Here is a 72,089-nt window from a genome sequence, read left to right on the forward strand (position 1 = left end):
ACCTGAGATAAAACCTGACTGATCCTCACTAATTAATGAGTCTAAAACTTTCTTAATTCTTCTAGCTATGGTTCCTGATGCAATTTTATATACTATATTCAACAATGTAATTGGTCGCCAATTCTTAAGAAATTGTCTAGACTTATCTCCCTTTGGAATACATACTATAACCCCCTGCCTTTGTGTTACCGATAACCTCCCTTTTTCATAACCCAAATTAATAGACCTTAAAATGAACCCCCCCCCCCCCCCCCCCAAGATATTTCCAAAAACATTTAAAAAACTCGACAGTAAAACCATCCGTACCTGGGCTTTTATTATTTTTCATACACTTCAAAGTAATTGTTGCTTCCTCCAAAGTAATTTGCCCTTCTAAACTTTCTGAAACACCTCTCTTATATTAGATGGCTCTGAAATATCATTAAAAGAATCTATTTTAGAATTGAATGCTTTCGCAAAATTCTCTGGTTTGAATCTAAATATTGACAAAACACAAGTGATCTGGATAGGAAGCAAAAAATATAGTGAAGATACTTTGTTACCTGACTTGAAATTACAGTGGGGAAAGGTCAAATTCACGCCTCTTGGAATTTAATTCAGTGTCAATCTTCATGAAATTCCAAAATTAAACTATGATAAAAAATTAATTAAATTGAAATCTATCATTAAGATGTGGAATAGGAGATCACTGACTCCAATTGGGAAAATTCATCTTATTAAATCTTTAATGATATCACAGTTTAACCATTTATTTATGTCTTTGCCAAACCCAGACAACCAGTTCTTGAATAAGCTCAATTCCATCCTTTTTAGCTTTTTATGGAACAGTAAAACTGACAAGGTAAAGAGAGATATTGTTACCCAGAATTTTGATAACGGTGGACTTAAAATGGTAGATATAAAGTTGTTTATAGATAGTCTGAAATTAGGCTGGATTAGAAGATTACACCAGAAATCTGCTAAATGGCAAGCAATTCTTCAAACATATATTGACCTACATATGCTATCTTCCTGTGGAAGTGATTACATTCAGAAATGTTGTAATATCTGTAGAAATAATTTCTGGAGTGATGTTTTCAAAGCCCTGTTGAGGTTCAGTGAAAGGGTGGGGGTAGAATATGTTAAGAAAAATATTTGGAAAACTCCTTTATGGTATAATAAAGATTTGTTGATAGGGAAGACAAGTATATTCTACAAGACATGGTATGATAAGGGAGTGATGATAGTTAATGATTTATTCAAAGATTTTTCTACTGGCACTTTCTACACTTTTCAAGATTTTAAGCAAATTTATAATGTAAATTCAAATTTCCTTGAATACCATGGTGTAGTCTCTGTGGTTAAGTCATATTTAGCTAGATCTGACTTTGTAAGAACATGTACCTCTCAAGTTTTTCCAACCATTCCAAGTAGTATTGAGTGTTTTGTAAAAAAAGGAAATGGGTCAAAAGATATATATATAATCTTTTAGTAAAAAACGATATAATTTCTACTGGGAGGAAAAGATGGGAAGAAATATTAGAATTTGATGTTCTAAATTGGAGGGATATTTATAAAAATTGTTTTCGTGCAACAAAAAATACAAAACTTCAATGGTTTCAGTACAGAGTGGTTCAACACATCTTAACAACAAATTTATACATGTTTAAAATTCAACTACTGAATAACCCACACTGTACATTCTGTAACTTAGAAAAGGAGACAATTATTCATATTATGTGGGAATGTCCAGAAGTTCGAAAATTTTTAGAAAGTGTAGAAATTTTGCTGGAGGCTCTTTTTATTCCATTTTCCTTCAATAAAATAAGTTTTCTGTTTGGTTTCATTGCTAATAAAAATCAGTTAATCAGTAGCAAACTTGACAATGAAATCTTAATTATCATTAAATATTACATATATAAGGCAAGATGTCAACACAAAGCCTTAAGTGTATATAGTCTTATTTATTCAGTCAGGGAATTTTATACCTTTCAGAAATATATTGCCAATAGTAAAGGTGAACAGGCACAGTTAAGTTTTAATGAGGAAGGAATGGAGAAAATTATTGGACTTGGCCAATTCTTAACTTTAAATACATTTACTGTCATGTAGTATGTTTTACCGTATTTTAGTATTCTCTGCCTTTACAGTATAGCAGGCCCCTTGCTTACCCTTATAGTATTTATTTATTTATTTATTTATTTACCAGGTATTTTTCTTTATACTCGAGTCCCTATTGTTTCGCTGATTATTGCAATTTTTACTAACCCAGATCACCTCTCTCTCCCCCCCCCCTCTCTCTCTCTCTCTCTCTCTCTCTCTCTCTCTCTTTCTCTCCTCTTTATCTTTATGTGTAGTATTGATGTATGTGTAGGAGTGGGTGTGTAAGGGTAGTGTTGTGATGTTAGTAAGGGTGTTGATGAAAATGCCAGGCGATGATGTATGGATGGATTTCAAGTTATAATGACAAATTGTGTTGATAGTTAGGTTGATGATGAGGTGCATATGTGATAATGAATGCTGAGGATGAATCTATTGACATGAAGGTGGTGACAAAGGCATATTGAATATGACAATGATGAAGAATGTATTGACATGATTACTTGATTGAGATCATGATGACTGATGATTATGATGAGGAGGTAATGTTTATAATGAGGAGGATAATGATGATGAGGTAATGTTTATAATGAAGAAGATAATGATGATGGTAATGTTTATGATGATGATGATGATGATGATGATGATGATGATGATGATGATGATGATGATGGTGATGATGATGATGATGATGATGATGATGATGATGATGATGATGATGATTATGGTGGTGATGATGATGATGATGATGATGATGATACAACTTAATCAAGATTATGGTGATGTGTGAGTGAGCATATTGTATGTTGTATGTTTGATGATGTTTTGTTGATGTAATTGTTATGTACATTAAAAACTCTTGAAAAATAAAAAAAAAAAAAAAAAATAGAGAATTTTGATTGACAAAATTACCTGGACATTTCAGCAAATGCAACTAAACGTTTTGTTCCCCGTTATATGTTTATAATTTCCTAAAAGATTCATTTCTGCTTTTCCTATTGGGCCTCTGCAGGACAAGATTCTCCATTTAAACCTAAGAGTTCCCTTCACCCAAGGATATTACTCTTAGACAAAATTTGGTAAAAATCCCTTCATGGTGCCAAAAGACAACAAATTTTCACAGATTTCCATCTATTCCCCCTATTAAGACCAACCTTCTCCATCCAGGGGTCAGATTCATGTTGATACAAATTTCAATTCCCCTTCAACGTTCAAATCTAGACCTATAGTAGAGAAAAGCATTTTAACGAATTTGTAAAATTTTTCCTTCTTCCTTGTTTGTGACTGCATTAAGACTAAGTGACCAGATAAACCGTGAGGCTTTGTAGTGAATCTAATACACTTTGATAATAAACTATTACTACCAGTAATCTACTGAGGTATGCCAGGGAGGGTATCATGAAGAACAAGAGTACCGCAAAGCGGAACAAATACGCCCGTGAATATCCAAAACAGCAAAGGGGCATAACTCTTATACAAATCGTCTAATCAAAACCCCGATCAGGAACACATAATTTCATATCATGGTGATTAAGCCTACCAGGTTTCATAAAGATCGGCTGAAAAATGTTGGAGATCTCCAGGCAAGATTTCTATAGTGAAATAAACAAAGGGCCATAACTCTTGTTCAAATCACCAAATCAAAACCCTGTTCAAGAAAACACAACTTCATATCATGGTGATTAAGCCTACCAAGTTTCATAAAGATCGGCTGAAAAATGTAAGAGATCTCCGGACAAATAAAAGTTTAAGACGGACGCCGGCCGGACGGATGGACAGCACCAGTAAGATCTCTATCATGATGGAATTATGATTCGGTAAAATTTGTAAGCCTTTATTTTAAAGGTTTGCCCGAGTATTGTGCTTTACCTTATAGATTCTCTTTGCCTTCTAATTGATTTTAATAACCAAATTTGCCTTTATACATTTTACCTCGCTCACTAATAACTAGTGAGATAACCCAGTCTGGTAAAACTAAAAACCAGAACAGAAAGTGACCGGTGTATCGGACTGATTTATAGATGTTGTTTACTGATTATCCAATTAGATGTCAACTGTAAAGAATGAGAGGAGAAATACTGTTTGTTCAGGCATTTAATGTGTACAAATCTGGAGGAGCATCATCACATCGCTTGTCATACATACTGATTATGTCATAACATCCATGTCCCTTGCATAATATTTAAATGTACCCTACATACAAGTAAAATTAGTGCATTCAGTAGCCATGACAATACAAAATACAGACACGCTTAATGAAACATATTTTAAAAAGCCTTTCTCTTTCAACTTTCATCATAATTATGATGTCAGAAGGCTCCCTCTTGTAAAGCCTTTCATCAGCACTTAAATATGTACAGTACTGCTCTGCAATTTGCCTTTATCAGATGTGATCTACATTTGTACCTCAAAATTTTAATAGGAATATTTTGGGAACCAGAATTTGAATAGTTTTATAACTTACACAACTAAACAAGGGGGATTTCTATATACTACACACTTACATGATTTTGTGTTAAACAAATGTTATAAGTGCAGTCACATTTTAGCACAATCTTTCAGTGCTAAACTAAGACTAGCACTAAATTGTGCAACTTAACTGTGCTTTTTATATTACCCAACCAGTTGTGAAGAGTTTAGTCTCTTTAGTCATATCCATACTGTGTATTCTTATGACTTCTATCTAATACCAAATGTTCAACACTATCTCTCTCAATGCCAAATTCTAATATACACAATTCTGATTTCATTTCAATAACTCACATTTTGTATCCATAACTGGCATTTCATACCCACAATTAATAGACCAACCACTCAAATTTCACGTCCAACATCTACTTTTCAAATGCAGAAGCACCACATAAAGTTTCACAACAATTACTCAAAGCTCCTCCACCTCTTTCACATGCATACAATTATAAAAATATGTATCTATATATAGCATTTCTTTTGAGAGACAATTACATATAGGGAATATAACGACAAAGTGATTAGATTTCATCAAGTATCTTAAATAAAAAACGCAACAGGTAACTGAGTCAAGTATACAAACAAACTCACATTAGCACTTTCATAATTCTGCATAATAGACCACATTTTTCAAATTACATGCAACATATGTATGACTATATGTAAGATAACACTTATCACCAGGAAATTTAGATAAGGTTATTGTGTTATCACTGACAATCAAGCAATTCAAATACAACTTCATCAAATTTTTGCACAATATGACTTTTTAACAAATAGGCTCAATTTGTGTATCCACAATAACTGATATTTAAAACTATTTATTGGCACGATCCTATTTCAGTATAATTTTCCACTTTAGAAAGTGCTAATGTAAGATAAGTGCTAAAATATGCACTGTATGCTTACAGTATGCCTACACCAGAAGTATATCACTCTTTCTCACAAATAAAAATGAAATTAACCCTGTCTCAATTAAGGTACAACATTATCATGAAAGTAACAAATCACATGATCTGACAAGTACTGCACAAATAAACACTTCCAAGTTCTGATTATAAAGAAATTTAGCCCCAACAAAATAAAATATCTATAAAAAAAACATTAATTTTCAATAACATATTCTACTTAATAGATTGTCAACAATATTAGGTAAGAAAAATAGAGCAGTTTAATGCTTTTAAATACTACACTGTAGGTGTTGTTAGTGAACAGAATCTGTCTGCTACTATATAACCAAAATCACTGGTACATTTTTCATAAAAAAAAAAAAAAAAAAGGAGATAAAATTCACAATTTCTAAATTGATGTAAAACAAACTTCCATATCAAGTATGATAAAAATAACCTTCAGTTAAAGCAAAATAAGAAATTCAAATTTAAAACTGGAAAGTAATACTGTGACCAATAATTTTAATCATTTTTTATCATAATTCAAATGCAGAGCTTATGTCAAACTATAAAATCTTAAATGTACGTAGAAAACATACCAATTCCTATTAAGGCAGTCCCAGTTTTATGATGAGATTTTAATATTGTAGTGTCAGTGTCAAAGTTTGGCTGCGTTAATTATATGAAGTCCTCTATCTAGAGGAGAGATTAAGCAGATTTGAGAAAATCAATCATTCTTCTTGTTTAATGTTTTCAAGATGACACCCAAAATTCACTAGAATATCTCACATTTTGAAGTTAATATCCAAAATCCATATTTCTCATGCTTTTAAGTTAATATCTGAAATTCACTGGAATATCTATCATGGGGACTTTGTTAATAATCCTGGGATGAACAAAGAAATTTTTTAACATATAAACTTCTTAAACTACTGTGGATTCATTTATTTTCGTTGGGTTCAATTTTCGTTGTTTCTACAAATTAGACAGTTTCGTGGACTCATAACTTCGTGGATTTTTGATTCTGTGGGAAAAAAATAAAAACGTTAGAATTTTCTCTTTTTGCTTCCAGTCGAATTTTTTTCTGTTTGTATTAAGGCTATGTTCACAGGAATTAACACTGATGACAAGAATAAAAGAACGTTTTTTTCCAAGATGGCGTCCTGTGTCTCGCATTAATATCAAACCACAAATCAGTATATATCCAGGCGTGTAATCAATTGGTAATTACCAGAAACAATTGTTTTCAGTGGATAAACATTGTGTGCTGATCAGTCGGTGTACCGCAGTCATATGAAAACACCACGCGTATCGATTGGACCATGTGTGTAAACAGGTGTGTAAACAAGATCTGCAGAAACAATTATGAAGTAAAAACACAACTCACTGACGATAGTATAAAGAAATCACAGTGATGAACATATCATTATGTATCTTATCCATCATGTCGTTAACACAGTGGTTAAAATCCGGGAAATTGAATCTGCGAAAGCCTGACGTTCCTGGGCTACCCGACTCCCGACTAATTACGGGGCTTCTGTCATTACCGGTGGACGTTTCCGGTGTCGGCAAAGATTACTTGGTCAAATTCCAAAATTACTTTAGTAAGTAGTTCATATTTCGTTGTGTTTTTAAATTCGTGGATTTGCTCATCCACGAAAACAACGAAAATTGGACCCCCACGAAAGAAAATGAATCCACAGTATAGTTAATTCTGGTTACAAAGAGAAGACTCATCTAAGGAAGAATCCATAAGGCTTCACAAAGAGTGGCATAACATTAAAAAAAGTATACATAAGTTCACATTTGGTTGAACAGAAAAATCAATCTGTACTGTAAAACACAGCCAATTCTCCTGCAGCTGAATTCCATTTTCAGCAGATCAAGATTACACCTTACAGTAATAAAGAAATGCTATGAAAAGTTCAGCTGTTGTGTCACCATCATTGAATACAAGAAAAAGTGGACAGTACCTATGTCACATTTAGTCCTGGATCATTGCAAAACACACAACAGCTGACAACAGCATCACCTGTTACACCTGTTGTTGAAGCTTATAGGCAAACACATCCAGAGGTCACATTGGTGCTATAAGGTCAAGAACCATCACAATCTGATGTCCACTACATCAGTGTATAATTTATTTAAGAGTAGATAGAATTGGTGCTATACTCTTCATTGGCACTTTGTCCACTACACCAATTCAATTCATAGGATTCATAGCAGACATCATCACAATTTCGATTCTGTAATGAAAGACCATTTTGTGTTTGATCACAAGAAATCCATAATATATCACATAGAAGTTCAGGAACAATGACTGAAACACTTGTTTCTAGCACTGTTACATCATATCTAACTTCACTGGCTTACAGGGTATCTTACTTAGTTGCAGAACACCTGTCCAATGGTTCCCTACATTCTGGTAAATTGTTCACTGATGCCTGTATCATTCGTTTATATCTTCCACATTGTACATCACATAATTCTCTTGCATTGATCAGTAACATGTGTCCACTGATTCTCTTCTTTCTCACAAAATATTCTGTTACACTGTTCAATGTTCAGTGATGCCTGTCCATTGGTTCTCTCCTTCCACAAACAATGAACATTCTGTAACATTGTTTGATGTTCAGTGATGCCTGTCCATTGGTTCTCTCCTTCCACAATGAACATTCTGTAACATTGTTTGCAGCACCTTGCCATCAGTTCTTTTCTTCCTCGTTTAACATTCTTGTTGCTTAACTCATCCACAGATTCCAGTCTTAACTGGGTCTTCCTTCAAGACATTGAACTTTCTCTTGGAATCACAGTCCTGATATGAGTCCGTCAAACACATGGTTTCTTTCTTCACGGAAAACCTTTCTCATCATTTTCCATCATTCATGGAATCCTGCGCTCACTAGGTTAGCAAACAAGACAATGAATGTTCTCTGGGCATTTTGCAGGAATGGAATGCATAATTGTCCTTTATGCATTATCCTTACTACACCAGAGGAGACAGCCTTTTCCTCCTACAGAAACATTCTATATCAATTAGGCATCCAGAACTGTATAGGAGGCTGTGGCTGCATGCTACTATTTGGTGGGGGAGGAGGTGGCAGTGGTTGCTGAGGTTGAAACTGCTGTCCAGGGCCAGGGGCGAACTGTGGAGGATTTTGAGGGGCATATTGGGGGGCAAACTGAGACTGATTTGGTGGGGGTGGCGGTATATTAGCAAAGCTTGGAGGTGGTGGCTGGAGCTGTTCTTGTGGTATTCTCTGGCCCATTCCTGGATGTGGGGGTGGCATCTCCTCTGGAGTGGGAAGACGCTGCCCTGGCAAAGGCATGATTTGCTCCCCAGGAATCCTCTGTATAGGAGGTGGGGGCCCAGCCACTGTAATAGCCTGTGAGACATTGACAAACTGTGGAGAAGGACTTGGTGAGGAGTGTTGAGGATATGGGTGAGCCTGTTCTTGGCCTGGGTTGCCAGCCAGCTGTGGCTGTGGGTAAGGCTGATTGGGAGGGGGCTGATTTGGGAAGGGCACTTGGGGCTGGAGTTGGTTGATCTGCATTATCTCCTGTTGTTGCTGAGCATTTGGAGACTCTGGGAGTGGGGGATACTGTCCCTGTGGAAACTGTTCCTGTGGAGGTGGTGGAGGAGGCATTCCTTGTTGCTGAGGAGGAGGGGGCATGCCCTGTTGTTGGGGTGGGGGAGGCATGCCCTGTTGTTGGGGTGGCAGGATGTGCTGTTCAATACCTGGGGGCAGACCCTGCTGTTGAGGAGGTGGGGGTAACATGTGAGCTTCCCCAACAATAACAGGAGCAGCCTGCTGGTAGATCTGTGGAGCATTGGAATACTGGTTGTATTGATATTTCTGAGCCTCCTTCTGCTGTTGCTTCATTGAAGAATTGATTTCATCATCATCTTCATCTGAACCATAGGCTGCAACAAAGATCAAACAACATCTTTTATCTGGTCAATTTAACTTTTGTCATTTACTAACATCACTTTCCCTCCTTAAATATAATAAATTGTCTGAAATATGATATTTAAATACAAAAATAAAAACAACTAGGGATTACAGGTGATTTGTGAAAAATATGAACCCATCAGGTCTAACCATTAGGCTGAATCTGTATATGTGTTATGTTTAGTCTAAAAAGTTCGGTCAAAATTGTTATTAAGGTTTATCCAATATTTCCCCGTCTACACTGATATCCCTACACCAATGAGATGCTTACCTGAGACACTGCCTAATGCACCTTTGGACTTTTTCCTCTCCATTCCACCTTGCCTATCACCTCCTTGTCTTTTTAAATTCATTCCTGGAGAGAAAGATATTAACTTTAAGCATTCTATTGAAAATTCTGTCATCATCGAGTGTGACATTCCAATTGAGTGATTTCTCTGGATGATGACATGTATAATGAGAAATTTTAAAGCTTAACACAATTGGACAACATGGTAACAAAGATATTAAAAATGCTATCACAGAAAAATCTTTGGTGAAAATATTAATCTCCTGAAGATAAAAAACAATAACTTCCAATTCAAACAGAACAGCAATCGTGAGTGAAAGTCATCCATTGCTAAATACTTCCCCCCTCTCCCATGTCTATAAAATAAGAAAATAGATGTCATGGTTGTATTGGTGATGGAATGATGTATCAAATTTCATCAATTTGGATCAATGTTTAAACTTCGACCAATTAGAGGTCATTGCAGCCATGTTTAATGTCATGTGACAAAAAAAAATAAAAAAATGTCAGGAAAGAAAAATAATCATGACAAGAGATCCCAGAGGGATCTTGGCGCCCACCATTTGAGGATCTGTTTTCAGTTCTTGAAGATTTGTTTATTTTTTTTTGTTTGTTACAGGTGTTGTAAATGTTCATGAACTGGTCTTCATTGAATGTACTCAATGATGGCACAAGACATTTTTATTAAGCACCTATTTGCAAATATCATTTGAAAAAAAACCCAAAGTATTATTAGATAGCAGTCAGTTACAGGTGGATAATGGACAATATACTTGTGCTGTATTACTGTTGACATCCAAGATGGCTGCCTGTGGGCCACCTTGATTTCAAATCAGTCTAAAAAAGGTACAAGGCACAACTAGGGACCAAGGGAAACCAATATCTATGAAACATCAGAAGGATCCATCCAGTACTTCCTCAGATATAGCAGTAACAAGATTTTACTCTCAAAATCCAAGATGGCTGCCTGTCAGCCATCTTGATTTCGGATCAGTCCAAAAAGGTATAATGCACAACTTGGAACCAAAGGGAACCTGCATATGAAATTTAAGAAAGATCCATCCGTACTTTCCAAGAAATAGCAGTAACAAACTTTTACATTCAAAATCCAAGATGGCCACCTGTCTGCCATCTTGAATTCGAATCAGTCCAAAAAAGGTACAATGCACAACTAGGGACAAAGTGGAAACTGCATATGAAATTTGAGAAAGATCCATCCAGTACTTTCCAAGAAATAGCAGTAACAAACTTTTACTTCCAAAATCCAAGATGACTGCCTGTCGGCCATCTTGAATTCGAATCAGTCCAAAAAAGGTACAATGCACAACTAGGGACCAAGGGGAAACTGCATATGAAATTTGAGGAAGATACATCCAGTACTTTCTCAGAAATAGCGGTAACAAACTTTTACTTCCAAAATCCAAGATGGCCACCTGTCGGCCATCTTGAATTCGAATCAGTCCAAAAAAGGTACAATGCACAACTAGGGACAAAGTGGAAACTGCATATGAAATTTGAGAAAGATCCATCCAGCACTTTTCCAGAAATAGCGGTAACGTACGGACGTACGGACGGACAGACCACGGACGCAGGGCGATTTGAAAAACCCACCATCTAAAAAAGGAGAATTAAGAAAGGGAACAATAACATTGTCCAACTGATTTCATCTGGAGTGACTTATCATAAACATTGAACTGTGACTTACCAGGTAGTGGGGGAGGAGGCATTAGTTTTTTGTCCTGGTCTGATATCTCCTGATTCGGGGGATGAGGAGAGCTGGGAGCATGTGGTGACTGTTGAAGACCATTACTACTGACTCCTCCAATGATATTCCTGAGATTATAGATTATTATATAGAGAATACATGGTCAATGTCTTAAAACATAAGCTGTATTTTGGAGAGGGTAACTACTGGTAGCCATTTCTGTCTTTCCATCCAGAGTCAAAATGCAGTTTATATTCTTACATAATGACCACATATTCTGTTTATCCTGCAACAATTCTGATAATTCCGGCTATTGAAATTTAAAACAGTTCTTATTCAATCTTTGTTTATGCTAAAATTTGCTAAATGATATATGCCAAAATAATTGTTTTCTTTTGAAATATAGCTCTAAATTTCAACTATTTTATGTATTTTCATAAACTTGTTCCTTACAACAATCTGCTTGATTAATCAGTTATTTGTGCTTCCAAATGTAATATTTAAGTAAATCAGAAAGTTACTTTGTCAATTTAATGCTAAAATAGAGCTGTTTTCTGTCACTGCCAAATACAGAGAAAATGAATTTGGAAAGTGTATTATGCTGATAAGGACATTTCAGCAGTAACCTAAAATCACAGAACACCAAAAACATGACATATCTTAATCATCTAATAAAGATTACTAATCTACTAGATTACAAAAGGGCTAAAAGCATTATTATGTAGTTTTGCCTTGGCTATATGAATTGCAATAATTTTCCTAATTTATCATAACTGCTCAATAACAGCTCAATAAAAATCTTCACATGTATCTCTTTTACCAACAAAATGTTATATGGTTCATTAAGTGAAATTGACAATAGACTTACCTATTTTCTTCAACAGGCAAGCCAGGTGGAGCCACCGACACCATTGGCAACCCAGGGGGAACACCATGCATTCCAAGAGGTGGCACATCCCCACTTTGAGGGGGAGAGATTTGAAGTTGTTGTTGAGGCATAGAGGTGTTGGGAGGTGGGGGCCCCTGTACCACTAAATTTGTCAGATGAGGCGGACCATGCTGAAAAATTTCACTTGTTTTATAAGCGTTGTTTCTCAAAGAAAATCAAATACATGTCACTAAAAAATCTTGCCCAAAAAAACTGTTATCTTTGAGTTCTACCTAAATTGGTTCTTGTGTCTGTAGCTTGGTGATAATAGAGGACATCAGTAAATCAGTCAAACATACAGTAGGGATCTGGCAGACATATGTCACTGTTCTGGTTTTCTTTGTAATCAATGTTCATTGCTAAACATTAGAACTATTTTACTTTCTATTCTTACATCACTGCAGATATTCAATATATATACAGGTATATCTTTAATTGAAACATCTTGATTCATCCAACATTTTATTTTCCTGCCAAATACTGTTCCCATTTATATCCAAAGTACATAAAATTGGTTGTGTCTATAATGATTTCTACTATGAATGGTGATTTCATTGGCATCAGAATGATTAGAGTACAGGACATACTTCATATCCTAATAAATTCTCTGGTACTTTTTCTTCCTGTTTTTCCTCAGTAAATCTCCTCTTTGGCTCCTCTCGAGGCATAGTTGAGTATGTGTATGTTGACGAAGTGGTAACTATCATTGGTGCAGAGGTTGCAAAAGTCATAGCAGGACTTGACTGGCCATTCACCTATTTGAAATAGGTAAACAAAAGAGATAAACAAATATGAAAAATTTATTTCAATCCAATAAAACAAAGGTAAAAAAGCTAATCTCACAAGCTAATTTTAAAGGTTTAATGAAAACTGAACCTCAGCCCATAAAACTGAACTGTTTTTGGTTAGAATTGCTTTTTTCCAATTATGCAATGATGATTAAATAATGCAGCATTTTTGTCTCACCTGGGCATATATGGAGCTTGGTGGGAGAGGCTGAGGAGGGGCACCCCATATAGGCACTGGCTGAGAATGTGATACCAACTGTAATTCTGGCTGCATGGTTGTAACCAAGGCTGTTGTAGGTACAGGTGCCTCTATCTGAGGAGGACCCATGGGGGCCAGAGTGGTCAACTGATGGGGAGGTGGAGGGCCTGTTGTCTGGACCAGAACCTGAGGAGGTGGGTGTGCCCCTGTAACAGATGTCCCTGTTCATACAAACAATTCCAGTAATTATTATAACAGTAAACAGTGAAACTCCTTTAAATATGCCACAATTGTTTATTGATAATAAAGCTTTCAGGAAAGCTATTTCATAAAATAGCATATAACTAAACCAAAATTGATTATGACAACTATTTTGTTACACATATGTTTTTTTTTGTTTTACTTTAACATACTCCAGGTCTATATACATATGTATTTACAGAAACCAGCAGACAATAAAACTGAACTCTCTCCTCTCTCATAAAAGTAAGACCAATGTTGTTTTATAAAACTTCATTTCAGGTAGTCACATGATAAGTATTGTGGCCTTAAGTTTCCTGAAACTTACAAGATATGAAAAGCCCTATACACATTAATAATAGTTTTTACTCAAGTGCTCATCATTTTTACATTATCTGTCAACTAACAATTATTGAAGGCTTTTATTTTGCAAACTTATTGCCCAGACACATTTTGAGGTGGGGTCTGCTTGTTGTAGTAGGTGGCCACCTCTTGCAATATTGTAACACTAAATATAACAAAGTAGCTTCTAACTTTCATGACACTTGGCTTTCTTGAAAAATAGATTTTATCCACAATATGTAATATGTTAAAACGATGAGTCTGTATGTCTATATACTATTAAGCACAAAGCTCTAGAACTTTGTTGATGCTTTTTATTTTTTCTTTTAATTTCTTCGTTCTTTTAATAACTCCTATGAATTGCATGAAATGCCTTCATTGACAAACCTACCTGGTGCAGCAGTGAACACAGTAGTGGATGCAGCTAGGGCAGAGCTAGAGGGCATCACCACTGATGATGCTACTTGGTTGACTAGTCCAGGGAAGGAAGTGACTGGTTGGAGACCTACAAAATGAGCAAATCTGTTTTTATTACTGTAATCTTGACTACACCAGCATTTACCTCAAACCCAACTGGCTATATACTGAAGTTTGATCTTTTCTATTCTTTCTAAATCATCACTCGTAAAGACAGGCATTGCAGTAAATAAATTATGTGCTATCATGTTAGAAAGTTTCTACCATTATGTTGGAAACATCCTATTAAATTGAGGTCCTTGTTTGATCTACTTAAAACCCATACTTGGTGTACAATTTAAAATGTATAAACCACTTGTAGAACCTACACCTGTATTTTGTTAATGCTTGATAATCATCCTCTGCAATATTACTTGAATAACTAATTCAAAACTCATGAAACACCTACTGCATACAACGTTTTGTCTCAGCATCCTATTTTTTAAGAACCAGTGAGTGGCAGCCATCCTTTAGTATAGAACAAACCTGGGTGGCTCTCTACCATATTGTCACAGTCAGCTGGCATTCTATGGAATCCTTTTAAAGGACATATTAGTGGCAGCAACCCTTACACATACCTGGATGGCTCTGAATTGGTGGCTGTGCAACAGATGTTAGAGTGGCTATTCCTGGCTGTTGACCCATCATACCTGGAGGTGCTGTTGTTAGCATAGAAACACATGCAATTAACAATAGAACATTCATGAGGTAACATCACAAAAAAAACAACAACAAAAAAAATTAACATCAGAACAAACCAATGCTGGAGAATGATATTAATAGCAAAGTATGATTCTTCTGATTTTTCCTGCAAGAAGAATTAGATCACCTGTTGAGAAATTATTTGAAAAATTATTGAAGAAAACCTGGATAGAAAAGAACAAAATAAAGATAGAAAAGATACACATTAAACACACAAGAATATTTATATAGTAAAAATTCTTAGTCTCTTATATAGCAATTACAATTTTTCCTACAGAAACATGTGTCTTTCTATTGAACACAAATGAAACACACAAACTGGCTGAATTCTGCAACATCTGGAATATCAAAACAAACTCTGAAACATGGGAAAATATAAGAACCAGAAGCAAAAATGTTCCTCAGAATATTTGGTGGCAAGAAAAATCTTAATTACCTGGTAACATATAAGAAATAATCAGAGAAATATGTTAAGCACACAAAAATATTATTGAAAACCAATTCATAATGTAAGTTCTATGATATATCCATCACAATAGTACAATATACACTCCTTATGGAGATATACAACATATATAAATACAATACTAAGGAATGTTTTGTTATTTTTACATTTTGTAAAAGTATCATTAATCATTTTGCACACAAGCATATCTGTGTTCTTATAGACAAATGGATCAACAAAAATCAACTGATACGATTACATACTGACCAGACACAGTCAGTGTAAATAACACCATTAGCACAATAATTTTAGCATTCCAGTACATCATGATCAGCTAGCTGACAGGATTACCTATGTTAAGGTTTTGGTATTTATCTATAACCTCCAACTTTGGGTCCAGTTTATAAACATATTCAAATATTGATTGATAAATTCCATAAATGGACCTGTTTTTGGATGTCTCGATATCTTGATTTCAAAGAAGCTGGAAGGTTAAATATGTCGTTTCGTGTTTATCACACTTCCAGAACACTCCATCAACCAAATATCTTTGGTTATAAAATTAGAGGAGGAAACATCATATATTTGACTCTTTTCCTTAAGTCAAAGTTCTTGTTTTTGTTCTCAAGGCTTTTCTAGATCTGTAGACCAATTTTTCTATTGGAGAGGAATATAAGTATGGTGATGTTAGGTCCATTCTTATCTATCTCTTATTTTATCTCCTAACATTATCTATCTCTTATCTTATCTCCTAGCATTATCTATCTCTATCTCCTAGCATTATCTATCTCTATCTCCTAGCATTATCGATCTCTATCTCCTAGCATTATCTATCTCTATCTCCTAGCATTATCTATCTCTATCTCCTAGCATTATCTATCTCTATCTCCTAGCATTATCTATCTCTATCTCCTAGCATTATCTATCTCCTATCTTATCTCCTAGCATTATCTATCTCCTATCTTATCTCCTAGCATTATCTATCTCTATCTCCTAGTATTATCTATCTCCTATCTTATCTCCTAGCATTATCTATCTCTATCTCCTAGCATTATCTATCTCTATCTCCTAGCATTATCTATCTCTATCTCCTAGTATTATCTATCTCCTATCTTATCTCCTAGCATTATCTATCTCTATCTCCTAGTATTATCTATCTCCTATTATTATCTATCTCCTATCTTATCTCCTAGTATTATCTATCTCCTATCTATCTCCTAGTATTATCTACCTCCTATCTTATCTCCTAGTATTATCTATCTCCTTTCTATCTCCTAGCATTATCTATCTCCTATCTTATCTCCTAGTATTATCTATCTCCTATCTATCTCCTAGTATTATCTATCTCCTATCTTATCTCCTAGCATTATCTATCTCTATCTCCTAGCATTATCTATCTCTATCTCCTAGCATTATCTATCTCTATCTCCTAGCATTATCTATCTCCTATCTTATCTCCTAGTATTATCTATCTCCTATCTATCTCCTAGTATTATCTATCTCCTACCATAACAGACTTACGACGAGATACAAACAGAGTTGTGTGTCAACAAGTAGCCTCTAGTTACAACTTAAGTCCTGGAGACTGTTCTGTAGACAAATTTTCTATAGGAGAGGCGTATAAGTATGGTGATATCACTACTATACACCAACCTTCTTACTCTCCTGCTACACCAAGACCCAAGTCTTGTATAAATATTTGTGTGGATATGTTACAAATGTGAAAACATATCAATGATTTGACATCTGGAGTAGTCTTCTTTTGTTTTCTAACAAGGGATAAGAATTCATCTCTGAAATTCAGAAACAAACTGCTGCAGCCATTTCCTAGTACTGACTATCAAATAAATAAATACAGTCAAATCACCAGCGTCATAACTAAGTCTGAATACTGACAGCCTGGACTAAACATTTCAAAAGCAAAAAGATTAGGCCTGAAATCAAGATCAAATAACCAAATCTGTAACAAGAAACAACTTCCGAGTCGAAAATTTCCTGGTAATAAGATTTCAGTAACACATATACAGATGCATGACTTTCATTTCTTCTCCTAAAATACAGTTGATATGAAATAAAATTAAAGAAAAAATATGATTGAGATCAGTAGATTTGACAGCTAGTTGTAAGGAAACAAATTTCAAATCAAAGATCAAAGGACTCCTTCAACTCAAGAAACTGATAGGACTGACCCAAAAGAATATGAGGTGGAAGAAAACATATCTCATACTGTAATACTAAAGTAAATGCGAGGGGTCCTTAATGTTAAGGAGTACAAGCCTTAGAAAAAAAAAGAAAATATCAAAAGGATCTGAACAAACAAAAAACTTCAACCTGTGTTCTTCAGCTTCTACCTCGAAATGCCTATGTGTAGTGCAATCAAAACTGCTACTGCCAGAATTGCCCCTATTAATCTGATCTTGTACTCCAAGAACATATAGAACAGTAAATTTTGAAAGAAAATATAAAGTGAAATACAGGGTAACCCAAAGTCCAGGACATTGCACTGAGGAGTGACATCTTTTTCTTCTCATTATCAGGACCAGCCATCACCTACAAATAAAACATACCATAACACAGTTGCTGCCTTACCACCTTGCCACAGGTGGCAGATGGAAACGTACTACCTGAGCTGCTGGGAAGGCACTTACACTGATGTGGAATGCCGGCGAGAATGGTGGCCGGTCCTGGGGCTATGGTTGGCGGCATGGCAACCAATGCCTGCTGAAACTGGGCATAATCGTGTTGTACCTAGAAGAGAATAAGTGTTCTGGCATGATTACCGCTCCATTGGACTACAAACCAGAAGTTATGTATAATTTGTTGACACCAGTGGATGTCACATTAACCTGTTTAGGTATACATATTGATATCATCAATAACACCAGACAAACACATTCACAAGGACAACCTTCCAAACATCAACCCTGTATCAAAGGCTTTCTGAAAACTTCCTGTTTCTCTATTAAAGTTCAGAATACTGTTCTATCAGATCATTTTTCAGATAATTAAGATTTTGAACTGTGATCGGAAAGGTGTCCAAATTTCCAACCCTAAGGTTCTATATCATCACACAGATCTCTTCCCTTTTAAATGAAAGTCATGTTTCTAAGAAAATATACAAGTTTGACAAAAATTAATTTATGAACTTTCTACAGTACAGTATTTCTGTGAACATTATTTACAATGCAGGAAAACTTAGATACATTCTTTGTCCTTCGGAAACTTTAGGACTTTCGAAATGAGGAAAAAGAACTTGTATGATAAAATTGATTCACAACTGTTTTACATCAGCCAGAAAGGGTGAGCTAGTGAAAGCAAGTGATAATAGAAAAACACAAAAAAAACAACAGTTAAGCATGCTTGAAAGAATTGTAACATGAACTATTACAGCTGTTAATGTAAGGATAAAACTCAGTTAATTTAAAACCATTTGTTGCCTGATAAAGCATGACTAGCTACAGTAACTATGTTAAATGATTAAGTGTGCTTCTGTAATAATTCTACTTCATTTTTTTCCCAAACATCGTTGAGTATTGTTTATTTTGTATATAAGTATTGTGTAACAGGAAAAACTCTTTAAAACATGAATGCCCTCATTCCTTTGCCTATCAAAACCTGAAAGGCGATACTTGATGTTATGATACTATGGAGTAAATATGAATCAAATCTGTTGAGAGGTCCTCATGGGACACAAAAGGATATGACAATGTGACAGACTGACATGGGTATTACTGTATAAATGTGAGGGCATAAAAAAGCAGGGGATCACAAAGATATATTCAAACCCTCTGGTACAAGTGATTTTTAACTTAATCTGTTGAGGGCTCATGAAGTATCCTGTACACAAGCTTTTTATTTCAAATGTGGTTAGCTTACAATTGTGTCCAAATGATCCTTTAGCCTTGGCTAATAACCTACAAAATCTAACAGGTTAAGATCTGAATTATGTGACAATATGGTGTGAGTATAAGTCTGCGTAGGTACTAATGCAACAGCTTATACACAAGCTTTTTTATTTCCAAAGCTGTTAAATGTGACTTGTGTCTAAATGGTCCTTCAATCCTGACGGTGTGATATTTATAAAATCTGGTGAGAGTTCATGCAATATCTTCTGTACAGAAATATTTTCTATATGAAGTTTGTGTTACAGACAGATAAGCCTCAATACTCGTGGGGTTATGCTCACAATTGCTATCTGCATCCCTTACACATTTCTTGACAAAAATTGCAGGTTCAAGGTGCAACACCTTGTGGATAAAATGAGAAGATTAGTTTGGTCCTTTGATGTACATCATGAATCAACGAATGTTGTACTGGCTTTAAAGTTGGTTGTCACTCCTTTATAATTTTCAAAGAAGAATGTCAATCTGTGATTGATCTTTTTTTCCTCCTGAATCCCAGTATAGACTTATCAAATTACTTTGTGCCTTCAATTTTGCAAGGAAATGTTCCAGGGGTACAGAGAGCAAATGTGATCATAACCCCTGGAGTATTGAGGATGGTTCCAGGGGTACAGAGAGCAAATGTGATCATAACCCCTGGAGTATTGAGGATGGTTCCAGGGGTACAGAGAGCAAATGTGATCATAACCCCTGGAGTATTGAGGATGGTTCCAGGGGTACAGAGAGCAAATGTGATCATAACCCCTGGAGTATTGAGGATGCAGACAGATTGACAAAGCAATTTCCTGAATACTTTTCTACTTTTCTGCAACAAATGTTGGTACAAATAATTCTTATGGTAGAATCAACAGCAGGCAGACACTTTGTGTGCTACTGCAGAAAATGAGGGAAAGCCATAAGGAATAATTGAAAGCTAATTCACAACAGCCAAAATTTCCAAACAGCATCAAATAAAGAGGCATGAGAGTAAGCCATTTGCAGTTAAGAATAACTGGCAATTCAATGAAAGCTATTTTTATTTTGCCAAACTGTGATAGAGCTGATCTAGCTAAAAGCATGCCACAGTTATAATGTCAATATTCAAGAGATTAAAAGGTATTTTAAATAAATTTTTTCTTAATCAAATTTCTCTTCATAACTGAATTATCTTAATGAAATCTGAATTGTTTGAATCAAAATTGATATAAACAAAACAAACCATGCCAATATAACTGGTAATGAGAAATTTGGATTGTATTTAATTCACTTTGATATTAGTACAATATAAACTAAATCTTTGGCCGTATTACCACCAGATCTGTATCTAACTCACTCCCATGTTAGTACAATATAAACTATGTCATTGGCCGTATTACCATCAGATCTGTATCCAACTCACTCCCATGTTAGTACAATATAAACTATATCATTGGCCGTATTACCACCAGATCTTTATCTAACTCACTCCAATGTTAGTACAATATAAACTATATCATTGGCCGTATTACCACCAGATCTGTATCTAATTCACTCCAATATTAGTACAATATAAACTATTGTTGGCTAGACAACCATCAGATCTGTAATCACTGTTGGTCAAGTTATAACTTCTAATGAATAAACACCTCTTTGTTTTGTTCAGATTCTATCACAGAAATCAGACAGTTTGAAAAAATTCGAAATCAGACATGAAAGAAGAAACTGGTGTTTTATCTTCAAACTAATTATGTAAGATATTGTTAATATCACATCATTATATATAACAGGACTTAACATGTGGTAACTTATGATATTCACCAAAATTGAAACTTCTCTCAATTTCATGAGAGTTATTCACAACTCATGAAACTAAATATTACATGAAAAATTACCTGATACTACTGGCCGAAGTTTCATTATACAGTAAAATACATTGGACAGTTTGAAACAAATATTGAAAGAATCAATATATCTTACCAAGCACATACGGACACTAATAAAACATGTATGTACACACAGATTATAAACTATTGGGACTTTCATGAAGGTATTATTTTTTCAGCCTTACACAGATCAAACCTACAAAACAGCAGTCATTACAATCTTTGTACACAAATTCCAACACCTCAAAAATGTTAGCATATCAAATAAAAAAATGAAGCAGCAGAACTACAGGAAGCTGTCTGAATTTATTCCAAAAACAAGCAACTAGGTTTATAGCGGCGTGTTCTGCCAGAGATTTCTGTAAAACAAAGTCCTGGACTGTTTGATAGACACTTGTAAATAACACAAAATCTCAGAGATTTTAGCTGCCACCATTATTATTCTTAGTTCTATTGAATTTTTATTTCTTATCTATTAATAATCTGACGTTGACAGTGATCGGATCATAAACTATCATGTTCAAAAATCTGTTTCCCAATTTTCTAGTGTCAAATCTGAAAAACGTTGCCTCTTGGTTGTCATTTGTTCTTATGACCGACAGAAACCAACATATGAAATTTAAACTCCCTATAGCATTTCCAGGGAAATCTGAGATGATTTCTAGTCAGTTATTGTGTTCTTCATATTAATCCTACAATGTGAAACATGCCCAAATAAGGACCATGACATAAGACAAGAATTATACGTAATTATATGTCTCATCTGTCCACTTATTGTAATTTTTAAGCAAACTGCAAAATACACTTAAATTTGCATTTATTTCCCTCAATATTCTACATATCGAAGTTAAATTTTTAAGAGTACTTAAGCAGTATAGATACGTTATGATCATGTTTGAAATAATAAAAAATATGTAAATTCCTGCATTCTCAAAATTCACTGAAATAGGACATACTTAGCGAAAGATATTGCTCTCCCCATGGCAGAACAGGAAAATTCATTTCTCAAGTGTTTATCCCAAAATACACACACACAGATTATGTACTCAATTTGGCTGTATTTCAGGTGTGATAGGAATAGCAGATATTTTATGAGAAATTCACATTTGGTTAAAGTTAAAATCGTTCCTTTTGAACAATGGATCTAGATATAAAACATTGAAGCAAATATTGCCCATACCATTGTCACAGCTGAAGAAGTAACACTAGACTCTTGTCCAATATATACATATAATTTCAAAATTAATCCATAATATAGTCTGTGAAACAGAACAAAATACAAAACAGTCTTTCATCTATCTATAATTTTGTTTTTTTGGTTTGTCTCAATATCATACTTTCTGAAAAACAGTAGCCTTATAAGTGTTAAGATAAAAGATTGGTTGTATGTAAGATATTTGATATTCATGATTGAATTCAAATTGGACATAAGATGGAACCAAGAGAAGGTGTCCAAAAAGATCTATCTTGTGCTTTAGAGAATAAGTGATTATGAGAAATGTTTCAAGGTGTGAGAAAATCAGATGGATAATCAGATGGATAAACAGTGACTTGACAATCAAACCATATGACAGTCGACTAAAAAACTGAATCCTACAAAAATCTCTGTGATTTGGATAATAACACCAGGTTACAGTAAAGCTGGTAAAACAGTTGTGAAGTAGACCTGAAATACATGTGGTATACAAGTTTATATTGTAAAGATGATTTAATGATTACATGGAGGTATCAAGCAAGTCTTCTGGTCAAGTAGGATACATCATAATGCATAATACAAGAAACACGGTCAATGTTTAATTAGAGATTATGTATAAATCATATATGCATAACAAATCAGGATTTTATTATTCATAATATTGCTGTATAATGAAATCGAGTTAATCTTATTCTGAAATAAAATTGCCATCAAGCTATGAATATCAACGTCTGCTTATCACTAGCTGTGGTGTCTCTGCATTACTCGTGAATTCACCTCTAAACATCCTAAACATCTGTTTATCTTAGTACTGGAAATTGGAAAGGAAATGCTATTATCTACATAACTGAAAGGAATTTGAGGTGAATAGAAAAAAATCACAATCTCTTAGTTATCCTACAATACTGAAAGTTGAATCATTTGATTAATTTTCAACAAAGGAAAAGGAAATAGCATATATCATATGTCAAAAACCTATAAAAGCCAATTCAAACTTGCATTTGTATCAAGAAGTGTACAACACATTATATTTACAATTTACTATTTTGTATTTAAAATTATATAACATATTAATCCTGCTCTCTGATGGCACTCCTTCAGAGGATTCAAAATATGCAAGTGTAAATTGGCAAGAAATTGATGCAAGAAAATCTCTGAAACAAAACTTAAGATTAATCACAGAATGCAGAGATCAATATAGAGAACAAAAACTTCCCACACTATATCAAACTTACCGTTTGAATGAGATTTTCCGCCAACTGCTTGGCTTGCTGTAGACCAACAACATTTTGGTGCCTGTAGTAAAAATACAAAATCATAATAAATCATTAAAACCAGTAAATTGAACTTCTTCATACTAGTCAAGAACGATAATTCTGTACCATCTAAACCCACTATATGTATAATGGCATCAATCATTTCCTATCATTATCACATATCTGTCTCTTGAGGTCAGTGTGATTGTTCAGTAAGAACATTACCTATCACCAGATTTTGTTGATACTTTATCTTACATTTGGTACTATAAGTGTATGTATACTTTATCATACACTTTTTCACTCCTTCAGTATAAAGCAACATTTTATATCATAACAGGTGGCTAATGTATCACATAGAAGACGTCCATGTGACCAATATCTTTATAGTTCTAACAATTGAGAAGGACATTTTTTCCATTAACTGGCTTTTTATTTTTATAAGCAACTTTAACTCAAATTTTGCACATGTTCACTGATTCATTAGTAAGTATAACACAACTGTAAAATATTCTTAAGCAAGATACTGACTGGATATGAATCTGCATTGGTTCAAAGGCTTCGCGGCCAGATAGAGGTTCTATGAATCCAGATCCTTTGCCCCGCAATGTCACTCGTGCTCCTGTCTCTGCTTGTATGTGTTGAAGATAGGATCCCTACAAAATACAGGAAAACTACCTGCCATTCCAATTTTCAAAAATAATCTTACTTATCTATTCCTTTCCCATCATAAAATGGATTTAGAAAGAAATCAATCCAAACGAGAAATACTTTTTTCTAATGGTACTTACTCCTGGTCCCATAGTTTTGCCCTTAACATCAAAAGTTGGTGGTGCATGTTCTAGTCCAATAAACAATTTTTCTTGAAGAAACATCATCTGAAATAATAAAATTTCAAGTTAGAAAAATGTGAAACTCAATTATCTTTATTGCTGCAAGTAATTATCATGCAATTTAAGCTGTGTAGATCGCTATTCTAACTGCTCTCACTAACTTTGTAAAGCTACCTCAGTCACTAAATGAAAAAGCCTGATTCAATGTTCTTAGATAATGTGAGAATCGTTTTCAAACATGAAGAGTGATGCAAGCTCATTAAGATGGTTTTCTTCTATTAACGCTGTTGAACAGGCAACACATTTCCTGCACTTAATATTTAATTATCACATACTTATCACGATAAGAGGTAGCTACACAATGTATTTATGGCATTGTGGACAGCACTATATTGTAAAATAACAATCTCTTGTCAACAATACAGGTCCAACATTCTGTACAATATACTTCCTCTTATATCTATACTGACCCCTGCTGGTAAACTAGGAATTGACATCAAAGGTGGTGGCTGGTTAAAAGCCGGACGCTGCATGGGAGGTGGCGGTCGTATCGCTGGAGAAAAACGTGTCCCTTTTGTCTTCATCCCATTGGTGATTATTTCATTGATTCTACCAACAGCCACTGGAGAAAATGCAATGAAGATTCCATTTTTTTTTCTTTTTAAAGTTTTCATCATAATAAGATTGAGAATATTATTCAATATGAATACTTTTGTTTGCTTGCAAAGCAAATATATTTACTAACCAAAGGACTTTAGTATCTAAAATCACACAACCAACAGATGGAAAAAAGCAAGGAAACAAGGATTCACCCAATACTGTAACTAGATTATAGGAAGGACAGAGCTCTCTACTCTAGTCAGTGGTTGTGAGAAACAAGTCATAACTGTAACTAGGATGGATGGTTAGTCTATGAGTGGTATCTGAACAAGGCAGGTAGCTATACTTACTGTCTACAGACTCTTGGACAGGACCCTGGACACAGAGATACAATGGACGGTCCCTGAAATTGATGCATAAATTATTACGTCATAAAACCAACATAATCAAGTTTGATTTCTATATGCTTTGTGATTTATGACTTTGGCCTGATGGGATTTATTTTCACTACCAAATACTTTAAGCTTTCATCTTGCCAATATAAAATGATCACATTCTGAAATAATTCCTTTTAAAGCTAGAAACTTTTGTCAGAAAAACATTTACACTAATGAAATTTTTGAGACTTCATCTTAATAGCTTTTCCATGACAGTCTCATTTCTAACTCTGTCCTCAGGATTGAAATATCTACCTCTTGCACAATATGTATATATACAGACATGTTAAATTCCAAATTCTTACCCCATGTTTCTAGCTCTGTCCTCGGGACTAAGATATCTTCCTCTGGTGGACACTGCTGCGCCACTAAATTTTGAAATCTAGGGGAAACAATAATTGGCACAACTAATTAAAACAAAACAGTGCTTTATTTCACAACAAGAACCCAAAGCTAAAATTGTGCTTTATACATCCTGGGGGCAGAAACTATAAAACATTGATACAAGTACTCTAAACATGTAATGCCTATTTCTTCATTCCTTCAAATAACCAATCTGAGGCATATAAATTTGCAGTCCAATTCATCAGGTCCCTCTGGGTTTGCTATTGTAATGCGGTGCCTTAGGTAAACTAAGCACTGGGCATTCATTAATCTGAGACCACTGGTCAGATATGCTTCATTCAAGTTACTTATTTGCAGTCTAAACTGTAGATAGCATTCTAACCATTTCTTATGGAAAGTTAGTCCTTGATATATGTATAATTTCAAACAAATAATTACCAGGTAACATTCACCACTTCATCAAAATGAAATAATAATTGCATACCTGTAGCCTATTTATCAAAATGAAGTCATTCATTTTTATTTGAATACTTCATATTTTTTAAAGTTGGACTTTTTAATTCATTAAAACAAAATCACTAGTTACAAAATTAAGATTTCCAAATGGAATATGTATATGTATATGACATAAATTGCTTGAAGATGGATATAAGACTGGAAAATATTAACTGATTTCCTTGGTCTTCAATTGATTTGACTTTATTTACAAACCAACAGTAAAATTAATTAATAAAATTTAAATTGTAAAATTTTTGACCAAAAGATTCTGATATTTTGACTCCCTGGATTTTGATTTGCCTCTCAGAATTCAGAGCTGGGAGTTAATAACTTTTGAGATTTTTATCCAACTGAATGCCTTGTAAGCAGATTTAATTGTATAGAGTTACCTCCTCCTGTGTTGATCCTCGAGTGAGCATGTTTCTACAGCCAATAGGCACATCATTGATTTCCACCTCTGCCACCACAAGGTTGTTAATAGCGCCGACCTAAAACACAAGATAAACACTTGAATATATTATCCATTGTATGACTATTTTCTTTATACTATGTTAATCATTTTTCCAGCTTCATAATACGTCAACTTCCATTTGCCCTTTCAAATTGGCATTTTTTATCTAACAGCAGATTGACTATTTGTAGTACCTACAAAAAAAGTAATTGTCAAACATGCTAAATCTTCTTGTTTTTGAAGGAGATTCCACAATTTTTTCCTGCTTTTACATATTATAGAGACAACTTCTCCATTCAAAAATACAAAATCTTAAAGAGTCTACAAGAAACCATTAAAATTCTCTCCAAGTCCAATGAACACGCAAAATCTACCTTCTTGAAATGCCAAAGAGTCAAACACTTTTCTGTCATCACTTTATTTAGACAACAATGAACATGTTTTAAACAGCAGAATTTAAAGAGGCAACAAATCATTATTTTTGGAATCTGGCAATAATGATGCGGCTTGAGGCCAGAAAACTACTACCAAAACCTGCATAATATGTAATGTCAGCACAGGTACTTTTTGGGGTTAAAAATGTTGAAAATATACTTCTACTTACATAATTTGTGCATCCAAAAATTTGATCATAAACTATCTCTGAGAGCAAAGAAAACTGATTTTTAATCCAAAACATGAAAGCATTCTTTTCAAAATTTGTTTTCATCTCAATTATTGGCTTTGCATTACATTCTCTTTAATTACAGAAACAATATAATTGAAGAAGAAAACTAGAAAATGTCTATAAGACATAAATGCTCTACCACCAAGGCCTTGACCCTTGACCCCTGAAACACAACAACTTCCAAAGTATCCTCATATTTCATATTTTATCTTATTCCATAAAAGAATAAAGTTGCAAAATGTTTGAATTGAACCAGTTGATGATTTTCTTTATACAGCAAACAGTGACTTTGGCCTTGAGCCCCTTCATCACAATTATGTCCAAAGTATACTTTTAGTTAACCCTTATATAAAATTTTACCAAAATCTTTCTCACCAAAAAAGAATAACGTTGCTGTTATTTGAATTGTGACTGCACGGACAAGGGCAAAGCTATATCTCTCCTTCCATCCGTTTTATGGCAGAGGCATCTTTGACTTCAGAAAAGCTATTTACCTCCAACTAACCCCGATCTATTTATCTTGTGTAAACAATCAATTGTCTTCACATAAGGCCTTCAAATCAAGGTCCCAACTCTGTATTGTACGTGATCAATATAGCAAACACAGAATGTTGACAATGATTATGTATTCAGTAATTATTTTATTTTCTTATCTTTGCTTATAAATATGTTGAATCCTACTTGTGACAATTTAATCCCGAAAATCAACCATAGCGGCCTCTTAGAACCTTTGATCTTCACAAAAAAAAAAACTTGAAAAATCTTAAAGCTACTTGATGTGCACATCCTCCTGCTTTGGACCTTTGTCAAGTTTTTAATAGTTTACTATCTTACCTTCATTTGTTTGTTGCTGTGCTGTTGAGATAATTGTGAAGGTTTGAGTTTGCCTTTAGCAATTAACATAGTATTAACTTTGGCTGCAGCTTCCCTAGCTGCGTCTAGACTACTTTTGTTGTCGTCACTCCACCTGCTGACTCTGTTCAACCTAAAACAAGCAACAATAATCACTTATAAAAAATAATCCAAAGCTATGTGACTATAAAGACAACTGTTAGTCAATAGTCAATATGAATTCTGAATCAATTTTGTGAAAGATTTTCTATACACAGTGGACCAGCAATAAATCTGGATGTAGATAGTCTGGAAAACTCGCAATTCAGATGGAAATTTTTGAGAATGAATTTCCCTAATATACATTAAACTCACCAGTCTGGAAATTCTTATTCTGGTTCCAGAAATACTTTTAGGGGATGCATATAGTAATATTCCTGCAATAGTTCAGATATTTTTATTACCACCTTCAAAAATTGTGTTCAAATTTGTTCATCCATGCCCGAGGTGTACATCATACCACTGGATACTGTGTGTGATCATAGTGACCACTCCCAGATCATCGACAGAGGTATTCACTTGTGGATTTGGTGCGAGGGTTAATAGTGCTTCTATACAGGCCAAAGGAAACTAAAATATCACTGGACTTGTTTTCAAACATTTGGCAATCAATCCTGAATTCTCCAAAATATTTATCAACATGGTAAATGGCAAGTTTTATACAGTGAGAAACGTAGGTATTTGGCATGATTTCAAACATTTGTAGAAAACAGGATATAACTTTATTTAAATGCAAATTGGTCAGGAGTTAAAATAAACAAAACATGTAACAAACACTTGATATAAATTATCAAAATACCAATTTCATTACACTTGACTATGGGTCAGTTGTCTCTATGTACTATGTACTGCATATTTAAAGTAGAAAAACACTGCACTGACAACTGCATTATCAACTGATGCATATGGAAGTGAATTGAGAGAAAAACTAGGTACCTATCCGGGGTATTTATTTCTAGTTTTCAGATTACAGTATCTTTTTTAGTTCTCAAATCAAGGAGTCTCCCATGTGTATTCAAGTATAAATATGCTAATTTATCATCACACTGTCAACTTAACAGACTCAGTTAATTATCAACAGTTTCAGATGGCAACGAATTGTCTTATTCATCTGTGAGTTAGCCCAAATAGTGTCAAATTAAACAACATGTAAATAGACTGTATTCAGTGCATATACAATCCACAAAGTATAAGTCATTTAGTATTTTTTATAAAGATTCTGAGCAGACATTTGATGAATCGTTAATGCTATTGGACTTGAATAACACACCTTTCACTTTGGAAATTTAAATTCATATGCAATTATTTATGAAAATGAAACTTACTTAGACTATGAAAGACATTTATAAATTCCTGTATTCATAGTAAATACCATAAAGATATTCTAAAAAAACCTTACAGCTTATTAATGACTGTGATCAAGAAAGATAACTCTGTTTATATTGGCCAGTTGACTCACTCGCCAGTTTGGAAAACTTGTAATCCTGACAATTTTGGATGAGAATGAAGGTGTCAGGGTTATCAAGGGTCCACAGTATTGTATATTGTAACTCCATAAATAATTTTTTTTTTTTTTTTTTTAAATAAGTTAAGTTTCATAGAATACACAATCTTGTATGAATATCATAGTGAAAAATAAGATGCAAAAAAGATTCATATACACCTACTAGTATACATATGAATTTGTTTAAGATTACCATATATGCAAACATCATTAAAAATTACTTTGAAAAAACGGATACTTGATTCCAATCAGAGCTGAACGGTCACATCTTATAATGTCTAATAACTGTCATCACAGTAATTTCAGTCAAGTATACCATTTCAAATAGCAGTTCCAGATCTTATACATTGATGGGTAAAGTCAATTGTTGGCAACCATTGACTAATGTACATGTATCTAATATGATATAACAGCCCTTTTCTAATTAAAAAGAAAATCCAAAGGCTGGGGAACTATTTTTGTGCAATAACCATAATCAACCATATCAATGAAAAGACAACATGACTCTAAAATACAAATAATGGCCAATATTAAGTATTGGATCTGTCATTTTACCAAATCAGACCATTCGTGTCAATATGTGAATTTAAGAAAAAAAAAACGACAAAAAAACCCAAAAAATTCTTTACACAGAATTAACTTTCAGTTGGGGACAGTGGAGGAGGTATTTAAAAAAAAAATGTCATTTTAGGTTCCTTGATGATATAAAGCCACTACACATTGAATACTTATCAGGTACTGGCTATGTAGACAGATTTAGCTTAATAATCCACTCTGACAACACCTATATAAAGCAAATATAAATAAACAAGAGAGGCAAAAACACATTTCTCGTGCAGATCGAAAAAACTGATAACTGATTAAGCAAGTCAATGACATGAATATTTTTGGCACATTTGCTAAATTTCAGCGAATTTTATTGGAATTTTACCAACACGATTTTTCAGTATTCATATATCAGGGCTCTCACACCCCATTTTGGGACTGGGGCCCGGGGCCCTTTGAATTGGGGAAAATAATGGTGTTTTCCTTAGAATTGGGAAAACTTGGGGTCTAAATTGGGAAAAAAAGATACTATTTTGCATTGGGAATTCAGCCCCAAATCTGACAGATCGAGAGCCCTGTATATATACTCCATATTTAAAGGCAAACTATACAGCAGGTCAATTAAATAAGATAAGAATCTTTCAGCAGTTTTCATGCAAGGAATGCGAACTGTGCAGTGGATGCGACAAGCTACATGGTATTTTGATAATGGAATAGGAAAATTTCTTGCCTTACCGTTGAAACATCGAGATAAAGGGTGCAAGTACCAAACTTTGCACTGACAATATTTAATCAACAGTTATGTCTTATTTGCCCTTATTTGTCGTACAGATGTTTAGTTATATTTTACTATACAGTAAAGCCAAATTTGACTATACAGCAAGATTTGCCGGTGTTCCGGTACCTGTATGTACTGGACATATATCTAAACAAGCCACTGTGCTCAAGCAGTACTGTGCAGTAGGCATTTAATTTGTAACGAACCCCATTGCAGTAGTACCAAGCTGAACAAGCTATAATTAGGAGGATTATGGGACGTTAATTAATTAATTTGGGAGTTTGCCGTCTTTGAATATGATATTAGGAGACTGCTCCCTTTTAAGGAGAGACAATAATAGCACATATAACTTTAAACTGACATGTTATGTGACCAAAAACCATCAGCTCCGTCGTTGTGTGGAAAGCAATAAGGGCAAGGTTATTGCAGCGTAAATCCAAAACAAAGTCATGTGCGATCACGAGGAAAACTTGTCCATGCTAGAATGCGGCATTTTGCTCCAAAGCTGGTTGCTTCTGTTCACAAATTATGCAAGACAATCTCCAATTAAACGATTTCATAGTAAAATTCACAGAATATATGTCAACGAAATTAAATGAACAACAATGATCAGCGTACCCCTCGGTGGTAGCCATCTTGTCATATTGAAGCATGTGTGACGTCAGTGTTCTGAAAGACTATAGCCTATTTCACTTTCCGCCCAAAAAAGCAATATAGTCCATTTCAAAATAATTGCTGCGTGTGTAAAGACAACGTCGAATGACATTTTATATTGAATGAAATCGTGAAAGTGATCGAATTTCTGACTGGCAATATATATTTTTGAATCTTTCGCTTTAAGATTTTTATGAATAAAACACTAGGCGCAGAGGCGACTTATGTTTGTTTACCGAGTCGTGAAGTCATAATACGTCTCTGGATTTATTGACGTAGTATGCCAGTGTTCTTGATCGATTTTAAACAACAAGAAATTAGTTGAATATATTCATCGTATACACTTATCAGAATTGAAAATCAAGGACACGACCAGACTCGTCTACATATGCCACTTTTCTGATGACGAACCAACATGGATGATATTTTCAAGAAGATAACTTGTGATCAGGATAGAGTCCAGCTACAACATGACTTAACATCACTTCAAAACTGGTCGGACAAATGGCTATTGCGATACCACCTAGATAAATGTGTTGTGTTAACAGTTGGTAAAGACACAATTAACGGTACACCTGTGTATTTCCTGAGTTCTGGTGATGAGACGCATTATCTACGCCAAGTTGATAGAGAAACAGACTTAGGAGTAACCATTGACTCCAACTTATCGTTTGAACATCACATACAGGAGAAAAAAGAAAAGATAGACTGCAGGCGGAAAATTACCGTCCTGTCAGCATTTTAAGCATCGTGTGACCTCCGCAATGGACAACATCCATTGTGGGGTCCCCCAGGGTAGCTTACTGGGCCCTCTTTTATTTCTGATTTATGTAAATGACATGCGGATAAGTATAGACATTTCCTGTAAACTACTTCTGTATGCTGATGACAGTGCAAATATTTTTTCACATCACTGTCCCAAAACAATCTCTTCAAAATTATCCTTAGTTTTGGAATCATGTCATGATTGGCTTGTTGACAACAAACTATCATTACATTTAGGTAAAACAGAAAGTATTTTATTTGGACCAAAGAGAAAATTAGGACAAGTACCCGAGGGTGATTTCAAAATTTCATGTAACGGTCAAAACATTTTTTCGCAATCTTCAGTAAAATACCTCGGTGTTACGATAGATGAATTTCTATCTGGAGAGGAAATTGTCTCCAACATTATCCACAAAATCAACCAAAGACTTAAATTTTTGTACAGAAATAGTAAATGTCTATCTCTAAAATCTCGAAAAACTTTATGTTCTGCTCTGATTCAGTGCCACTTTGATTATGCGTGCACCTCCTGGTATGAAGGAATTACTCAGAAACTCAAAGGTATACTCCAGACTACCCAAAACAAAATGGTCCGCTTTATTCTTAACCTTGATAACAGAACAAGGATCACTCTCACTGAATTAGAAAAACTAGGCATGCTAAATGTAGAAAGGAGGGTCCGTCAACTTCGCCTCAACCATACTTTTAACATCTATAATGGTAAATGTCCACAATATTTATATGAACTTTTCTCTCTAAACAAAAACTGTTGTGGTACTAGATCTGGAACGATGAACTTCTCAATAAAAAACGTTAAAAGCATAGAAAGTTCTTCCTTTTCTACTTCGGCCGCAAAAGATTGGAATTCCCTTCCAGAAAATATTAAAAATTCTAAAAATAAATATCATTTTAAAAACAAAGTAAAACAATTTCTGATGCTACAATCAAAAGGCGAATTTGACAACCCCTTCGTCTACTGTTGAGCTCAACCTCCACTTCTTTGCGTCTGGTTGAACGGGTAGTGATGTTATATTATTGTTCATATTATGTTATATTATTGTTCATGTTATATTATTATGTAATACCTCTTCAAATCCCATCCTTTTTCATAAATGCCCTGAAATGTGCCAAAACATTTTATTCACTTTCAGTATTTGTTTTCATATCTTCTATGTAAATGTAATTTTCTTTCAAATGTAGTGCTCTGTTTCATTTATAGTTAATGAAAATTAGATAAAGAAAATTAATTCAATCTCATTTCCATGGCTTTACATCTCAACCGGAAGGATTACACCTTAAATGGACCCCATTGGAAATAAGCCTATTTTATAGGCTTTATGGGTAATCCAAGGCCAAAGGCATTTTCATCTGGTTTTATCAAATTTCTCTCTTTTTTATTTATATTTCTAAATTTTCAACTATTTTACTTAAAAGATTTGCAAGCAGAGTGAAATTTAATTTCTGCGATACTAGTTTAAATTGTGATATTGTAAGGTATGTGAAATACTTCTGTGATATCTTATATTTTATAATTAATAATTTTAAGAAATCCACAATAATTTATTACTGATTTTAATTGTTATGGAATTGCTTATGTAATATTTGTAATGTGCAATTTTATTATGCCTTTGACTGAATAAACAAATAAAAAAAAAATAAAAATAAAAATTAATAAAGCTAACAATGTTATGGGACTCATTAGAAGAACTTTCACATATCTGGATAATGACAACTTTATTCTTTTATACAAATGATTCTTTTCACCTCCCTCCATCCCCCTCTCTCTCTCTCTCTCTCTCTCTTTCTCTCTCTCTCTCTGTGTTTGTGGATGAATTCTTTTATTTTTATGACATAGTGTAAACAACGTTGATCCAAATGATACGATTCCTTTTTTTCTGTATTATAAGAGTTATCAACCGTTGGAGAGATAAAGTTGGCTTTAACATTGTGAAATCTGACGGTCACTCAGAACCCAAATTCGATTCCTGACGGAACGGCAAGTGCAGCAGGATCCATATGTTTTGCACTTTCCCATTGTCCTCATGGGAGACAGGTCTGAAAAAGACCAATTCTATGGCAATCATGCCACGATTGTTTTATGGCATGTTCAACATATTGATACTAATAGTAAAAGTAGTACTTTCGGTCTTAGATTCGTTTCGATTTTATTTGTAATTTAGGAAACTTGTCACATTTTATTTTAAAGATTTATTTCCTGGATCACCAACGAAATAGACACTCGATCCTGTATAGAAGGACTGGGTGTGACTATAGTAAGAATATTAATGAGTGACACGTATACACGTTTGTGTCGGTGCAGTAAATTGTTTAAAGAAAATAATAATGAAGTAAAAATGACACATGCGTTTTCCCAATTAAATACTTACGATTAAAAGAAATGTTTTAGTCAAACTATAAATGAAATATTAATGAGATTGAAGTGTCAACGATCAAAATATAACTTAACAGAACTCAATACAAACACTAAAATTGTATACAGCTGTTGCTTTGACCGTCTGTCAATAAAAATCGTCACTTCATTTAAGACGTTTGTGTTCTGAGGTACAGCAGCTGGGCTGAGACAGACTGATCTCAGGACACGTTGATGATGCCGTCAATCAATGACTACCAGCTGATATCTTGCCGACGTGTACTAGGTACAGATACTGAGACAAACGTGCCCCTTGGGGCCCAACAAATGATCCTAATAATTACTTTTTCTCTTTTCCCGTTTTAATTCTACCTTTCATTTCCAAAAAAAAAAGAAAAATAAATACTTACGCTTTATGTACTTAATAGATAGAATTTTAAAGAATACTTTTGAAGTTTTGATCCGAATATTAATGGAGTTTGTGTTACTCAAAATTTCCCTCCGATCCTCAAACTATGGTGGCCACGTCCCTGTCTTCGTGGACGATAAATGATATATAAAGCTTGTTTGCGTCTCTTTTGTCCACTAAAACCCCGGACAACTTACCCGCGTTGGATTAAACGACAGCAAGGTAAAACGATTGAAGTATATGTACTTTTGTACTTTCACAGAAATAGTTTGATATTAATCTTTAATGTATTTGTATATGGAGATTTTTTTTTATCACGGAAATGAAATTGCAATGCATGGTTATATTCAATGAACGTTACATATATACAGCTAATTAACTTTACTGATTTTACGTGTCAATTGCAAAGACAATAACTGTGTAGTGTCCATAGACAATTATAATTAAATTTAGAAAATCAAGCTAGATTAAATGTGAACATATTAAAAAAAAAAAGGGAAAGCCTTACTAGACATATTTAAAAGAAACCTTAGTCGACAAAATAAATATATTTTCGAAATTCTAACTTTTGAGTAAATATAATACCGTAATACTTTTTTTTCGTTTCGACATTGTAGCGCGACTATGAGAAGTATGAACACTTTAGCGTTACTTCTGTTAGCGGTCCTCGCTATAAGTAAAACGATATCTGCTGACAATGATGACAACAAGAAGAAGGTAAGGTCCTAATATTGTGTAGGATGGAGACTAGCTTCCGTTCATTATACTGTAAAGTACAAGTGGTTATTTTATAAGCAGTTGTATGTAAAAGTGTTAATATGTAAATGCAACTGTGAAAATTGACAAATGCTGTAATTTGCTTGAACTTTTGAATTATAATGTTGAAATGGTATACTTGTGGAAAAAGGGATTTCTGAGTGGAATTTAGTGGTATATATGCAGCATTTACCTAATATTTTTTCCCCGATAGATAAAGAACACAGTCACAGAAGAGGTATGGTTTGATGTGGCGGTAGAAGACGGCGACGAAGTTACGTTTCAAGGACGATTCGTCGTCGCTCTTTTCGGTGACATTGCACCTATGACAGTAATGAACTTTCAGAGCATTGTTCGGGGGTACAAGCGAGGTAAGAAGGTAAGCATATGATTTCCTAATTTTTTTTCGTTATCATCACTCTTAATTTTAAACGAGGTTGTCAACATTCTCCGACACAAAGTTAACTCACTAAAAACATTTCAGTCAGATAGCCTGCGTCGCGACTCAGAAATTTCTGTCTCGTCTAAGTGAAGACTTAGGGTAATGTAAAATGAAAGTTTACAAGGTAAATTAAATTAATATTACTAAATAGGCTATATGATACCGGGACTTTTTCTCAAACGTGGAGATGCTGATTACACGTGGCAGTTCAGACCTCGTGGTTAATTCAGTTCACTATAAAGCAACGGTCAATACATTGTTATCGAGTCGGATGCCACTCGGTGGCAACATCTGTTGCGCCACGTAGAATCAATTGACTAAAAACTAATAGACAGCTATTTTCTTTTGTGTATGTGTGTATTTGTCTTCCTGCAGTTGAGCTTTGTAGTTTTGATTTATTTAAGCATTCCATTGGAGTGAAACATGAATCTCTGAAGATGCTTTTCAGCACACACGTTTTGATTTTAAAGTGGAGTGATATTGTATATCATATCCCAATTGAGTATTCCAACATAACCACATTAATGTAAACAAAACAGTGTTCATTAATTATAAATATGCACCAGGAATGAATGCGGAAATTTTCGAATGTCGACTATTTTTGTTGTATGTAGCATCTCGTTTTAATCTGATTGAACTTGAAGCATTTTCTGCCGATTGAAATAGTTGACACCAGGATGTGTCGTACACGACTATCTTGTCAATTAGGAAATAGTTTCCATATCAACACAGCTTTTTTTTAAATATACATTTTCAGATGAATATTCATCTATTGAAATAGTATCGTTGGTGATTTCCTCAAAAGTTATCTTGCAACTTGCAGTGTTTAAAACAAGTTTATGAAGATAATTTTTCAAAACGGGGATGGCCGGGGATGTATGTGTTTTACGCCTGGCTTAAATCCGTTCTTGTGCGTGGATTAGACTTTGGGACTGTGCATTGGCTAGTTGCAAGTCTCCCTTTAATGTCTGCCTGGCTTGAGACCGGAAGGTCCCTTGTTCGAATCCCACAGGAGACAGAACAAATTTTTCATTATTTATTTCGTGTTGTTGACCACTATAGATTGAGAAGATATATATTTTTTGAAGGACACTGCCGAATGTAGAAGTCATAAGTTGATTTCTTTGAAATTGGTTTTGGCTTTATCATACAACCACTTCCAGATAACAGGAATTGGAGAAAATCACAATCACACATAGCACGAGAAGTATAAAATTTCTGGCAGAATTAGGTACCAACTTCTCGGAAAGATATATTGTTTAACTATAAATTTCGTATTGAATTCCCCCGATTGATCTTCCACTTTTATGGGAAATGATTCAACTTTTTTTTAAAATCTTCTTCAGAATCTTCATTACAAGAATTCCCCAATACATAGGATCGTACCCGATTTCATCATACAGATGGGTGACGTCACAGAAGGAGATGGAACTGGAGGTATGATGCCAACAGTTTTGCAAACTGTGGACAAATTCTTTACTGTGTTGCCTTTCGTAATATTATCGCAGTTTCCTAAATACATGTACCTTCTACAGTTATTTCTAGCAAAATATTTTCTAAGGTCTCTATTAAAATGTATAGTAGTATATGGATTAAAGAAAGATTTAGTGTCAACATTTAAAATCATCATTACGTTGAAATATTAAATATGTTGTATTTTCAAACAAAAAATCAGCATGTTTTGTATCATTTATATATTCAATTCACAGGTGCCAGTATTTATGGAGATAAATTTGTTGACGAGACATTTGAAATATCCCACAAAGCAGCTGGCTACGTTTCCATGGCAAATCATGGTCCTGATACCAATGGATCCCAGTTCTTCATCCTGTTGACCAAGGCCAGGTGGCTAGATGGCAAGCACGTGGCTTTTGGAAAAGTCATCAGAGGAATGGTAAGCACTTATTTTCTATTGCATCTCCTTAAAATAAACTACATACACACACCCACACATATAAATGTATGTATATATAATATATTGTAATAAACATTCAATTACATTTTAAGAGATAAAGTATTTTATTTGTAGATTTATCAAATACACTGTATAATTTAAATAACTGTATCTTATGGCTGATAAGCCCACACAATTTATGTGGTTTCATGAATTTCTTATTATTTACAACAAATGCTTCAATACAAATGCTATTATGGTTTTACAGGACATTGTTAAAGAAATTGGCGAAGTCCCTGCTAGCAGTGTCAATGCAATTCCTAAAAAGAAGGTCTCCATAAAAGATTGTGGGGTTGTCGGAATTGAAAAGAAGTATGAATTAACAGCTCAACAAATGGAATCTGATGAAGATATGTAAATTCAAAAAATATATAACTGACAGACGATGTGATATTCCTCATTTACATTAGTTATTTGATGTTTGACTTGCATGCAAATCCAATCTTTAAAAAAAAGATGTGGATAGTCTGATTCAGTTGAATGTTTAACTTGTTATGGAGTATACCATACCATTCATTTGTATGAAGTTTGAATTTGTATTTTCATATTTGCGTTCATGTGTTGTTTTTGTTCCTTTTTCCATCTACAGATGTTTCTTTTTCATTGAAGCTTTTATCAAACATTTTCTGTCACAAATTTATTTTGTACTTCTTTTAAAATTAATCATTAGATTTTATTTTATGATCATAAAACTTATAATTTGGTCATGACATTTTAAAATGAAAGAAAGTTTATTTACATTATTTTATCATGGAGTAAATGACAATCCATTATCACTTAATTTAAGAAAACCTCAACTACTCAACAGTTCATCAGTTTGAAGAATGCATACAACTCACCATTAGCAATGCATTTAGTAGCTGGTATATTCCATCAATATGGGCATAGTTGCATTTTCTACAGACTGTTGTAGGAAAACCTATCCATGCTAATCTTCACATGAAATTAAGTCCTTGCTTCTTAAATAGAGATACTAGATTGCAAATTCATATCTGGTCAAGCCATTCTAAAAGCAGAAGCAAGGTTCAGAATGCTGACCAAATAAAACTATGAGAACATCTGTTTCAAGGTAATCTAGATTTATCATATTATGACTCTAAAATTTGTCAATACATTGGTTTACTACCCAAATTGTTCTGATCAGTGATTCCAACTTCAGCTGAGGTCAGCAGAGCAGATGTCTAGTGATTTTGTCATTCTAATTTGGGTGTAAAATATCAATTGTATAAAAAAAATTTAGTTACAAAGCAACACAAAACATAGAATTTTACACTCATGCTTAATACGAAATAACACTGAAGACAATGGTAGACTTGGATCTAATCTGTCCATAGAATTAGAGAGACTTGTGTAGTTTACCTTGGTACTAAGTACACTATGTTTGACCCTGCGGATCTGTACTTATGAAATTACATGTAAATATTCTGGCAGCAAATGACAAGATGACTTGATGTTTGTTTTTCACCTCATTAAAATCTTGTAAAACAATAAACAAACTTCAAAATATTAATAGTATTTGTGTTTGTATTTATTAATTTTGAGACCTGTAAGAATTAGTTGAAGGAACCCAGTTTCTGCAAAATACAAATGTGAAAAAGTGTTTATTGTTCCATAGCGCTGACTTAGATACTTCATACGCTGTATTGCTAAGTCTGTGTTCTAAACCATGGGGATTTGAGTTTGTGTCACATGTACACAATGTTCCAGAGACGAGAATAGTTGGTGTTGATTACCTACCTTATCACAGGGGCTACATTGATCCCAAAAATGACTTTCTTGCTTAGTTTTTATGCCAATCAGTTAGATATCACTCTTACCACACTCTACCAGATTCATTTCCTTCCTCCACAAATATTTAACATTCTATCCTCTATACTTCACACTCTATTATAAATTTTATAACAATTTTTTGACCAGTCATACAAAAGCACAATATCGATTTAATCAATCATTACTGACCAGTTCTGCTTTACCATACTTGTGTAACTATAGAGCAGTTTCATACAAGGATATAGAGCAGTTCTGCTTTACCATACTTGTGTAACTATAGAGCAGTTTCATACAAGGATATAGACCAGTTCTGCTTTACCATACTTGTGTAACTATAGAGCAGTTTCATACAAGGATATAGACCAGTTCTGCTTTACCATACTTGTGTAACTATAGAGCAGTTTCATACAAGGATATAGAGCAGTTCTCTTTTACCATACTTGTGTAACTACAGACCAATTTCACACAAGCATTCAGATAACTTCTACTTTACCATACTTGTGTAACTATGGACCAATTGGACATCAGCATACAGAGGAATTTCTGCTTTACCCTTCCTTATGTACCCATTGTAGATCAGTCTACAGAGAAGTTCTACTTTACCACACTTGTGTAACTATGGACCAATTGGACATCAGCATACAGAGGAATTCTGCTTTACCCTTCCTTATGTACCCATTGTAGATCTGTCTACAGAGAAGTTCTACTTTACCACACTTGTGTAACTATGGACCAATTGGACATCAGCATACAGAGGAATTCTGCTTTACCCTTCCTTATGTACCCATTGAAGATCAGTCTACAGAGAAGGTGAGAGGCTGATATGCTCCTTTGAAGGTAGCAAAGAAGCGACACGCGACCCCCAACTTCAACTATATACTGTTATGAGACCTCAGGATTTGTTTAATGTACATCAAAGGATCCAACTAGTTTTTTCATCTTGTCCACAAGGTGTCGCACATAGGACCTTCAATGTTGCCATGACATATTCCAGGGACACACAGAGCGAAAGTTATCGTAATACCTCGATTATTGAGAATGTAGTCACATTGGTTATCAGTACAGTAGCCTTGAGATTATAATGGTGAAGCTTCAAGGAATTGATGCAATTACATTGTTTTGAAGAATTACATATTGAAAACATTTCTGAGAAATATAATAGCAAACTGTCTTCAAAACAATATACCGGTACTACAAAAATTAGAAAACATTTCTTAGATAAATATCAGTGTGGTACACATGAACCCTATCACAATGATTATACCAGTTCCATTGCACTGTTCCTTGAATGATACTGCTATGGTTAAAACATTATCATACAGAAAAATATCTTCAGCAGTTAAAAGGAATCTGGATAGTTAACAGCATTGTTGAGCTGTAGCCTTATACAGTGGTCAGCAACAGTGTGTAACAAAATGACTGAACGTGGTGTTTACTTGGGTTGACCGAAACGTTTATTTCATAGTATAGTGGTTTTCCATAGTTAGTACTTCGCGCTAATATCCATTACAAAAGATAGTTCCTAATCAACATACAGCAGCATGTCGTGGCACCAAAAATAAATACCTGTGTAAGGCAGACAAAAACTAAACACCTGCCCGTCCATATCAAAGAGTTCCATACAAATGTCCATGGGCCAACTTGGCCAGGGCCTGCTCCATCGCGGAGCAGGTCCCATACGGGACTCTGCCCGTCTCCACGTCCGACTACCAACTCTCTCTAGCTACTCGATCCCAGACTCGATTAACTTCTGGCTATTGTCTTAGAATAAATAATACCCAAATACCTAATTTCAGCCTAGTCCCTATTGGACAACAATAACCCAACCCACGGACCATCTAATTATGAAGGCATGTGCGACTAGGAGTACCCGTTATCAACTGTAGTTCCTACTGTAATTAACATACAAATACATTCGCCAGCGCGAGACATACAAAAGAGGGCATCTATCTGTCCTGATCAATCATACTGGCGATATTCTGCCACGGTGCTTCAACACTGCGGTACACATCCCGCCTGTTATCAGGCGTGCATCACTACCTGTCACTCACGGGATTTTTTCCTCGGTCCAGCATTGACTGACTTTTGACCTCATGTACTTTAAACTAAGACGCTGCTCTCTACGATACACACCATTCCAAAGTTATCATTAAACCTATTTTTTACTTATTTTGTTACAAGTGCTTGAAAAACAGGAAACCAAGACCAAACAAACATCACAAATTGCTGTATTTACTCTTAAGGTATTCATCTGCATCATTTAAAACTGCCTGCAGGTCTTTATATTGTGTGATGAGTTCATTTGCCTCTTGCACTTTTAACCACTTAAAGTCAATGTGTTCATCAGACAGAGTAACAGCCATCTCAGGATCTTTCATTTTTGCCAGCCAGTATACAACCCTTTTCGGTCTTCCATTCACGGGATAATTCAATGTTTTTTTGAAATTGTCTATGACCTCCAGATGGGATCTGTTCAGTCCTGCCTCCTCTGTTGTTTCCCTCAATGCAGTGTCAAACTCAGACTCTCCAGGGTCAACGTGACCTGTTATAAGATGTACCAGATGTATGAAAATTAACTGAATGACACTACTCTGAAAAAATTTCATTAAACAAATTTCAAACAAATATATTCTTTTTACTGTGACAGACACAAATCAATCAGAAGTGGTTTACCAGTTATGGTGATAGGATGCTGTGACTGAATTGAAATTCAATAATAAAGAGACGCACTACAGTTTGACCCACAGAAGCAGAGTGATTTGTGGGATATGGCTATGTAAGTAACTTTGCATGCCAATGGATCTCTAGTCATAATTAATTTTCCACTTCATACAAAAAAAACACAAACCCATCATCATCACTACAAACATCCTACAATTCAAACAAGGAATAGTAACTCTTTGTGCATTCACCATATGATTTCAGTTAAATCCATCCATACCTGGAATTTGTCCATTTCCATGAGACATGTTTTATATAGTCACAGGCATTGTGAAGAAAAACAGAAAATTGTAGGGAAATTACATCTATGTCTTTTTCTGTGATCATTATTATTTGGGTAGCCAAACTTGCAGGGGCCATTAGGGAGTTTCAAAATTCTGACTTGTTAAAAATTACATGTTTATATGCAATTAGTAACAACTTTTTTAGTTTTTTGAATATTGAGTATTGAATAACTTTCAGCAAATGAACATCATTGGATTTTCATACATTTGATATAAGAAGTCTAAATGACATTTATACTGCTTTTTTATTGGTATTGAATGCCAACTAATATCATTAATAACTTATTAAGCTTGTCTAAAGATTGGTCTGATCATCAAGCTAAAACAGATGGATGTAATTAAAGGTATAACAATGATGACATGGAATAAATATGGAGGATATAAATGTCGGCTGAATAGGCAAGCTAAGTAAGGTCACTTGCAACTCTTTCTGAAATATTAACCTATAATAAAAACCAAGTAAAATTCACAATCTACTATATAAACGTCTTTGGTATAATAATCATACAACATTGTATTTGTATAAAGTGGACAGATTTTTTTTGTTTTTTGTTTTTTTACACATGTGACTCAATTCTTGAACATTGTATCAGAGTGCAGCAAAAATGGCTTCTAAGCTAATTAATCAATGGTATATTTCAGAATGACTCTGCATTTGAGTAACTAATTGATTACTCAAAACTATCTTTCAAATGTGTCCAACCTGTTCAAAGTTTACTATCGAGATACAAGTGTCTGTTACATTAGTCTCATGATTAATGCATCTTCTCAAATGCAGGCAACATTTAATCAACCTTTTGGTGGCGTCCAGTGGTGTTGACCATATGATGTTTGCAGCAGTAAGTACTGTATTTCAGATGATATTGTCCGAAAAACAATAAATCCGGCTGCAACAACCTCCTTTCCTGCCATCTTAAATACGGAATTTCTCTAATTCACAAATGACTATCGGTTACGTTCTGAGGAGTCTCGAATGATATCTGTCTCATATTAGTTTTGGAATCCAACACAGAATAGAGATAGAAAAACTCCGGATAATTAATTTCAAATATTTCCCTTAATCAAATACACATCAAATTACACACAGTAATAAGTCAGTTTTACAGGAAAAAGGAATTAGTACACAACATAATGTGAAACCATTAAACAGTTCTTATAAAAGAAATTCTTTTATATTATCCAAGTTGCACATTACTCGATGGATCGTTCTCATTTTCATGTTAGATCCAATATAAGCTACTTTAGAAATTAATATATCATTTAATTCTCGACCATTAACAACAATGAGTAATACAACCGCTATTTACAGATTTAAACAAAAATAATTCGACAATGCCTCGGTGATTTTTTATCCGGAATATTCTATCCGGTATTTCCAAATTAGAAAATGCCTTGCCGACCTGTCGCGTCGGAAAATGGCGGCCGTATGAAAAACATTAGCTCCCCTGTGTAGAATGTATAGACACTAAAATATTCATGAAACAGCTGTCACCACAAGCTTTCACCTAGGTGGTATTTTAAGTCCTCTTCTTAAAGATGGATATTGTCGTGGCGTCCGGAGTTACTTTCATTTTTGGAATGCATAATTAAGGTGAATATACAATATTCTCTTAAAGATTTTTTTTTCAATTTTGTTGCTAAGGCCGCCAAAACATTCAATACATTATCATAGGATCTTATAGATATGATGATGAAACTGCAATAACCACTTTTGTGACATTTTTGTTTTGTCCAAATTCAAAACGCACCATTTTGACTCATGAACTTTAAATTGTCGTCCAATGATTCTTAAACTTCTGTGACATGTTGAGACAGGCAACATCTCGAAACGCTACAGGAAGTCTCGAACACATTGTGCTTTTATTCAGGTTATCAAGATGAACTTTGTTCCAAGATATTTGACTCATTCACTTGATATGTGACTATTATTTACTTGAAAAGGGTTAGTATATTTCTATGTATTTCACATTGAAGATACAATATCATTGAAGTTGATGCAAGAAAATCAATCTACTGAATCCTGTTGTAACTCCATTCTCAGAAAGTAATTGACTTTAGTTCTTTTAATTATGATAAGTCACATGTGAACTAACTTTGATTTGACTTGTTTTACTGGTATTGTAAGACTACAATACCTAGAAGGTACATATAGAGTACTTACAGTCTTAAACAAGATCAAATGGTAAATCTTCAGACACAAACCATTTTGTTATAGTTGTCATCTTTTCAAAACAAATTCACTACACTGTTATAGATTATTTAGAGTTATGTGAAGTTTACATTCCTTTTTGTAAAATCTTTTTGAACATTTTCAGAAGATGACAACATCGCTGACATAGCATTACAGTCCCTGGTTTGCCAATGATTTTCGTAATCTCATCAAGTAACTCATTTCTGTATGGTTGTTTGCATTGCTATTTTTTTGTTTGTTTTGTTTTTAGGTCAAACATCAGGCTGTGATATCTTTAAGAACATGGGGACTTTATTTGAGTGTCTTCGTGAAGCACGTCTTGAGAAATACTATCCAACTCTACGAGTAAATGGGATCACAAAATCTGAATCACTGGCAAAACTCACCCTAGAAGACTGTGAAGCTATCGGTGTTACATCTATCGAGGATAAAAGAAGACTTACTGCGCTGATAGATATCATAAAATCTGTACATCAGTCTGATTCACCAAATATTACTCCACCTAGAACAGGAGCCAGACCATCATCAGCAAGAAAACGAAATAGAAGTCCAGCATACACTGCACAATCACAATTGTCTGGGTATGCACTAAATGCAACCAGTAATGTCAGAGTTCGGGAAAACCTTCCCACAGCTCAAGCTCACTCTGGCAATCAGTTTCTCTCAAGGGCAGATTTATCTGACTTAGGGTCAAGTTCAGATGAATCAAGCTCTGAAGGATCAACACATTCAGATTATGAACCAGCAAAGAAACACCTAAATGCTGCATCAGTCTCACCACCTCCACCTCGAGTTCGAAAAACGGCTATAAGTCGTGTTCGGCAAAGTGGCTATAATTATGGGGTTCCTAAAGCTGGAAGTATTGCTCAGTCAGTCAGTAAATCAAAGGCAAGAGGTGCTGAAGGAGGACTTCTTGGAGACGAAAGGATACGAGTGTGTGTACGAAAACGACCAATGAATAAACGGGAAATTAAAAACAAGGAGGTGGATGTATGCAAAGCTGAAAGTACAACAACATTGACGGTCAATGAACCAAAGCAAGCTGTGGATCTTACAGCATATACACTGGAAGTGAGTACAGTCGGAAATGTAGATAAACACCTATTATATTTTAATGTTTTGCTTTTTTTGCGTAGTTATTGTATGTTTCCATTAAAGGAAAATATGTTTAGTGTTTAGGTAAAAGTAAATAGTAAAGCATTGTCAGTTAAATACATCATTGTTGAGTTTAGATAAAAAACGATCTGTTTCCTGCATGTACCAAACTACAGCTATTCCTAGGCCTTAACCTTTTTTCACTACTTTGGAAATTTGGCCTGTAGTGTTGAATCTGGCTAAAATGTGGCAAAATCTCAAGCTGGGAAAAACAAAAAAAATAAAGATGTTAGAATTTAATGATAATTCATAGGTTAATTTTTCTCCTATGGAGTTCATCAATTTCATAAACTATAATTATTTTTGGAATGTAAATGGGCCATTGGGAATAACACCATATTTGGTCCCCAATTCTATGGAAAAAGAGTTCCTGAATAATGACAAACATGATTTGATAATGTATGAAACTCAGACGCCAGAAATGTTTTTAATCTAACTTTTGACTTCTTTTACTGTCAGAAAATGTGTTAAAGGAAATATGTGTTTTTGATTATTTTTCTTCATTCTTCTGTGAAAAACAAGAATTCTTGGTGATTTCGAAATTCATCTTTTTTGTGAGACTTTATGCTTTGATTGAAAAATATTTGAATTTTTAGTAATTTTCACCTGATTGTCTTTTCTTTTCTTTTTTCAAAAATCAAGAAATGGACAGAAATGTTTATAACTGGGCCCTAAAACTCAAGAAAAAGTGTTCCACCAAGTCGGCATCTATATGAAATTGATGCAAAATTTTGTTGAATCTGCCCTAAACTTTCAGAGTTATTCTCAAAAGAAGTACCCTCACAACATGTGGTTGAACATGAGTTTCATACATCCTTAACTTTAAATTTTCTTTTTGTGTCGATGGTGATTAGATATTTGTACATTGACTTTCAGCATGAATTCATTTTTGATGAAGTGTTTGATGACAAATGCACTAATGAAGATGTTTATGTCAGGGCAGCTAGGCCCCTTGTTGGTAACATATTTACAGGGTAAGTTGTCCATCAGAATGTTCACCTTTTATGACTGTTTTATGATATGTTTGGTAAGCGGTGAAGCCACCTCTAAACAGCACTGCTCAAGTTGCATTTATAGACCTGTAAATGTTATTTCTCCATGTCATATAAATAGACTTATAATAGGAATGAATACATTATCATTTAAAATGATACTCCATATTGATTATGTTGTTTTAAATAGTTCGACTATGTTGTATGTACTATACGCTGCTATACTTGTGCTGGTAACTGAGACTTTTATCATTTTCATACCCACTGCAACAGAGTTAGGGAGGGGGTATACTGGTGTCAACTTATCTGCCTGTTCCTCTGTCTGTAGACCAAAATTGTCCAGCCATACATTCGCCCTTTTTTTTAATGTTTTCAATTTTTTTTTTTTTTACAAATTTCCTGTGAAGTGCATGTATCATATGAAGTTGTGACTCCTGAAATGATTTTGCGTATGGACAATTTTCAAGGGACCTATACCCCTTTTCGTTAAAACTGAAGAAAAATTTGTTTGGGGTGCCACTATCATATGGCGATATACCCCTAGAAAATATTGCATTATAATCCTCTTTAGAATAATTATCCCATTCTATGTTGTTGCGCAATCTCAGGCAGTTTTGCATTATGACCTTTTTTGGAAGAGTTATGCCCCTGTATGTAATACATTTGTCGCAACTTTGCTCTTGTCACCCCCTTAGTGAGCTCTAATTCTGTGTGAATTTTTTATTGAAATTTCCTGTTTAATTGTAGGGGTAGTGCAACCTGTTTTGCCTATGGGCAGACCGGGGCAGGAAAGACACACACAATGATCGGGTCACATGATGTACCAGGCCTCTATCTTTTAGCTACGCATGACATTTTTTCCATAATTGAGTCCAAACAGTATGGATCTGATCTTAAAGTATGGGTCAGTTTCTTTGAAATTTACTGTGGACAGCTGTTTGATTTACTCAACAAACGTAACAGGTAAGTCCAGGTAGAAACAAAATATTTGTAGCACAGACTTGTTTTCAAAGAAAACTGTTGACAATAGGTCTAAGATCAAATAGTTCATTTTTCTACTTGTTAAGATAATGATATGGACGGTGGGTAGGTGTACATTTGCCTGTTGCATAAGCGCTGTTAAGTTACAGTACCTCAAACTGAAGGCCACACAGCTGTATCTGGGATAGATAATTATTTTTGTGTGATAAGTTTGACTAGAGATATGAGATCACAGTTTCTTCCTGAGATACATTGAAACACAATTAGTTTTTCATAGAATGGAAGGCAATGGGTAATTAGCTATGATTTGAAAGCAAAAAAAGGTTGTGATTTTGTCACACCTACTGGTAAAAAATCATAACATTGTCAACAAGTCATATGTACAGATTAGGTAATCTTCCATTTGCTGGTCTGTTTCTGTTGGTACATAATATTTAGTGATCACACTTTATTGCAGACTTCATGCTCGTGAGGATGGTTCTCACCATGTGTGTATAGCTGGTTTAACAGAGACACAGGTACAGAATGTAACTGCCATTATGCAGGTAAGACTTTATCCTTTCTTATTTTGTGATTTATACATACTGTATGTTTTTTATATTAAGGTTTAATCTGTGATGATATAATGGTAAGAGAACCTGTATTTATAAAAACTCAAACTCCAATGCTGTGTACCCTGAACAAAGTATTGTTCTCATGTTTTTATGATATTTGAACAAAAAGTATCTCTATATGTCTGACACTGTTAGTATCTTTGACACTAGTTAGACACTATTTATATGTTTTACACTAGTTAGACACTATTTATATGTTTGACACTAGTTAGACACTATTTATATGTTTTACACTAGTTAGACACTATTTGTATGTTTTACACTAGTAAGACACTATTTATATGTTTGACACTAGTTAGACACTATTTATATGTTTGACACTAGTTAGACACTATTTATATGTTTCACACTAGTTAGACACTATTTGTATGTTTTACACTAGTTAGACACTATTTATATGTTTAACACTAGTTAGACACTATTTATATGTTTAACACTAGTTAGACACTATTTATATGCTTGACACTAGTTAGACACTATTTGTATGTTTGACACTAGTTAGACACTATTTATATGTTTGACACTAGTTAGACACTATTTATATGTTTCACACTAGTTAGACACTATTTGTATGTTTTACACTAGTTAGACACTATTTATATGTTTGACACTAGTTAGACACTATTTATATGTTTTACACTAGTTAGACACTATTTGTATGTTTTACACTAGTTAGACACTATTTATATGTTTGACACTAGTTAGACATTATTTGTATGTTTAACACTAGTTAGACACTATTTATATGTTTGACACTAGTTAGACACTATTTATATGTTTAACACTAGTTAGACACTATTTATATGTTTAACACTAGTTAGACACTATTTATATGTTTGACACTAGTTAGACACTATTTATATGTTTTACACTAGTTAGACACTATTTATATGTTTGACACTAGTTAGACACTATTTGTATGTTTGACACTAGTTAGACACTATTTGTATGTTTAACACTAGTTAGACACTATTTATATGTTTAACACTAGTTAGACACTATTTGTATGTTTGACACTAGTTAGACACTATTTATATGTTTAACACTAGTTAGACACTATTTATATGTTTGACACTAGTTAGACATTATTTGTATGTTTAACACTAGTTAGACACTATTTATATGTTTGACACTAGTTAGACACTATTTATATGTTTAACACTAGTTAGACACTATTTATATGTTTAACACTAGTTAGACACTATTGATATGTTTGACACCAGTTAGACACTATTTATATGTGATACTAGTTAGACACTATTTGTATGTTTAACACTAGTTAGACACTATTTATATGTTTAACACCAGTTAGACACTATTTATATGTTTGACACTAGTTAGACACTGTTTATATGTTTGATACTAGTTAGACACTGTTTGTATGTTTGACACCAGTTAGACACTATTTATATGTTTGATACTAGTTAGACACTGTTTGTATGTTTAACACTAGTTAGACATTATTTATATGTTTGACAATAGTTAGACACTTTTTGTATGTTTTAAACTAGTTAGACACTATTTATATGTTTAACACTATTTGTATGTTTAACACTAGTTAGACACTATTTGTATGTTTAACACTAGGTAGACACTATTTATATGTTTGACACTAGTTAGACACTATTTATATGTTTGACACTAGTTTGACACTATTTATATGTTTGACACTAGTTAGACACTATTTATATGTTTGACACTAGTTAGACACTGTTTATATGTTTGATACTAGTTAGACACTGTTTGTATGTTTGACACCAGTTAGACACTATTTATATGTTTGATACTAGTTAGACACTGTTTGTATGTTTAACACTAGTTAGACACTATTTATATGTTTGACACTAGTTAGACACTTTTTGTATGTTTTAAACTAGTTAGACACTATTTATATTTTTAACACTATTTAGACACTATTTATATGTTTGACACCAGTTAGACACTATTTATATGTTTGACACTAGTTAGACACTATTTATATGTTTGACACTAGTTAGACACTATTTATATGTTTGACACTAGTTAGACACTATTTATATGTTTAACACTAGTTAGACACTATTTATATGTTTAACACTAGTTGTATGTTTGACACCAGTTAGACACTATTTATATGTTTGACACTAGTTAGACACTATTTGTATGTTAAACACTAGTTAGACACTATTTATATGTTTGACACTAGTTAGACACTATTTGTATGTTAAACACTAGTTAGACACTATTTATATGTTTAACATTATTTGTATGTTTAACACTAGTTAGACACTATTTATATGTTTAACACTAGTTAGACACTATTTATATGTTTAACACTAGTTAGACACTATTTATATGCTTGACACTAGTTAGACACTGTTTGTATGTTTGACTCTATAAGCATGTTTTTATAGGTTCTGGAGTATGGTAATTCTGTGCGAAGTAAGGGTGTGACAGGGGTAAACCCAGACTCTTCTCGGTCCCATGCTGTACTCCAGATAGAGATCCGAAACAGCCAGGATAAACGAGTGGGAAGGTAACGTATTGGTTGTATAGGGTTTTAGATGGGGGTTTAGTCAGGCACTGCTTGGTCCTGTGCTCTCCATCAGATAGAGAACAGAGATGTGTGGGAAGGTAAGGTATTGGTTGAATAGGGTTTTAGATGGGGGTTTAGTCAGGCACTGCTTGGTCCTGTGCTCTCCATCAGGTAGAGAACAGAGATGTGTGAGAAGGTAAGGTTTTAGATGGGGGTTTAGTCAGGCACTGCTTGGTCCTGTGTTCTCCATCAGATAGAGAACAGAGATGTGTGGGAAGGTAAGGTATTGGTTGTATAGGGTTTTAGATGGGGGTTTAGTCAGGCACTGCTTGGTCCTGTGCTCTCCATCAGATAGAGAACAGAGATGTGTGAGGGAAGGTAATGGGGGGTTTCAGATAGAGAACAGAGATGTGTGGGAAGGTAAGGTTTTAGATGGGGGTTTAGTCAGGCACTGCTTGGTCCTGTGCTCTCCATCAGATAGAGAACAGAGATGTGTGGGAAGGTAAGGTATGGGTTGTATAGGGTTTTAGATGGGGGTTTAGTCAGGCACTGCTTGGTCCTGTGTTCTCCATCAGATAGAGAACAGAGATGTGTGGGAAGGTAAGGTTTTAGATGGGGGTTTAGTCAGGCACTGCTTGGTCCTGTGCTCTCCATCAGATAGAGAACAGAGATGTGTGGGAAGGTAAGGTTTTAGATGGGGGTTTAGTCAGGCACTGCTTGGTCCTGTGCTCTCCATCAGATAGAGAACAGAGATGTGTAGGAAGGTAAGGTATGGGCTGTATAGGGTTTTAGATGGGGGTTTAGTCAGGCACTGCTTGGTCCTGTGCTCTCCATCAGATAGAGAACAGAGATGTGTGGGAAGGTAAGGTATGGGTTGTATAGGGTTTTAGATGGGGGTTTAGTCAGGCACTGCTTGGTCCTGTGTTCTCCATCAGATAGAGAACAGAGATGTGTGGGAAGGTAAGGTTTTAGATGGGGGTTTAGTCAGGCACTGCTTGGTCCTGTGCTCTCCATCAGATAGAGAACAGAGATGTGTGGGAAGGTAAGGTATGGGTTGTATAGAGTTTTAGATGGGGGTTTAGTCAGGCACTGCTTGGTCCTGTGCTCTCCATCAGATAGAGAACAGAGATGTGTGGGAAGGTAAGGTTTTAGATGGGGGTTTAGTCAGGCACTGCTTGGTCCTGTGTTCTCCATCAGATAGAGAACAGAGATGTGTGGGCTCTCCATCAGATAGAGAACTGAGATGTGTGGGAAGGTCAGGTATGGGGGTTTTAGATGGGGGTTTAGTCAGGCACTGCTTGGTCCTGTGCTCTCCATCAGATAGAGAACAGAGATGTGTGGGAAGGTAAGGTTTTAGATGGGGGTTTAGTCAGGCACTGCTTGGTCCTGTGCTCTCCATCAGATAGAGAACAGAGATGTGTGGGAAGGTAAGGTATTGGTTGTATAGGGTTTTAGATGGGGGTTTAGTCAGGCACTGCTTGGTCCTGTGCTCTCCATCAGATAGAGAACAGAGATGTGTGTGAAGGTAAGGTTTTAGATGGGGGTTTAGTCAGGCACTGCTTGGTCCTGTGCTCTCCATCAGATAGAGAACAGAGATGTGTAGGAAGGTAAGGTTTTAGATGGGGGTTTAGTCAGGCACTGCTTGGTCCTGTGCTCTCCATCAGATAGAGAACAGAGATGTGTGGGAAGGTAAGGTTTTAGATGGGGGTTTAGTCAGGCACTGCTTGGTCCTGTGCTCTCCATCAGATAGAGAACAGAGATGTGTGAAGGTAAAGGTAAGGTTTTAGATGGGGGTTTAGTCAGGCACTGCTTGGTCCTGTGCTCTCCATCAGATAGAGAACAGAGATGTGTGGGAAGGTAAGGTTTTAGATGGGGGTTTGGGTTGTATAGGGTCAGGCACAGAGATGTCCTGTGCTCTCCATCAGATAGAGAACAGAGATGTGTGGGAAGGTAAGGTTTTAGATGGGGGTTTAGTCAGGCACTGCTTGGTCCTGTGCTCTCCATCAGATAGAGAACAGAGATGTGTGGGAAGGTAAGGTATTGGTTGTATAGGGTTTTAGATGGGGGTTTAGTCAGGCACTGCTTGGTCCTGTGCTCTCCATCAGATAGAGAACAGAGATGTGTGGGAAGGTAAGGTGGGTTGTATAGGTTTTAGATGGGGGTTTAGTCAGGCACTGCTTGGTCCTGTGCTCTCCATCAGATAGAGAACAGAGATGTGTGGGAAGGTAAGGTTTTAGATGGGGGTTTAGTCAGGCACTGCTTGGTCCTGTGCTCTCCATCAGATAGAGAACAGAGATGTGTGGGAAGGTAAGGTTTTAGATGGGGGTTTAGTCAGGCACTGCTTGGTCCTGTGCTCTCCATCAGATAGAGAACAGAGATGTGTGGGAAGGTAAGGTTTTAGATGGGGGTTTAGTCAGGCACTGCTTGGTCCTGTGCTCTCCATCAGATAGAGAACAGAGATGTGTGTAAGGAATGGGGTAGGTTTTAGATGGGGGTTTAGTCAGGCACTGCTTGGTCCTGTGCTCTCCATCAGATAGAGAACAGAGATGTGTGGGAAGGTAAGGTTTTAGATGGGGGTTTAGTCAGGCACTGCTTGGTCCTGTGCTCTCCATCAGATAGAGAACAGAGATGTGTGGGAAGGTAAGGTTTTAGATGGGGGTTTAGTCAGGCACTGCTTGGTCCTGTGCTCTCCATCAGATAGAGAACAGAGATGTGTGAGAAGGTAAGGTTTTAGATGGGGGTTTAGTCAGGCACTGCTTGGTCCTGTGCTCTCCATCAGATAGAGAACAGAGATGTGTGGGAAGGTAAGGTATGGGTTGTATAGAGTTTTAGATGGGGGTTTAGTCAGGCACTGCTTGGTCCTGTGCTCTCCATCAGATAGAGAACAGAGATGTGTGGGAAGGTATGGTATGGGTTGTATAGAGTTTTAGATGGGGGTTTAGTCAGGCACTGCTTGGTCCTGTGCTCTCCATCAGATAGAGAACAGAGATGTGTGGGAAGGTAAGGTTTTAGATGGGGGTTTAGTCAGGCACTGCTTGGTCCTGTGTTCTCCATCAGATAGAGAACAGAGATGTGTAGGAAGGTAAGGTATGGGTTGTATAGGGTTTTAGATGGGGGTTTGGTCAGGCACTGCTTGGTCCTGTGCTCTCCATCAGATAGAGAACAGAGATGTGTGGGAAGGTAAGGTTTTAGATGGGGGTTTAGTCAGGCACTGCTTGGTCCTGTGCTCTCCATCAGATAGAGAACAGAGATGTGTGGGAAGGTAAGGTATGGGTTGTATAGGGTTTTAGATGGGGGTTTAGTCAGGCACTGCTTGGTCCTGTGCTCTCCATCAGATAGAGAACAGAGATGTGTGGGAAGGTAAGGTTTTAGATGGGGGTTTAGTCAGGCACTGCTTGGTCCTGTGCTCTCCATCAGATAGAGAACAGAGATGTGTGAAGGAAGGTAAGGTTTTAGATGGGGGTTTAGTCAGGCACTGCTTGGTCCTGTGCTCTCCATCAGATAGAGAACAGAGATGTGTGAGAAGGTAAGGTTTTAGATGGGGGTTTAGTCAGGCACTGCTTGGTCCTGTGCTCTCCATCAGATAGAGAACAGAGATGTGTGGGAAGGTAAGGTATGGGTTGTATAGGGTTTTAGATGGGGGTTTAGTCAGGCACTGCTTGGTCCTGTGTTCTCCATCAGATAGAGAACAGAGATGTGTGGGAAGGTAAGGTTTTAGATGGGGGTTTAGTCAGGCACTGCTTGGTCCTGTGCTCTCCATCAGATAGAGAACAGAGATGTGTGGGAAGGTAAGGTATGGGTTGTATAGAGTTTTAGATGGGGGTTTGGTCAGGCACTGCTTGGTCCTGTGCTCTCCATCAGATAGAGAACAGAGATGTGTGGGAAGGTAAGGTTTTAGATGGGGGTTTAGTCAGGCACTGCTTGGTCCTGTGCTCTCCATCAGATAGAGAACAGAGATGTGTGAGAAGGTAAGGTTTTAGATGGGGGTTTGGTCAGGCACTGCTTAGTCCTGTGCTCTCCATCAGATAGAGAACAGAGATGTGTGAGAAGGTAAGGTTTTAGATGGGGGTTTAGTCAGGCACTGCTTGGTCCTGTGCTCTCCATCAGATAGAGAACAGAGATGTGTGGGAAGGTAAGGTATGGGTTGTATAGGGTTTTAGATGGGGGTTTAGTCAGGCACTGCTTGGTCCTGTGTTCTCCATCAGATAGAGAACAGAGATGTGTGGGAAGGTAAGGTTTTAGATGGGGGTTTGGTCAGGCACTGCTTGGTCCTGTGCTCTCCATCAGATAGAGAACAGAGATGTGTGGGAAGGTAAGGTATGGGTTGTATAGGGTTTTAGATGGAGGTTTAGTCAGGCACTGCTTGGTCCTGTGTTCTCCATCAGATAGAGAACAGAGATGTGTGGGAAGGTAAGGTTTTAGATGGGGGTTTAGTCAGGCACTGCTTGGTCCTGTGTTCTCCATCAGATAGAGAACAGAGATGTGTGGGAAGGTAAGGTATTTGATGATTTTAATTTGATTGTTAATTTTAATCTAACAAATGGGATTAGTGTGACAGGTAGTTGAATTACTATTTGAATTAAAGTAGTAAAGTGTCTGTCTTTGTCTGTGTCAGTATGTGTTTGTCAACTGTGTTGGGAAGTCTCTGTTTCTATATTTAGTTCAGTGGTGAGTCTTACACATGTCATGTCAGGGGGATGGTGTCAGCGTCCATATTTGGTGTTGTTTTCGTCTTATATGTAAATCAGTGTGTAAGGAGTTGTGGAAAATCATGCAAGGGTGAGTGAAGTATGAAAGAAAAATAATAAAAACCCTTTTACACACCATGCCCAACGCACAATAGCCATGATCGTCGTATATACCAGATGTATCCTTTGGGGTCCGATATGTATCCCTGCACTATCGTACGGAATGAAACATTTCACCAAACCTACAGGGTTTTGGAAGGGGTTTCATGCTTTGGCTGTTCATTGGAAGGCTCAATATACATGACAGGCAATTCCTGAGTTTTGTTCTATTTGATATGTGACATTAGGCATTAGGTAAGGTTTGCTACATGTATATATTTAAAAAGGGGAGAGATGGAAACAGAATAGAAATTGAGTAAAGACTTGAAAAAAGTTAGAAAGAGAAGAAAATAGTGACATGTACTGAGGTAAGACACTCACAGATGACCTTAACATGGATTACTGTTTTTAAGTCAGAACAGATTGAAAAATATTCCCATTTTGTTCATCAGACAGGTTTCGAGAGCCACAGAGCAGATCATTTGTTGGGACATTACAATAACATGAGATGTTATCAAGTGAAATCTCACACTGCCTTATCTATAGTATACAATCAAAATGGCAATGCATAATGTTTTATATTCCTTACTACATTTATACACAGGATCGTTAATAACATCTACTAGGAACAAATTGTATTTCAAGCTTCTACAAGGATGGGACAACTTTGTATATAAAATGTTCCATTTTCTGTTTCCAACAAAAATAAATAAGTAATTAATGAGGACTATATTGAATTTTAAAATCAAAACAGTTAATGGATGGCCTGCTCTCTGACATTTGTGGGTATATTATTCCATAATTTAACAGAAGTTGGAATAAAAAAGTTTTTGTGTCAGCTAACAGTAAGATTATCTTAATTTTTGTGTCAGTTAAGAGTGAGATTGTCTTAGTTTTTAAATTTATGTGTCAGTTAACAGTGAGATTGTCTTACTTTTTACACATTTCTATTGAGTGAGATTATCTGATTTTTTTAATGTTTTCTTTGATTTGAAGGTGAGTTTATCTTATTTTGTAACTTTTCTCTTCAGGATGTCATTCATAGACTTAGCAGGGAGTGAGAGGGCATCGGACATGACAGAGACAGACAGACAGACGCGAATGGAGGGAGCAGAAATCAACCAGAGCCTTCTTGCGGTAAGTACAGACTGACCAGTACTGACCAGTGCTGACCAGTAATAGGATGTGTGGCATTATCATTTTTTTCTGTAATCACAGTTACCTCTCTGAATAAATTACACTGTAAACAAAGGAATCTTACCATATTAGACTCCAGTTCACTTGTGTATAAGATACCTCACCCCTCGACAGATTCAATTAAGAAAAAGAATAACAGGTGAGTATAGATCATATCTATTGGAGCCCACGCTCACTTTTTTATATTTCAGTAAATGTGACAGTTTTAAGTTTAACGTTTAAGTACCAAACTGGACATTTTCCTTTTTTATGTTCACTTAGATATTAAGCTTTACTAGTTAATTGAGTGGACTACTGTACTTGAGATTGTAAATAGATGTGTAGGCACAAACAAGAAGGAATTTAGGTAAGGTAATCTCAAATTTGTGGAAAACTGATAAACTTACCCTAAGATCTCATGCTTCTAGTTTGGATGCCTTGACAAATGTTTTGGTTGGATTAGACCTTATGTGAATAATTCAATGAAAGAAAAAAACAGCAAACTAATAAAAAGTATTCAGTGCCAGGACTCTCAACAAAGAAAGGTATAATCAAGCCACTGTGACTTTCAGGTGACCTTCTATTTTAGTTATGAAAAGCCTGAAGATATCACCATTTGCTGTTAAACAGCTGTAATACCCAAATTCAGAATTCATGGGATCTGCACAGTTACATGTAAATTATCAATGTATTTAATAATTATTAAACTATTTTGCAGGTAAAACTTTACAATTGATTGCAATTGTTATTGGATTTATTTCTCATTTTCAATAATGGATTATGTAACTGAAACTAGTTAACCTTTTGTAACCTGAAAGGCTATTCCAAATTGTGACCTCCCCCCTCCCACCCCCAAACCACCACCCACATAAGAAAAGGTGATATTTATTTCTGACCTTTTCTATTACAAAGAAACAAAACCCTAACCCTATGTAAACAATTAAACTTATAATACTGGGAAATCTCTCTTCCATTGTTCTAATCTTTCTGCTCTTCCTTCAAGTACAGAGTGGAGAGTTGAGAAATTTGTTTAATTCATGTTCCAGCTGAAGGAATGCATTCGTTCCATAGACCAGGACAGCAAACATACACCATTCAGACAGAGCAAACTGACTCATATCCTGAAGGACTCCTTCACTGGAAACTCTCGCACCTGTATGATAGCCAACTTTTCTCCCACAAACATATCATGTGAACACACTCTCAACACACTCCGATATGCAGACAGGTGAGTTGGTAGAAATCTCACAGGATACACATGAAGTAAATACACACTTTTGTGGTAAAAAAAATGAAACAAAAACTTTTTCATAGTAGGTCACAGCAAACAGTTTGAAATCACAGGAATAACAAGATATAAGGTTTAAAATCTTAAAAAAAAAATTAAACAAAAAACAAATATGTAACAATTGGACAATCAGTGAACTTTTCATATTTGAAATTGGAGATAAAGTGTGGCTTACTGCAAAAATAATATTGTCTTATAAACATTTAAGGAAATAGTAATGCAATGTTTCCTATCTGACTTTTCTGTGTGTGGTGCAAATTCAACTTCATCTATAAGTAACAATTCTGATTGCAAATTTTGGAAAAAATCCTAATAACATAGAAAGGGCTGATAGATAAAACAAGTGTTTAAATATAGATGTTAGCTATGCTGGAAATTAAATCTGCAAGGAGAGAAATGGAAGACAGATGTAAAATTTTCATGTGAAAACAAGTTCAAACAATTTACCAATTTTGTATATTAAGACCATGTTTGGTTTTGGTAGTAACTTTAATATTTTCAAAATGTTTGTTTCTCAAAGTTAGTATTTCTCTCTAGTATAATAACCTTTGTAAGACTCTCTTTTCAGTTGATCAATCAACTGTAAATGTTTTTCTTGTCAACAATTTTACTAGCCCTGCTGTATTTTTCAGGGTGAAGGAATTGCGAAGAGATCCTGGATCAGGGGTGACTCGAGCAAGTCTAGCCAGTAACATCCTAATGAATATCCCTTTACAGGCACCATCTGCCTTCCAGCCCTCCAATGTCTTGTGTTCTTCCACACCAATGCGACATCGTGCATCACGTCAGAACAATAGTCGCACAGTATCAGATATAGCACTTGACCCAAATGAAACCCCTATCAAAGGTCATGGAATGAGGAGAAAAATTGTTCCGAAAAATATAGCAAAATCTGAAACAACAAAACCAAGCCGTTCCGTAGCAAGTCGTCTGTCAGTTGTACGTCACACAGGACCTAGTAAGTCTTCTTCACCTGTGACGTCACGTCGAAATCTCACTGCAGAAGCAGCTCCTGGGAGTAATTCATCAACAGAAGATGACACTCCTGAACATACAGTTTCAGACTCTAACAATATCACAGTGCCAAACCGACAAGGAATTGGAGTGAGAGCAAGTAATGTCCCAATCACACACTCACAAGATACAGACAATGATTTTCCAACTACTGACTTCAATAATGAAGAAATGCTCAATGATCTCAATAAAACAGGTGGTAAGCAAGCAACGACTGGTCAAACGATACCAATGGGAGAAACGTCAAACACAACCGCGCCCTCTGCTGTGATGGGCGGAGTTCATCTGTCAACAGCTGGGCACCCTCTTCCTATGATTGAAGTAGACAGGACATCTCAGGGAGCTTCTGTTGGTGTAAATAACCATGCTACCCCTGTGTTAAGAAATAAAAAATATATTGAGTCCCCTAGACTGAACAATGCACCTGTGCCTCCCCCTAGAAATATTCAACATATGGGAGCTGGATCATCTGGTGCTATTACTAAAGGACCTCAAGTATCTGACACTCTACCTCAACGTCATTCTCGTCCTTCATCAGAGTTTAATGAAAGTTTTGAGGATGACCTTTTGTTCGATGGGACTGATAGAATACCAAATAGTGCTAGGGGCTATCCGCGTAAACCGTCGACAGGGGAGACAAACTCTGGAGGAGATAATAATTCTCCTAATCTTGGACTCAGTCGGGGACGGGATGCTCCATTTAAGATGCCCCAGGATACTTTGACCACGCCAGCCATACCAGCTGTACTGACTGCTATCAGTAGTGACCTTGCTACATTTTCTCAAAGATCTCCTGGGAGAATAGGTAATAACAGATTCCACAAACCAGAGCCTCCACAAGCCTCAGGCACTCGTCCTCCATTTACTTTAGAAAAAGTGAAGGATAACCCCATGGCATCACGTCCCCGACTTCTGAGGACTCCCCCTCCAGTGGTGTCGGAGTCTATGATGGAATCTCCAGAACAGCGGGGAAGACCTAGATTAACTGACCCAGCCTCTGTATCATATAGACCAGGTGGAAACTTAAACGATAATAGAACTGATATGGATAGATTGTCTCCATATAATGCAGCAACACAAACTAATTTGAGAGAAAATAATCAGGATAGTATGAATCAAGAAGTTGAGCTTCCATCCACAGGAGAGTGGTATGCTACACCTGCAAACTTTGAAGCTCATATAGGGGCTTCAATGCAAAAATCTAGTAATTCTGTTTATCAGTCTTCTAAACTAGAACCAGGTGCTTTCTTTAGTAAATACAAAGAATTTACCAACAACATAACACCAGAGAAACCATATGAGGATTACCACAATGAAGAAGAAACAGAAATCAAAGGAGTAGATGGTGACATGTCAGAGTTCCTGACAGTTCAAAGACGACAAACCACCTCAGATAACCGTAAAACAGATCCTGTATCACGTCAGAATGTTGCAAGTCGTCTTCGCTCAGTGTTTTTAAAACCACAATCAGAAAATTCAGAACTTGAACCAACTGCATCAAAACCGAGTGAAACAAAATCCATGACAAGTGATAGTGGACTGACTGTGTCAGTCACCGACAGTCCTCAAGCAGTGCGTACTTGTTGGGATAGTAATTCCAATCTTGTACAGAATAAGCTTCCATCTTTACAAAGTGCTAATGTTCCTACTCTCCTACAACAAAATTCACGCTATCTTCCTGAAAACGATCGAATTCCAGCATTACTTGATCCAAACAACAAAGAAAACATCCTGGCGACAAATTACCATCAGGATGGTACAGTGTCGTTTTGTTCTTCCTCATCACACGACAGTCGATCAGATCATAGTGTCGGATCGGGAGGACGCTCCACTAATACCAGCAGTGCTATTAAAACAGAGAAGTTAGCTGTAGGATCAGCATTTTCACCAATTCACCCTCAGCCTGTCACTTCTAACCGTCTGACGAAGAGTGTTGCTGTGGGAATGGTCAGTAAAGATATTCTTCAACCAAAGGCTTTGGCAATGTCCACAGACAATGCTGGAAATGGACGCACAAGAACCATAAGTGATGAGTCTATTTCCTCAGATCCAAGGTAATGATATGATTTAATGGTTATATGTACATGTAAGTAAAGAACATGTCATTGTAATAGGAAAAGATAATGATCATATTCATCAGGGGAAATAAATGGTCACAGCACCAAATTTTGGATTTATTTAGAGTTTCTTCTCACTCATGTTGTAGAGTAACTTCACTATCTCTCACTATCATTTGATACAGTTGTAATTCAAAATAAATATGAAAATCATGTTTTTAAAGAAAAACAGTAACTGAATATCCAATCAATGTTAAAGCATGTTTTAGGTATATATAAGTCTCTATAATATTGCATTCATATTTCTACCAGACAACGACTGATATCAGCCCATGAAGATCAGCTAGCCATAGTTACCTCCCTTTGTAAATTGGAGATGAAACTATTGTTGGGAGCTAAAGCTGGAACTAAGGTATGACAAAGATAGTAAATAGATGGACTTAAAAAACATCCAATATATTACAGCAACTGAGGATAATACAATATTACACATTGTCAGGTATCTCTCTAAGTAATACTCTATTACACATCGTCAGGTATCTCTCTAGGTAATGTCTATTAAACATTGTCAGGTATCTCTCTAGGTAATACTCTATTACACATTGTCAGGTATCTCTCTAGGTAATACTCTATTACACATCGTCAGGTATCTCTCTAGGTAATACTCTATTACACATTGTCATGTATCTCTCTAGATAATACTCTATTGCACATTGTCAGGTATTTCTCTAGGTAATACTCTATTACACATTGTCAGGTATCTCTCTAGGTAATACTCTATTGCACATTGTCAGGTATCTCTCTAGGTAATACTCTATCACACCTTGTCAGGTATCTCTCTAGGTAATGTCTATTAAACATTGTCAGGTATCTCTCTAGGTAATGTCTATTAAACATTGTCAGGTATCTCTCTAGGTAATGTCTATTAAACATTGTCAGGTATCTCTCTAGGTAATACTCTATTACACATTGTCAGGTATCTCTCTAGGTAATACTCTATTACACATTGTCAGGAATCTCTCTAGGTAATACTCTATTGCACATTGTCAGGTATCTCTTTAGGTAATACAGTATTATACAATGTCACGTATCCCCTTAGATAATACACTATTATGCACTGTCAGGTATCCCCCTAGCTGAAAACACTATCATTCATTGTCAACCATCCCCTTTTAGGAAATATGAAGGGTAGATCTGCTTTCTTGATAATTGGTTGAATGTTGTATTTTTTACAGACTTTTGATGCATATGTTGATCGAATCAGCAACATTTTGAGTCAGAAGATGTCTGCCATGCAATTACTGCAGGAACACCTACAATCCTACATAGCATTCCAGGTCCCACGAGGGGCAAATAGTTCATAGAACTCAATCCTACACAACATTCTAGGGGCAGATTTTGTCTGTCATGAGTGACAACTTTTCGTATGAAATTTGACTGTAAATTTTTATTACCAAGTTCTCAATTACTGCTGTGATTGATTGGATAGTAAATATTTTAATGCTTTTGTCCATGCTGAGATTCTGAGAAATACTTTTTCTTATAGTTTCTCATGAATACATTGGCAGATTAAAGAGTTATCTAGTTAACATATTTATTTATTGTTTAAATGATTATGTCTGTTATTTGTATCAATGATGTTTTCGTTCAAATTAAGAGAGGATTATTTCTTTCATTTTTGATTTTTCTTTGATTTGTTGAAAGATGAAATGAAAACTGATGTCAAAAAAACATACTTATTGTACAAATCATAGTGTGAACTTCTATATTTCCACATTGCTATAAAAGTTTTCTATTGGTTCCTTTTTTAACCTATTTTTGTTATATTTCTAGGCAGCCCCCACTCAACACATTTTGTATAAGCTGCTAGATAATTGTGTATTATAGTATAACAATGTTGGCCTGTTGACTGAACAAGTATCACCATTGTAGATTATTTTTTTGTAAAAAGGAATATTTTTTAGATGATTGTTTTTGTATTAAGTGTTTCATATGAAATACTGATAAAGGTATACATGTGTACATTGAGATGTAAACCCCCTGGCGTAAAGGGTGTGGTGTGACTGTCAGTCAAGGCTGAGACAGTCAACCTACAAGAGTTGTTGCCCTTCCTCTTTATTGTTTTCCTTTGTGCAAAAACATCTTTTCTTTCTTATTTAGTTTACTCATCTCAGATTAAGTACTCATATCTTATAAAGAACAAAAGTAGTAATATTTGATGTCTGCATAGAGTTGTTTATGTGTTCATTATAAAATTTCAAGTAAACATATTTGTGAACTGTGGATTAAGATTACTGAAGTTTGAAAATCCAACAATTCATTTCACATTTTGTAAATTTATTCCTGATTGACAACACCTCTTAGTTTGAAATTATGGCAGTTAAAAATTAGATTCCATTTTTGTTTTGTTTTTTTTTTTCTCAAAAATGTTTCTTTGCTAGTATCATACTGTAGGTGTGCTGGACTGTGCATTTACTATTTGGATGGTATAATGTGTTGATTATGAATTTACATTTACCACAGTTTTTCAGAAAAGACTGATTTGATCATTTGGAAATATTTCATAACTATCCACTTGGTCTATAATAATGCCATCCTCACATTTATCTGCATCAGAAAAAGTTAATCCCCAGATCATCTGTTTTATAAATATTGTATTAAAAGTTTGTCCCTTTATGGTGAGTTATGTTGCCCCTAGATGTTGCCTCTGATCTCATTTATCCTTGTCTTGGGGTGTGTACTTCTTTCAAAGATGGATTTTACTGAAACACAACAAGTCATTCAACCCAAAGATCATGTTGTTACTAGGTGTCTGTACATGTGTTTTGGTAAGAAAAGATCGGAAAGGAAGAAGATCCTTTCTGAAGCGTTTATGAATCTCTGAAACAGAGAATTGCTGCTTATATTTGGTAAGTGGGTGGCTTGAATAGCTCATTGACAAGTTCTATCAAATTAGCTTTGTCAGTTTTGAAGGTCATAGGCGTAACAAAAAGAAATTAAAAACCAACAAAGCAAGAAAAGTTGTGATAGAAATAGTGATATTTAGCTTGTTGTTTCTGGAGAAGTTTTACCTTGATCCAATAAACTCATCACAGATCAGATTGGAGAACAGGTGATCAAGGTTGGTTAAGTGGGCTTCTTGTTGAGCTCAGTGATTGTTATGCCATAAATGTATTTATGATATGTTTAATGTCACACTGATTTCTTTATTGTACAGGGTTATGTTGTATACATTCCATCCAAAGAAGTTTTCCGTCCATCAACATGATATTCATTTTATTGTCAGCTGCTAGCAAATTCTATAAACTTGACACATAATACCATTTTCAACAAGTTATATACCAGGTACATGTTTTCGGGGCACTTAACGAATTTTCTTTTCAAGAACACAGAGATTTTTATAGAAAGGGGAAACAAATTTTTGAGCTTTGATGATGTATTTTCTTATTTTCTAAGGAAAGGATTGCTCATAGTTATAAATTCTTTTTTTACAGTTTAGAAATTGAGGGTGACCAACATAGAGAGTTATTATTACATTTCTGGATAACTAGGGCTGTTGCCGAGTGAGTGTTCCAAATACAAGTTAGTTTTCTGTTCGGGACAGGAGTAGTTAACTCATGAGAGTGATAGTACCCTTCACCTCAGAATAATCTGTACAGTTATTTGGTACCTTGGGTGCAAGGGTAGTTAATTCATGACGGTGAGAGTAACCTGTGCAAGGGAGTAATTATTACAATACTCAGATGTCCATTTAACAGTTACTCAATTTTATTCACTGATAAAAAGAGAGGCATCATTTTGAGACAGAGATGAAGGAAAGGAAAAACATGTCACAGTTACAACAACTTATTCAAAGTTGGAAAAGGGTTTTCTCACAAACAAAGACTTGGTCCTTACAGTATTTGCAGTGAGTTTCTGTAGGTAACCATTTTCATTACAATGGTATAATATTGCCAAGCAGATTTAACATGTTAATTATGTACAAAACATCTCTGTGATAGTTTTAAGGCAGTTATGTCATTTGGCATCATTAAAAAAAATTCTAGAAAATAAGCAGTTTATTTTGTCTTCACAAGTATAAAGATATCACAAGTGTGGTGATATCGAGAGTATAAAGATCTCACAAGTGTGGTGATATCCAAAGTATAAAGATCTGACAAGTATGGTGATATCGAGAGTACAAAGATCTGACAAGTGTGTGATATCGAGAGTATAAAGATCTGACAAGTGTGTGATATCGAGAGTATAAAGATCTGACAAGTGTGGTGATATCGAGAGTATAAAGATCTCACAAGTGTGTGATATTGAGAGTATAAAGATCTGACACGTGTGTGATATCGAGAGTATAAAGATCTGACAAGTGTGTGATATCGAGAGTATAAAGATCTCACAAGTGTGTGATATCGAGAGTATAAAGATCTGACACGTGTGTGATATCGAGAGTATAAAGATCTGACACGTGTGGTGATATCGAGAGTATAAAGATCTGACACGTGTGGTGATATCGAGAGTATAAAGATCTGACAAGTGTGGTGATATCGAGAGTATAAAGATCTGACACGTGTGTGATATCGAGAGTATAAAGATCTGACACGTGTGGTGATATCGAGAGTATAAAGATCTGACACGTGTGGTGATATCGAGAGTATAAAGATCTCACAAGTGTGGTGATATCGAGAGTATAAAGATCTAACAAGTGTGTGATATCGAGAGTATAAAGATCTGACACGTGTGTGATATCGAGAGTATAAAGATCTGACACGTGTGGTGATATCGAGAGTATAAAGATCTGACACGTGTGGTGATATCGAGAGTATAAAGATCTGACAAGTGTGGTGATATCGAGAGTATAAAGATCTGACAAGTGTGTGATATCGAGAGTATAAAGATCTGACAAGTGTGGTGATATCGAGAGTATAAAGATCTCACAAGTGTGGTGATATCGAGAGTATAAAGATCTCACAAGTGTGTGATATCGAGAGTATAAAGATCTGACAAGTGTGGTGATATCGAGAGTATAAAGATCTCACAAGTGTGGTGATATCGAGAGCATTAAGCTTTCACAAGTGTGGTGATACGAGAGAATCACATCATTTGGCATGTTGCTGTATAAACATGCATTTCAACATTTGATTTTGATGTGTTTGAAATTCACACCCAGTATTTGGTTGAAAAATTGGTTCATATTTTGGGAATAACATTTTTGTCAAAAGGAATGTAAAACTTGGAATGAAAACGTCCAAGTGACCTTGTACACTGAATTCCTAATGAAGGACCACTATTGCAAAATGCAGTACATACACTCAGACGAGCGCTCTACGAGCATAAAATAAACAGATCTTCTTTGATTTAAACAGCTACAGAGGTAAGGGTATGTTGGTATGTTTCAAAACCCATAATGTATCCAAATTTCTAGTACATATGACAATAAGTAAGACGAACATCGGAGCAAAAGAAGTACAGATCATGCTGATGAAATGGAGGTCCATAGTAGGTATGGAAACCTAAGTGCTGACGATCCCAGAGTTTTGGAGGCAGCTGGTATTGAAGATCCAAAACAGTCGCCTGGCGTGTACTTATCCATAGATACAACAAAATTTTCGATCCAGTAAAGTTCTAGAAAGTGTCAGTAACGTAGGACGTATGAGTAATGTAGGACGTATCAGTAATGTATCAGTAATGTAGGACGTATCAGTAATGTATCAGTAATGTAGTCTCCGTTCAGACAATCCACATGTAAATAAAGTTCTGAATTATCGAGTTATATGGAAATAACGAAATTTATTGAATGATGGGGCTAGTGCAACACCTCATCTATCGATCACTTTAAAATTTCCTAAATGATCTCTTAGTCTTCAAAATTTATACCCTTAGCATTATTGACATGAAGCAGTTTAAGTCATCCGAGATAAATTATACAATTCATTAAATAGTCGTGACTGTCCGAGATAAATTATACCACAAGTCATTAAATAGTCGTGACTGTCCGAGATAAATTATACAAGTCATTAAATAGTCGTGACTGTCCGAGATAAATTATACCACAAGTCATTACATAGTCGTGACTGTCCGAGATAAATTATACCACAAGTCATTAAATAGTCGTGACTGTCCGAGATAAATTATACCACAAGTCATTAAATAGTCGTGACTGTCCGAGATAAATTATACCACAAGTCATTAAATAGTCGTGACTGTCCGAGATAAATTATACCACAAGTCATTAAATAGTCGTGACTGTCCGAGATAAATTATACCACAAGTCATTAAATAGTCGTGACTGTCCGAGATAAATTATACAAGTCATTAAATAGTCGTGACTGTCCGAGATAAATTATACAAGTCATTAAATAGTCGTGACTGTCCGAGATAAATTATACCACAAGTCATTAAATAGTCGTGACTATCCGAGATAAATTATACAAGTCATTAAATAGTCGTGACTGTCCGAGATAAATTATACCACAAGTCATTAAATAGTCGTGACTGTCCGAGATAAATTATACCACAAGTCATTAAATAGTCGTGACTGTCCGAGATAAATTATACCACAAGTCATTAAATAGTCGTGACTGTCCGAGATAAATTATACCACAAGTCATTAAATAGTCGTGACTGTCCGAGATAAATTATACCACAAGTCATTAAATAGTCGTGACTGTCCGAGATAAATTATACCACAAGTCATTAAATAGTCGTGACTGTCCGAGATAAATTATACCACAAGTCATTAAATAGTCGTGACTGTCCGAGATAAATTATACCACAAGTCATTAAATAGTCGTGACTGTCCGAGATAAATTATACCACAAGTCATTAAATAGTCGTGACTGTCCGAGATAAATTATACCACAAGTCATTAAATAGTCGTGACTATCCGAGATAAATTATACCACAAGTCATTAAATAGTCGTGACTGTCCGAGATAAATTATACCACAAGTCATTAAATAGTCGTGACTGTCCGAGATAAATTATACCACAAGTCATTAATAGTAGTCGTGTCATTAAATACGTGACTGTCCGAGATAAATTATACCACAAGTCATTAAATAGTCGTGACTGTCCGAGATAAATTATACCACAAGTCATTAAATAGTCGTGACTGTGCGAGATAAATTATACCACAAGTCATTAAATAGTCGTGACTGTGCGAGATAAATTATACCACAAGTCATTAAATAGTCGTGACTGTCCGAGATAAATTATACCACAAGTCATTAAATAGTCGTGACTGTCCGAGATAAATTATACCACAAGTCATTAAATAGTCGTGACTGTCCGAGATAAATTATACCACAAGTCATTAAATAGTCGTGACTATCCGAGATAAATTATACCACAAGTCATTAAATAGTCGTGACTATCCGAGATAAATTATACCACAAGTCATTAAATAGTCGTGACTATCCGAGATAAATTATACCACAAGTCATTAAATAGTCGTGACTGTCCGAGATAAATTATACCACAAGTCATTACATAGTCGTGACTGTCCGAGATAAATTATACCACAGGTCATTAAATAGTCGTGACTGTCCGAGATAAATTATACCACAAGTCATTAAATAGTCGTGACTGTCCGAGATAAATTATACCACAAGTCATTACATAGTCGTGACTGTCCGAGATAAATTATACAAGTACAAGTCCGAGATAAATTATACCACAAGTCATTAAATAGTCGTGACTGTCCGAGATAAATTATACCACAAGTCATTAAATAGTCGTGACTGTCCGAGATAAATTATACCAGTCATTACATAGTCGTGACTGTCCGAGATAAATTATACCACAAGTCATTACATAGTCGTGACTGTCCGAGATAAATTATACCACAAGTCATTAAATAGTCATTAACATAGTCGTGACTGTCCGAGATAAATTATACCACAAGTCATTAAATAGTCGTGACTGTCCGAGATAAATTATACCACAAGTCATTAAATAGTCGTGACTGTCCGAGATAAATTATACCACAAGTCATTAAATAGTCGTGACTGTCCGAGATAAATTATACCACAAGTCATTAAATAGTCGTGACTGTCCGAGATAAATTATACCACAAGTCATTAAATAGTCGTGACTGTCCGAGATAAATTATACCACAAGTCATTAAATAGTCGTGACTATCCGAGATAAATTATACCACAAGTCATTAAATAGTCGTGACTGTCCGAGATAAATTATACCACAAGTCATTACATAGTCGTGACTGTCCGAGATAAATTATACCACAAGTCATTAAATAGTCGTGACTATCCGAGATAAATTATACCACAAGTCGAGATAAATTATACCACAAGTCATTAAATAGTCGTGACTGTCCGAGATAAATTATACAAGTCATTAAATAGTCGTGACTGTCCGAGATAAATTATACCACAAGTCATTAAATAGTCGTGACTGTCCGAGATAAATTATACCACAAGTCATTAAATAGTCGTGACTGTCCGAGATAAATTATACCACAAGTCATTAAATAGTCGTGACTGTCCGAGATAAATTATACCACAAGTCATTAAATAGTCGTGACTGTCCGAGATAAATTATACCACAAGTCATTAAATAGTCGTGACTGTCCGAGATAAATTATACCACAAGTCATTAAATAGTCGTGACTGTCCGAGATAAATTATACCACAAGTCATTAAATAGTCGTGACTGTCCGAGATAAATTATACAAGTCATTAAATAGTCGTGACTGTCCGAGATAAATTATACCACAAGTCATTAAATAGTCGTGACTGTCCGAGATAAATTATACCACAAGTCATTAAATAGTCGTGACTGTCCGAGATAAATTATACCACAAGTCATTAAATAGTCGTGACTGTCCGAGATAAATTATACCACAAGTCATTAAATAGTCGTGACTGTCCGAGATAAATTATAGTCATTAAATAGTCGTGACACAAGTCATTAAATAGTCGTGACTGTCCGAGATAAATTATACCACAAGTCATTAAATAGTCGTGACTGTCCGAGATAAATTATACCACAAGTCATTAAATAGTCGTGACTGTCCGAGATAAATTATACCACAAGTCATTAAATAGTCGTGACTGTCCGAGATAAATTATACCACAAGTCATTAAATAGTCGTGACTGTCCGAGATAAATTATACCACAAGTCATTAAATAGTCGTGACTGTCCGAGATAAATTATACCACAAGTCATTAAATAGTCGTGACTGTCCGAGATAAATTATACCACAAGTCATTAAATAGTCGTGACTGTCCGAGATAAATTATACAAGTCATTAAATAGTCGTGAGTCCGATAAATTATGTCATTAAATAGTCGTGACTGTCCGAGATAAATTATACCACAAGTCATTAAATAGTCGTGACTGTCCGAGATAAATTATACCACAAGTCATTAAATAGTCGTGACTGTCCGAGATAAATTATACCACAAGTCATTAAATAGTCGTGACTGTCCGAGATAAATTATACCACAAGTCATTATAGTCGTGACTGTCCACAAGTCATTAAATAGTCGTGACTGTCCGAGATAAATTATACCACAAGTCATTAAATAGTCGTGACTGTCCGAGATAAATTATACCACAAGTCATTAAATAGTCGTGACTGTCCGAGATAAATTATACCACAAGTCATTAAATAGTCGTGACTGTCCGAGATAAATTATACCACAAGTCATTAAATAGTCGTGACTGTCCGAGATAAATTATACCACAAGTCATTACATAGTCCTGACTGTCCGAGATAAATTATACCACAACAAGATAAATTATACCACAAGTCATTAAATAGTCGTGACTGTCCGAGATAAAAGTCATTAAATAGTCGTGACTGTCCGAGATAAATTATACCACAAGTCATTAAATAGTCGTGACTGTCCGAGATAAATTATACCACAAGTCATTAAATAGTCGTGACTATCCGAGATAAATTATACCACAAGTCATTAAATAGTCGTGACTGTCCGAGATAAATTAT

General features: G+C 35.3%; 4 protein-coding genes across 5 annotated transcripts; 2 read left to right on the forward strand and 2 right to left on the reverse strand.

Annotated features, from left to right (window-relative positions):
- Positions 1-4,158: 4,158 nt before the first annotated feature.
- On the reverse strand, positions 4,159-31,820 carry LOC132552099 (KH homology domain-containing protein 4-like). Of its 2 annotated transcripts, none has more exons than XM_060216243.1 (18): positions 31,591-31,820; positions 28,345-28,495; positions 26,782-26,880; positions 25,855-25,931; positions 25,463-25,515; positions 24,983-25,134; positions 24,471-24,557; positions 24,211-24,335; positions 23,659-23,719; positions 18,134-18,233; positions 14,917-14,997; positions 14,274-14,387; positions 13,280-13,506; positions 12,901-13,068; positions 12,254-12,444; positions 11,386-11,513; positions 9,663-9,746; positions 4,159-9,363 (listed from the first exon to the last, which is right to left on the reverse strand). In XM_060216243.1, coding segments are annotated over exons 1-18 (2,793 nt in total). In that variant the 5' UTR covers positions 31,593-31,820; the 3' UTR covers positions 4,159-8,470. The 2 variants fall into 2 exon arrangements, with proteins under 2 accessions (XP_060072226.1, XP_060072225.1); XM_060216242.1 differs by having other exon boundaries at positions 13,280-13,521.
- Positions 31,821-35,615: 3,795 nt separating this feature from the next.
- LOC132552083 (uncharacterized) lies at positions 35,616-39,204 on the forward strand. Its single transcript, XM_060216223.1, has 6 exons — positions 35,616-35,650; positions 36,046-36,145; positions 36,399-36,563; positions 37,973-38,063; positions 38,336-38,520; positions 38,789-39,204. Exons 2-6 carry the CDS (start codon positions 36,053-36,055, stop codon positions 38,936-38,938), a joined length of 684 nt encoding a protein of 227 aa, XP_060072206.1. The 5' UTR covers positions 35,616-35,650; positions 36,046-36,052; the 3' UTR covers positions 38,939-39,204.
- A 2,577-nt stretch (positions 39,205-41,781) lies between these two features.
- Positions 41,782-44,267, reverse strand: LOC132552094 (bis(5'-nucleosyl)-tetraphosphatase [asymmetrical]-like). Its single transcript, XM_060216236.1, has 2 exons — positions 44,150-44,267; positions 41,782-42,892 (listed from the first exon to the last, which is right to left on the reverse strand). The coding sequence occupies exons 1-2, from the start codon at positions 44,265-44,267 to the stop codon at positions 42,567-42,569; spliced, it is 444 nt and encodes a 147-aa protein (XP_060072219.1). The 3' UTR covers positions 41,782-42,566.
- A 1,561-nt stretch (positions 44,268-45,828) lies between these two features.
- Positions 45,829-63,510, forward strand: LOC132552097 (uncharacterized). Its single transcript, XM_060216240.1, has 10 exons — positions 45,829-46,617; positions 47,578-47,675; positions 48,441-48,656; positions 49,132-49,219; positions 51,682-51,803; positions 57,622-57,727; positions 58,813-58,994; positions 59,687-62,122; positions 62,438-62,537; positions 63,361-63,510. Exons 1-10 carry the CDS (start codon positions 45,829-45,831, stop codon positions 63,487-63,489), a joined length of 4,266 nt encoding a protein of 1,421 aa, XP_060072223.1. The 3' UTR covers positions 63,490-63,510.
- Positions 63,511-72,089: the final 8,579 nt, after the last annotated feature.

This window comes from Ylistrum balloti, unplaced genomic scaffold, assembly GCF_031769215.1.
Source record: "Ylistrum balloti isolate Yb309-2 unplaced genomic scaffold, AGI_CSIRO_Ybal_v1 Utg370236, whole genome shotgun sequence".
Taxonomy (NCBI): Eukaryota; Metazoa; Mollusca; class Bivalvia; order Pectinida; family Pectinidae; genus Ylistrum; species Ylistrum balloti.

What these genes read in the sequence shown, in the direction of transcription:
- LOC132552099 (XM_060216242.1), bottom strand. An exon ending in TTCCTAGTTTACCAGCAGGG is followed by an intron (nt 24,558 to 24,982) that starts GTCAGTATAGAT and finishes TTATTATTTCAG; the next exon opens with ATGATGTTTCTTCAAGAAAA. An exon ending in AGAATTTATTAGGATATGAA is followed by an intron (nt 12,445 to 12,900) that starts GTATGTCCTGTA and finishes GAAATTTTTCAG; the next exon opens with CATGGTCCGCCTCATCTGAC.
- LOC132552083 (XM_060216223.1), top strand. Translation starts at nt 36,053, where the DNA reads ATGAGAAGTATGAACACTTTAGCGTTACTTCTGTTAGCGGTCCTCGCT. An exon ending in ATGATGACAACAAGAAGAAG is followed by an intron (nt 36,146 to 36,398) that starts GTAAGGTCCTAA and finishes TTTCCCCGATAG; the next exon opens with ATAAAGAACACAGTCACAGA. An exon ending in GAAAAGTCATCAGAGGAATG is followed by an intron (nt 38,521 to 38,788) that starts GTAAGCACTTAT and finishes ATGGTTTTACAG; the next exon opens with GACATTGTTAAAGAAATTGG.
- LOC132552094 (XM_060216236.1), bottom strand. Translation starts at nt 44,267, where the DNA reads ATGGCAGGAAAGGAGGTTGTTGCAGCCGGATTTATTGTTTTTCGGACA. An exon ending in CCACTGGACGCCACCAAAAG is followed by an intron (nt 42,893 to 44,149) that starts GTTGATTAAATG and finishes ATCTTATAACAG; the next exon opens with GTCACGTTGACCCTGGAGAG.
- LOC132552097 (XM_060216240.1), top strand. Translation starts at nt 45,829, where the DNA reads ATGGGGACTTTATTTGAGTGTCTTCGTGAAGCACGTCTTGAGAAATAC. An exon ending in CAGGATAAACGAGTGGGAAG is followed by an intron (nt 51,804 to 57,621) that starts GTAACGTATTGG and finishes TTTTCTCTTCAG; the next exon opens with GATGTCATTCATAGACTTAG. An exon ending in TCTATTTCCTCAGATCCAAG is followed by an intron (nt 62,123 to 62,437) that starts GTAATGATATGA and finishes TATTTCTACCAG; the next exon opens with ACAACGACTGATATCAGCCC.